Source organism: Ambystoma mexicanum, chromosome 11 (genome assembly GCF_040938575.1).
Source record: "Ambystoma mexicanum isolate Mex_15411 chromosome 11, UKY_AmexF1_1, whole genome shotgun sequence".
In the NCBI taxonomy this organism is placed as follows: Eukaryota; Metazoa; Chordata; class Amphibia; order Caudata; family Ambystomatidae; genus Ambystoma; species Ambystoma mexicanum.
Window position 1 is genome coordinate 181890437 of NC_090934.1, and position 72089 is coordinate 181962525.

Here is a 72089-nt window from a genome sequence, read left to right on the forward strand (position 1 = left end):
GGAGGATGCCGTCAGAGGGCGAGGGTGTGAATAGGGGGCCAGTTGTCTCCAGGGTTGTGGACGGCAAAGGGGCGGAAACCCCTTTTTGCTTTGGCGGTAACTCAGGCGATTGAGCAGAACCTAAACTAATCTCCTTCCCGGTTCCCTAGCATGGCCAGGGGGCACACAGTATAAAGAGGAAGGGCACCCCCCATGGTCGTCAGCTTGGGCTGGTGGAAAAAGAAAAGCATAACGGCACTCGCTGCAGGCCATCAGCGGTGGCTGCCAATGTGTTTCACCTAGGCCGAGAGGCTCTGGGAGGTTGGGGAGTGTTGGCCTAATTATGCTGCAAAGGAATGGATATGTAAAAGAAGCTGACTGGAAATAAATTAAGGAACAGAGAAAGGTAAAAGGTGGAGTGCAAAGGAATGGTTAACAAAAAGGTGCTACCGATCGTATGGGATTGTAATAATATATTGACAATGTTATTGTTTGGTTAGCAGTGTCAGTGCGAAATGTGTGATAATAAAACTGCGGCCTTGTTATGCCACAAATGTGAAAAATTTGTCTGGCCTCAGTTATCTAGACATGGCAGTGTAAGGAAGGGATGGTATCAATAGTAAGACAGACATAAGTGACCACAGTTCAAGGGTGTTTATTGAGCTTCAAAAAGGGTTTGAAAAATGCCTATCTAATACTAAATCTACAGATGGGAGCAAGCTACAACCATCAAATAATAATAACGCAGTCCAAGTGGTGTCTTGCCAAAATAAAAAGGGCCTATTGCAAATCCTTACCTCAAAATACAAATAGGGTGGGAAACAATGTTATGTAAAAGAAAGAAGTGTTCAAAGAATTATATGTTAGGATATTCAGGCTGTTGACCTCCTTTCCCCACATTTTTAGCATGGGATAAGGCAGCACACTCGAGCTTGGCACAGTCTCTGGCTTCTTCAGCACGAGGGTGCAGTTCAAATATTAGCATCAGGCAGGGGTGTTGCTAGGTCTGGAAAAGATCTGAGGCTGTGCTAATGTCGGGACTGTTGGGACTCGGGGCTAGCTAGCCTTTTGGTTGTAGCTCCTGAGATTCTATCCGGGGCTACAACCAAAAGACCAGGGGCTATAGCCTCCTTAGCCCCCCCTAGCAACGCCTCTGGCATCAGGGCCTTCTGTGCCCAAGTCTCTTTGCCTTACAAAGTCTCTTCTCTCAGAGGGCCTGATGCAACAAACAAATAATACGTTCCTTTCCTCTTAGGATTTCACACATACTCAATGTCATGTGGCCTACCCCCGGGCATCAGGACCAAGGTACTCAGCTCCGGGAGCAGGCATCCAGACATTTGTTTAAACCTCAGCAGAACCCCCGGCTAGGGGCTGTCTGGGTTCAGTCCTTAGGCGCCAGGCTCATCATAGAAATCAGTCCTGGCGCTATAGGCGCCAGGCTCATAGACTTTACTTACCTGATGCAGACCATGCTGCAAAAGAGTCCAAGCCTACATGAGGCCTGGATGGGACTATTTTGTTACAGGGACTATTTTTTACTCGAGCGTGGCTCTAAGGAACTTCTTACCTGGAACTACCTTACCTGGAACTACTTTGGAGGCTATTTAAACCACACTCGAACAGCAGCACATGCTTCGTGTTATTCTGCATCCAGTAGCGTGACGCTCACCGTGCCTGCAGCCAGCATCCAGTCTTCTGCCACGCCCGCGTGCCTGCAGCCAGCATCCAGTGTTCTGCCACGCCCGCCTCAAATCCAGAGGTCCTAGAATAAAGAAGAAGAAAAGGTCAAGGTTAGAAAACAAACTTATTTCAAATTCCTTACCTAATACCGGAACCATTTCATCTCCGGACCTGGAAAGTACATCAGTCCTGCACGCGTCGCTTCGCCAGCACGGCGCCATACTCACCAGTTCTCACAGCATCTTTCGATCCGGCACTGTCTCCATCATTTCTTCGCCGTAATCCGGCACCTAGAGGACACAATTAAAAACAAGGTGAGCCAAGGGAATCAACAAATACAACCTCTTACCATCATAAACTTACCTGATTTACCACCGGCTGTATTATTCCATAACTCTCCACATTCTCATATGCCGCATCTGTAAAGAGGGAGAAAAACAACACGTTAACGCATGCAATAGTTACCGGACATCGTTGCGTAACACAGACTCTTACCTGAACGCCAGCAGCAGCTACAAGACCTTCTTCTCACGAACTCAGTTGCAACTTAAGGAAGGAAGGGGACAAGAGTGAACATCGGGCACATTGAACTCTTTGAACTTGATACTTACCAATCCCGCCAGGGACTTCAGAGTCAATACTTACCGGAACTCTCCCAACGCCTTCAAACCAGTGAAGTAACTTGTATCTACGCGCCCCTGCAAGACACGCAGGATGGAGAGCTCATCTTTTACGAACATAAGGTGAGGTTACTAAGGGGATATCGGAGGTGATTAGTGGGGGAGAGCGAGAACAGTTGGGTGGCCATCACTAAAACCCACAGGTGGTTAATCCCTGTCTCCACTTGCAGGAAAATACTTCTTCGGGTCCAGCAGACAAGACTAGGCGGGCCAGTCCAGACAGTCATCTCTGCACTACGCATCACGTTGAAGGAGACCGCAGCTGTCCGGGTCCGATCGACACCCCTGTAGGGTCCAGGTGAGCATAACACTCAATTTCTCAGGTGATCCACTAGTCACCTCGGATACCCCTCACCCAGGCTCAGAACCCTTTTAACACAATGTCCAATCAGTCTCCCTCTGGCAGGCTATGTTCCATTTTAATTCACTTTAACACAAACTTGCTTTAATTGAAAGCTTTCAATTGATCTCCCTCGTTCGGGCTCGGAACAACTTTATCTACTTCATCATCAACTCTCTTTACTTTATCAGTCTCCTTCGTTTGGGCTGGGACCAACTTTATCTACTTCATCATCAACCTTCTTTACTGTATCAACATCGAAGACTTTCGATTGTGCACAGGATTTTGCTTGACCCGCTGCAGGGCCACTTCGATTCACAATCCTTTGCCACTCTTTCGCTTTTGCCACCTCTCAGTTGGATACCTTACAGAGACGTTTGAATGAGCATGCACGCTGTGCCGGACCACTCTGTCAAAGGTATCGTATCTTGGTTTCAAAGTTCAATCACTTATCTGTTGTCCAATTTTACTTGCGTTGGTTATCACATGCGTTTCACACACTGTTCGCTTCATCGTTCTCCATACAATGTTGCTGGTTGCAACCTTGGCTTCAACAGAGACCGGTCTGGTATCGGCCTACCAACTCACCGGCTGTGTTGATTTTACTGGCGTTGCTTTGCTGTAGGAGCCAAGGACAGTACCACATTAGCCAGAGATTCTCTGCGCCTCGATTATCGACGCGGGAGAGCTCAGGGTACCTACAACACATAATGCAGGATTCTTTAGCCTGGTTTCCTGGTCTTACGCTTTTTATTCTTGAGGTTTCGTAAAAAAGTAATGGCTCCCCATCGAAAAGGCCGAAGGCACTTCCCTCCTTGCGATCACCCTCTGTTTTGCCGTCTTTCATCTTGTGTTAAACTGCCATCTTGGAACTGCTGCTTCCTCATGTGCTTTGCCTCACTCAGAGTGTGCTCTCGTGATCCGCCTTTTATCTATGTGGGGAAGTCTAATGGAAGTCAGGTGTGTGTGATGGTCAGTCATTGCCTGACCCTGCCTGACCATTGTATTGGGACATGTCAGGTATACGACTTGGGTGTCAGTCTGTTTTCTCTCACCGTGCGCTGTCCGTGAGAAAGTGCTCCTGTCGGGAAAGGGGTGACGCGGGTTGAGCTTCTAGGTATCCTACCTGGTAGGAGGGGGAGAAGGTGTTACAAGGAAGAGGATACCACGTCTCACACTCCGGTGTCCCACTTCCACTCCCGAGGACCCCTCATCCAAGTGATCCTCCTGCACTGGTCCACCCCCAGCAACTGGATCCAAAAGCGATGGCCGTGTGCTGGCCACCTGGATGACAGATCCCCGGAGACTGGCGGGTGAGACACCTTCAGGTTTTTCACAGAGGAGAAAGCGGCTGAGGAAAGGGTGAATAAGCAACAAGAAACAGTTTTCTCCATGAAATCTCACCAGCTAGTTCTGATACCCCCAGGCATCTTGCCTGAAGCCGTGAATGTTAAAGTATACCTGATGTGGTGCTTATAGAATCGGTGAACGTCAAAAGTAGCTCTGATGCAGCGATTATTGGGCATAAAGGAGTAGAGGGCGGTTGGGACAGAGAGGAGGGGTAAATAAAAAAGTAATACCCATAAGTCTGGACTTTATACAAAAGTCCATCATAATCCTGCCGCCTGTGACGTCCCCGTAGTGGGCAGCGCATGCGCGAGCCTCGTTCCCCGCCGCGCATGCGCAGGGGAATAAACGGCGCCCGTGCGGCAGTTCCCGCCGGGACGCGGACCAGGCAACAACACGTCCTGCGTCGTCCTTGCATGTGTGTCAGGTGTGCGTGTTTGCATGCACGAGTGAGTGCGGGTCCCTCACCCGACCCTCCGGGGTGAGGATACAACAACTGGCGATGAGGAGGAGCGCCACGATTACGCTCGCCCCGACATACAACGAACGTCGGATCAGCGGTGCTGCGTATCGTGGCATGACACGGACTCGGCACGAACGCCACGATTAAGCAACAGTAGCGGCCTGCACAGGTGCTCGTGCGCTGTTGCGCTTCTGCCACGCGGCAATTTTTGGAACCCTGGTCGTTCCCACCCACCTGGGGAGGACCCTCTACTTTGACACAGAAAGGAGTGGCCAAGACACGGCGTTGGGGCCCCAAATATCAGGTTTGCGGCCTCTGTGACACCTAGAGGTGCCTGTGCGACCTGCAACAATGGCAGACAGCGATGGGGAAGCGGAGATGGCACGTGGCACAACGGGGCCACAACAAGGGTCTCTGTTTCCGATGCAGGAGTTTGACGTGTCGGGACCCCCATCCAAACTGGGGCCAAGATGGTTGCTCTGGATTAAAAGACTTGAAATGTACTTTGCAGCGACCGGCATCACCGATGATGCCGCGAAAAGGGCAACTTTGCTGTATTCGGCAGGGCTGGACGTCATTCGCATTTTTGAGGCATGCAATCTGCAGGTAGTCACATATGCTACGGTCAAGACGGCTTTGGAAAACCACTTCATACCTCAGTCGAATATGGACTATGAGAGATTCCTGTTCTGTGGGGAGAAGCAAAAAGATGAATTACCTCTTGATCAGTTTTGTGCCAGGTTGAGAATGATGGCCACAGCATGCCGCTGGGACAATGATGAGTCTATGATACGGAACCAGGTAATACAGGGCTGTAGCTCGAGTAAGCTAAGGAGACAAGTATTGCGAGAACCGGGATGGACGCTGGCACAAAGACTGGACAGTGGCAGGACGTTTGAACTGGCGGAGTCGAGAGGCGCAAAGATGGATGCAGCCAGGCGCCCATTTATGGCGGACGAGGCGTATGCCATTAGCAGACGTGGGGACACAAAAGAAAAGTGGGGCCAGAACAGGCTAGAAACTCGCAATCCTCCAGGGTCGGAGTCCATATGTCAATACTGCGGCTATGACCTGCCACATTCGGAGGAATGCCCGGGTAAATCAAGATCGTGTGGCCGGTGCGATAAACCAGGGCACTATGCCCGTATGGGCCGTGCCCCAGCCCCCGTATCTGTACAGAGCGGCCCAGCAAGAAGTTGCGGCAGCAGATCTAGAAGACTACGAAGCATTGCCGCTCTCGAACAGGAAATACAAAGGCTGCAGCTAGCTGAGGAAGAGGAGGAGGAAGATGAAGAAGTGTTCTTCATATCTAACTTAGCGTCAAGAACCAGGAAGAAGAGGCAACCCAAATGCATGGTGGACATACAAGGGGTGCCGACACAGGTTTTAATTGACACTGGAGCCTCTGTATGTGTATTGGCCGAAGAACAATACCAAAAACTTCCGGGACCTCCCGCGCTAGACAGCTCTGCGGCGAAAATATTCACGTTTGGAGGCGACACCCCAATACCCATCAAGGGTGTGTTCGTCATGCCGGTCACCAAGGGTGACAAAGCAATCAAAGCACGTTTTTTTGTCACGGACGTGAGTCTTCATTCATTACTCAGCTGCGCAGCATCTGAGGCTCTTGGATTGGTGCATTTCGCACTGGAAGTGCATCAAATAGACGTGGAGTGCCTGCTGGACAAATATGCTGGCATTTTCGAAGGAGTAGGGAAACTGAAGGCGCCCCCGATAAGGCTGCACATCGACGACACCATCAGACCGACCGCTCTGAAACACAGATGAATTCCGTTCCATCTCAGGGAAAAAGTAGAAGAAGAGCTGTGGTCGCTTGTTAATATGTATATCATTGAGAGGGTGGAAGGGCCCACACCCTGGGTTTCACCGATAGTAGTCGCCCCCAAACCTAAGCAGCCGGGAGCAGTGAGGATCTGCATAGACATGCGCCTCCCCAATGCGGCGATTAAGAGGGAGAGACATATAACACCAACCCTCGACGACATTGTAGGTGAGCTTCAAGGGGCACGTGTGTTCTCCAAGCTGGACCTACGAGCGGGATACCACCAACTGGAGCTCCACCCTGACTCAAGATTCATTACAACTTTCACAACACACGAGGGCCTGTACCAATTCAAACGTTTGAGTTTCGGGATATCATCTGCGGCTGAAGTGTTCCAAAACACAATTAGAGGAGCATTGGCGGGGCTGACAGGTGTCCTAAACATGAGTGATGACATTTTGGTATTTGCAAACTCAGAAGCAGAGCACCTAAAACGTCTAGAAAGTACTCTGAAGAGATTGAAAGACCTGGGACTCACGTTACACCGCCAAAAGTGCAAGTTCTTCAAGGACCGGATTGGGTTTTTCGGCTTCATCTTCCAGGCCGCAGGAATATCGCCAGATCCGGAAAAAGTCAGAGACATTCAGGAAGCAGCGGCACCACAGTCCCCTACGGAAGTGAGGAGCTTCTTAGGGATGGTGACGTACTGTGGGCGTTTTATAAAAGGACTGGCGTCGATGGCGGAACCTCTCAGGGCACTAACAAAAAATGAGGTAGTGTGGAAATGGGAATCACGAGAACAAGAAGCATTCCAGGCCCTAAAGAACGCCTTGTCGGATGGTGACACCATGGCATATTTTATCCCAGCAGTGGAGTCAGAGGTAGTGGTGGATGCGAGCCCAGTTGGTGTCGGGGCAGTGCTGTTACAACCCGATGAGCATGGAGATATGAGACCGATTGCCTACGCAAGCAAAGCACTATCCAGCACAGAGATGAGATATTCCCAGATAGAAAGGGAAGCCTTGGACATCCTATGGGGATTTTCGCCTATACATATTGGGCAAACCTGTAGTGGTGGTCACCGACCACAAGCCGCTGCTGCCAATATTCGCGGTTGCATCATCAAAACCCCACCCCGCATTGAGAGATGGATGCTGGCCTTAATGGAGTACGGGGTGAAGCTGGTATGCCGACCCGGGACCAATAATCCCGCGGACTATTTGTCAAGGCATCCCAACAAAGCAAGTGCAGAAGGAGACGGCAGTGAAATGGAATGCAACGGTCTACTCTGCCAGACAGTGGAAGGTGCGCTCCCCAAGGCACAGTCGAGACTGGCGATCGCCACGGAGTCATGCAAAGATGAGGTCTTCGACATCATCAAGGCTGCGGTGAGAAGTGGAGATTGGAGGGAAGTCCTGCGCAATAATTCGCGACGCCAGGAGGAGGCCCAGAAAGATCTACAGGCACTCTGGAGGGTGAGAGATGAGTTATCGATCTCCGATGATGGGCTGTTACTCAGGGGCCAACAGATCGTCATCCCGCAAGAGCTCAGGCTGAGGATACTGGAGCTGGCGCACATTGGTCACCAGGGGGTCGTGAAGACAAAGGCGAGGTTGAGGCCAAAAGTATGGTTTCCAGGCCTGGAAGAAAGGGTGGAGCGCTTTGTAAAGAGATGTCTGGTTGGCCAAGCTGCCACGCCAGGGGACAAAGCACCACCAATCAGCTCGATGGAGCGCAGCACAAAGCTGTGGAGTACGGTACACATGGACTTTGGCGCGACGGGGCGGGGAATGTATTTTCTGGTGGCAGTGGATCAATGGTCGAGGTTCCCGGAAGTGGAGGTGGTCGAGTCGACGGCTACCGAGTACACCACGGCGGCGTTGGACAGAATGTTCGCAACGCATGGGTTTCCCGACATCGTGTGCTCAGACAACCGACCACCTTTTACCGGTCGCCAATTTGCCCAGTATCTGAGTGAGAGGGGGATTAGACATCGGAGAGTGTCCCCGCTATGACCGCGGGCAAATGGTGAGGCCGAAAGAATGATGCGTACGCTCAATAAGGTGATGCAAATCTCAGCCAGCAAGGGAGAACCCCTCAAAAAGAGAATTGTGGAGTTCCTTCGAGTGTACCGCACAACCCCTCACGAGTCCACCGGGGTTGCCCAAGCCGAGGCACTCTTCGGGCACTGCCCGAGAGGGATGATACCGGAAGTGGATAACCGAAGACCCGGAGTTATAGACAACGAGAAAGTACGAGAGGAACGGGTGGAATGCAACGAAAAGGAGAGCGAACGGAGAAAGGTTTGCAAGAAAAGGAGGTACAAGTCGGAGACTCCGTGCTCGTCACGAATCGGCACCTGGAAGAGAAACTGTCCTTGCCATTTGAACCACACCCCTGGAAGGTGACCCATGTGAAAGGCACTATGGTGACTGCAGCCAGTGAACGCGGCACCGTCACCCGCAATCGATCGTTCTTCAAGAAAGTGGACGTCGTGCCTGAAGCTCGGACCTCAGGGGAGTCCTCAATGCGGGCATCAACCCCAGAGATCCAGGAGAGCGAGCCGTCGAGAGATCCGGACCCTACCTGTGGCGCTGACTGTCTCGTGCCCACGGTTGTGCCAAGATATCCAGTTCGAGGGGGAAGGAGGCTTCCTGCTCATTTCAAAGACTATGTTATGGACTCGGGTGATTGACCGAGGTAATCCCGAAGCCTACACTTGGTGTGCAACTTTTGTATTACTGTTACGTTTGATCACGTGAGTACAATTTGTTCGTACTACACTGCTGTTTGTTGTTACAAAAAAAAGAAGGGATGTGACGTCCCCGTAGTGGGCAGCGCATGCACGAGCCTCGTTCCCGGCCGCGCATGCGCAGAGGAATAAACGGCGCCCGTGCGGCAGTTCCCGCCGGGACACGGACCAGGCAACAACGCGTCCCGCGTCATCCTTGCATGTGTGTCAGGTGTGCGTGTTTGCATGCACGAGTGAGTGCGGGTCCCTCACCCGACCCTCGGGGGTGAGGATACAACACCGCCCACAAATGACAGTCATTAAATTAAAATTAACGGGGCTCCAGCAGTAAGGGAGCCTATGAAAACCTCAGGAGATGACTCAGTGGAAGAGGTCCTAAGCATGTTTCGCAGATTTAGATGCAGTTGCCCCTAGGAAGTTCTTACTGGGTACGACAAAGGGAGGGAAGCAAAAAGAAAATCTAAACACCCTATTCAAAAGCATGTAAATAAACAAGTGACTCAGAAATGTATAGCCTCCCTTTGTTCACAGTGAGCAATAAAAGCATTCTTAGCGGTTAACAAGGCCCAATTACAAACTCCATCAAGCAGTATTTTAGCTTTTCTGAATAAGAACTCTACACAAGCTACTATTATTCAGAAGGCTGAAGAGTTGTCTGTTGTTGAGTTAAAGGGCAGTACATTGAGCACTGGAGTTCAAGGCGATACATTGAAGGGCCTAAACTTTGTTGTGCAGCCAGGCTCTTAATGCAAGGATGCCACAGGGTTCTGGGGGAGTAGCTAAGTCTCATACCTTGCAATTTACGAACAACCAGGAACATTGTCAGCCTCCAAACACTCATGTTGTCATCGTGTAAAGTGTGATCCCTGAAACCAATAAGGTTGTCTTAAATCGGAAAGTACTGATTCTTTGTCCCTCCTGTCCTTTAACATTCGGGGCAACGGACACTTGTTAAATAACTTTCATTTGTCAGTAATATTAAGGAACACTGCATTGGTATACTGCAGGAGACTTGGTTATGTGCAATTACTCCCTTTGATGGTTACTCAGTTTTCTTTCAGGCTGCTTTGCAGGGTCAAAATGGGCACACCTACGTAGGGCTACTCACCTTGATCCGTTCTTGCCCTGACATTACTGTGGTTAATAACTTTGAGGTTGCATTCTGTTGTATGGCTACCCATATAGTAGTTGTGTCTAGGACGACTCTTAATATTCTTATCCTCAACATATACTGGCACCAGGGTATGTGCCCGCTGGGTGAGCTGCTAACTTGCATTATAGCATTTGTAACAGGCTGGAATTACTTGGTACCCAGGGTTACACATACTCCTGGCAGGGGATCTTAATTCAGAGGGCATTAAGGGAACGACTATGGAGCCTGAAAGAAAGGTTAGTTCAAACTATCACCAAAAGTTGAAACATTGTAAATCTGGGACATGGGTCTTACGAGTATGGACCTGAGGGTATTGAAAGGAGCAGTGTTGGGTGATGCTTCCCCTAACTCTACCTGGACACACAGGGTGAATTCATCTACGCTAGACTACATCTACCTAGGTTTGGGCCTATTCTAGAACTGTACTTGCTTAGACATTCTTCAATCCTCCCTAAGTGATCATCATATCTTACCCGCCCACTTTAATTTAATGTTGGGCGGTGGGGGGGGGGGGGGGGGGGAATGCATACAATCATACACGTGCCGAATTAGCCCTCAATAAACAGGGAAATCGCTTAGCTTGGACATCAACCTTGGCATCACGCGTTACTGTAACAATGTTTGACCGTCTGCTGCGCACAACCAATTTCCACCAAGGCGATGTATTGGGTGTAGACAGACAATTTTGATTGTTTTGTCGGAGGAGTAGTAGACAAAAGTGCTAAGGGACTTGGCCAGAATTTTTCATCTATGGGAAAACATCATGCCTACGACAAGGAATTGGTGTTACGAAGACGGGAATTGAGACGTCTGACTAGACGTATTAAAAACAACCTGTCATTGTCATATATAGAAAAACAGCTGTTGGTGCGACAGGCCAGTTCTTGGCATGAGAACTGGATACATGCTTCACAAGCCGGTAGATATCACTGTGATGTAGAGGCTATGACCACTCTAACGAGTAAGAACTCAAAGGCTTTTTTGGCTCTTATTGACAACATAGATCTGCCCAATGGGGCAAGATTAGTTAATGCGCGTCCAGAGAGGACTGGATTAGACATTTTGAAAGTTTGCATGCACTTCCAGTCTCCTCCAAGGCAGAGGAACAAATTGTCTTTAACCCAAGAGTAGGATGGTTGGACATAGATGTAAGCCCGGAGACAATTGAGAGTATTATCAAGCGAATTAGTAAATAAGGGGCCCCGGGCCAAAATCAGTTGTCAAACGATCTATTCAAGTCTGCTCCAAATAAGTGGTCAGTGGTACTATCCACCCTGTTTAAGGATATCATCAGATCTGGCCTGTTTCCACTATCATGGGCCCTAGCTAACATCATACCTATTTTAAAAGAAGGATGTTAGATCTGCACAGTGTATTTATAGACCCATATCAATCATGGACGCCGACTCAAAAGTATTTGCAAGTATAATATTGGAACATCTAGAGTCTTGGGCGTCCAGAGTGAGCCTTATTCCCAATTGGCAAACAGGCTTCAGAATAAACATGGACACGACATTAAACGGGATGTTACTTAAATGCATTCAACATCTTGCATGGGCAAAGAGTGGGAACCCTGTTTATCTAGCATCCATGGATTTACCGGCAGCTTTTGATGCCGTGGATCACCAATTGCATTGCTTTGGCCCAAGCTGCAACGTTGGGGGATGCCAGGGGACCTCTTGTGACTCATTATGGGACTGCATGAAAATTCCATTGTTCGTGTTTGTCCGAACCAGCAAGGTCTATTGTCTCGAGAGATATTCACAGATAGAGGTGTGAGGCAGGTGTGCGTACTTGCCCCTTGCCTCTATAATCTATATATGGCAGACATAGGAGCCTACTTTAGTCCGAAGGCATTTGTGACCCCTAAAATACAGCACCTGCGCCCTATGTGGCTGGCATATGCCGACGATTATCTAATATTTGACAACATGCCCGCTGGGTTGCAACATCTATTAGATTGATTTGCTGGTTTTGTTAAGGACCATTCCTGAGTATTAATGTGACTAAGACAAAGGTCATGGTACTTACTCATTTGAGGAAGAAGGTACAATTTAAGTGGTTCACAGAAGTGAAGAGCGTGGACAGGAATGCATCTTCTCTATATCTTGGCTCCCTGATAACATCGCTTAACAGTAGGTGTAACACTCGTATTTGGCTGTGGGAGAAGGCTACTAAACTGGTGAGACAACTACGTAGAGTTGACTCGCATTATGGAAAATTCTCCTTATTACCAGAAATTTGTTACTATGAGTCGAAGATAGTACCCACGTTTCTGTATTGAATTGAAGTATACGATTTATCACTACTCAGGGGACAAGTCCTAAAAATAAAAGTGGGGGACTCATCAACAAATGAATGAGATGTGACGCCGCCAGAAATGATCAAATCAAGGTGAAATATGCTTATTCATTAAATTGGCTTTGCAATCATAACCACCCACATCGCACAGGACGAATGGCATTTGGCTTTCATAAAATCAACACTCACACAAAACCAAGAGGATATTTTCTTCTAATAGTGTTTTTGAAAACGTTAAATGTGTGCAAGTTTTAAACTCCAATGACCAATACAAATGTTTTCCCTGGGACTTGCAGTACCGAAATGGGACATTTCACCTTTAGTTGTTTGGTATTCTTCATCCGGTTCCATAGTGCAGAGATGAAGAATCCCGACGATGTGGTTTGATCTCTGAGGTCAGCTTTAATTCATAAATTCAAAGAGGACATTCAATGTTTCTCATTTTTGCTGGGGGGGACTGAGTCCACCCTCTGAATAAAGTGGGGGGACTTCGTCCCCCCGCTTGTACCCTCGACTTGAGCCCTGTCATTGCTGGAATACCTGTCGGTCTTGGAGGCCATGATATGGAGAGGAGTCCTTTGTTTTCCAAATTCTATTCCTCGCTCGGCCTTACTCTATGAACTTGGCCGAGCTTCGTTAAAAGCCTGAGCACATTGGCGCTATCTGACTTTTTAATAGGTACATGTTGGTTGCCTCTGAACACTCTCTTTATCATGATCTTAAGTTGGTTGCAGAGACATGGTGCTGTCAAGTTATTGTTGACCTTAAGGCGCTTGTGGGAGACCTTATGGAAAAGATTGACTCGGTGTGGGGGAGCTAATTGAAAACCCCTGTAGGGTTAAGAGAATATTGTATGATTTTGATTGGGTGACGACAGTAAAGGAGGTTCACCAATCTTCATCCCTTTTACATCGGAGGGAGGATCATAAGAAACGAGCAACTGTGGCACCCCATCTTTTGATATATGCAGGCAAGGTCTCATGTACATTATGTATGAGATTTCGTTTGAACTTAATCCATACTAAGGCTGTACTGTTTAGATACGGTCTTGTTCAGGAAGACTCAATTGTATGCAGATTCTGTAAGGAAGGCATACAGAAGGAAACATTGAAATATTTGTATATGCACTCTAAGTGCATGTACCTATTGAGAGATAAGGCTCTTGGAAAGGTTTTAAAGAATGTGAACAACTTCGGTACAGACACCGTATGGAACCATTATCTGTCTGGCACAACCACTACAGTGGTAAACTCTGTGGTTGCCTTTCTTAGAGCACTGAACTTGGAGTCCTGAATTTTTGTGAAATCTTTATTTATTGTTTTAGTTTGCTACTGGATGGGTTGTTACGTATGTTTGAATAATTTTTTTGAATTTTAAAGGTTGAATTTCTTTTAACAAATAAAACATTAAAAGAAATAAAAATGTTTCATGCAGACGCACCACTTCTAAGTGCTGTAAAAATCAGTAGTATTATTATTACTCACTCAAAGTATTCAATTTATTAACCGCCGAAGTGTGAAGGACCTAATCAGCCCAACCGGGATTTCAAATCTGTATCAAAAGGCATTGTCCCATTTCCGAAAGCAGTATGTTGCACATGAGCTATCCATTAGTGTGCAACCATTTGCTCGATGCTAGCATTGTATGCCTAGGTACTCACATCATCAGAAAGCTATCACTGTCATATGCCCAGGTATTCATGATAATTTGTAGATACTGGCAGCCTGTACTCAGATATCATCACCATATGCCAGGTTTTGGCATAGTAGCTTCAAGGCAATGTTTGGTGCCAACATGTAACCTAACCTTACTTAATATACCAGGGAACTGCCCCCTTTTTGCCGGCCACCAAACACTTTGCCCCTCTTACATTCTTCCCTTCGAGCGAATAGGCAGTGTGTTCACGAGCTGAGGAGATCTAATGGCTCATGCTACACTTTCAGTTGAGAGCAAAGTTGTTGAAAAATAGATTATGCAAACATCTAGGATAGGGCCTTTCATTTAGGCAATAATGAACATAAACATGGGATAATGAAAATGTATTCCTGCTTCCCATCCATATCTGATCACTCAATTAATTCCACCACTGTATTATTTCCACCCTCTGAACTTTCCTCACCACTTGCTTCACTCATTAATAAAAGGAAATGTAAACCTTCTGTCGTTCCCTCCTACCTGTCTGACCAACAGTCGTCACTCTCCTTCTTCACACCCAATGCCTCTTCCACCAACATTGCCTTCTCCAGCTTTTAATCCCTACTATATGACTAATTCTCCTCTCACTTCCCACTGCTTACTTTCATCCCTAAGTCTCAGAATCTTCAGCCATGGGTCACCACATTCATATACTCTCTCCGCACAGATATGCATTGGCAACTGCACAAACGGAGGTGTACCCGCTCACATCACGATCTGCACTCTACCTCTCTGCCCTGAACTCTCTCAAGTCCACTCTTGATAGAGCAAAAAAGGAATTCTACCAGACCCACATTGACTCTCACTCCAACCACCCTTGCCGGCAACAGGGCACCCTAAACTCACTCCTCACTCCTCCTAAGTCAATGACTATCAACTCTACTCTCACAGCTAATGACCTGGCTGAATACTTTGCTGCATAAATGTCCAAATCTAGAGACTCTCCCCTGACTTTCCTCACAGTCCCTCCTATATTTTACACTCTGCCTACTCTTCCATCATCCTCTGCCTCCATCTCCCACTTTAGTCTCACTAATACCGATGTGGTGCTATCTGTACTAATGAAGGCTAACCCATCTTGTGCCCAATCAAACACTCTTGCTCTTCAGCTAGTGAAGGCTATTGCCCCTTAAGTGGCCTCTCACCTAGCTGAACTCTTCAACCTGCCCTTCTACTCCACTTGCTTTGCCTCTGTTTTCAAAACAGCCACTCCTTAAAAAGCAAGAGGTTGACTAGTACCCATCGGCTAACTTTCACCCTGTGTCTTTACTTCCACGCTTCTCTAAAGTGCTTGAAAGGGTTGTGTTCAACCGTCATACCAATTTTATAGACATCCACAAGCTTCGAGACACCCTACATGCAGGTTTCCGCTACTTTCACTCCACAGCAACGGCTCTCATGAATGTGTCCAACTTCATTGCCTCTGCTAAGCACCCCATAGTATCCGCTATCCTAATTCTCCTTGACCTGTCTGCTGCATTTGACACTGCCGATCACTCTGATCTCCTTAATACTCCCTTTCTTCTTCGGATTCAGATCAAGACCTTGCTTGCATTTATTTCTACCTTGCACCTCACATATTCTCTGTCTCCTGTCTCCTGAACTTGCCCCTCTATCTGTTGGTGCTCCATAGGGCTCTTTCTTGGGTCTGCTCCTCTTTACACTCTATACCCCTGCTCTTGTGGAACCAATCTCCTCCTTTGGGTTCTCATAACAGCTCATCCCATGTATTCTTCTCTTTTTCTGAGCTCTCCTCTGATCTCTCCATCATAATTTCTAACGGTCTCTCTGCCATCAAATGTTGGATGGCTTCTCACTCTCTGATATTAAACTCTACTAAAACAGAGGTGTTCTTCTTCCCTGCCAAAAGCTCTCTCTCTCATGGCTTCTTCTGCCTACCCAGTTCCCACCTGACACTCTCCCATACACTTCTTCTGCTAGAAGCCTTTGTGTTGTCTGTGACCCTTCTCACACCTTCCTACTTGCATCTCCAGAACTGGAACAACAGCTCGCCTTAACCTCCTAAATATCAGAAAAATCAGGCACCTCCTTCCTTTCAACACCGCCAATCATCTCTTAACCACTCTGGTCTTCTCTAAACTGGACTATTGTGCCAGCATCCTCTTTGGTCTACCCAACTATACTTTCTATCCTCTCGACAAGATCATTAACTTCACTATCAGGACTCTCTTGAACTCCCTCATTTCACACCTACTTCCTCGTACCGTCACCAGGATGGATGGCTGATGATGCAAATCAGGGCCAGATTTAAATGTCTTCTCCTGCCTCACACATCTATCCAAGTTAAGGCACCACTGTATCTGTCCTCCTCTATCCAACTCTACAAGCACCCTCATAATCTCTACTCTGCCTACTCAACTACACTTGTGGCTCCTCGCCCTCCCTGTGCTTCCTCTTGCTTCTGCTCCTTCTCTCTTCTTGCTCCACTTCCATGGAATTCTCTTCCCCTGGACATCCGAGAAATAGTCTGCACAGATTTGTTCAAAACCAAACTAAAAGCCTACCTCCTCGCCTCTGAGTTACCCTCTTAACCTACCTCTCATCTGCCTACTGGCTAACATTTTTCCCTCGCCTCTAACCTGCTTCTGTCTCTTGCTCACTCTTCCTCCATTCTAGCACTTCACCCATCATGGTCACATCCTGAGCACAGCTGACCGTACCGCCTACTTGCACTTAAAAATGTCCAATGTTCCTTGTCCTAAATCTATGTATGTCTACTTATGTATTGTCCGCGGTGACTGTTCCATTTACTCCCCTCCACAATCTTGCCAGAATGTCCCTCAAACTTACCCATTTTAAGAAGCTCACTGCTTCCTGTCAAATCCAATTTCATTTCTATTGTATGCTCTTTTGTGATCAACAGAGCATTGTTCCTCCTGTATATAAATGAAATAAATATTGGTAACAATGCCTATGCTGTTGTCCACTAATCAATATTCTTAGCCTTTATGGATCTTACTATGGTTTTCGATCGTGATTGTAGAAGTTTGTGATGGGACAAGCTCCTGCGATGGGGTTGTCCCTCAACCCTGTTTAACATTTTGAGATACCTATATACCAACACAAAAATACAAATCAGATTGGATGCCGAGGGACAAATGTTGACTGAGACATCTAGAGAGCTACAACAGGGCTGCATCTTCGCTCCAAACCTACTTAATATTTTCATTTCTGATATTGTTGACACTCTTAAATATACCAAGCCATTCCCTCCATGTTTAGGCACTTTACCGATCTCTTGGTTAGCCAATGCCGACGACCTGGTATTTATTTATGGATTATACTGCAATAGGTCTCCAATGCCATTTGAATGCTTTTGAACTTTACATAAATATAATGATTTAGAAATCAACCTGTTTAAATCTAAGATTATGTTCTTGTCTCCATTTTAAAAAGAGGCAGCTTCGTATGGGGACTTAATCAGACAAATCTAGAAGTGGTTGATCAGCTAACATATTTAGGTTTCCCAATTTATGGGAGATTGTCAAAAAAGAAATTATATCAAAAGGTTCAAGCTACGTCGGTAGCTCTTGTGACCTAGGCAAAAGTATTTGCAAATATACCCGATTTTCAATGTTGCCTCTTATACGATTTTATAAAGCAAAGGCTGTTCCATCGTTGATATATGGAGCCGAGATCCTTGGCTCAAAAAATAATAGTATTTTGGCTAAGGCAGAAGAAATATTCTGGAGATATGTCTTAAACTTACCTAAGAATGTTCCAGCAACAGGACATTCGTCATGAGTGTGGTTTATTATCTCTTGAGGAAATTGTTAAGTGGAAACCGTTATCCTTCAAAAAGTACCCCGAAGTACTCATTATTTTCCAACATTGCCCAGAAATTTGTATTTGTATTTATTTTTATTTGTATTGCGTGCCTGGTCCACAGGCATCTGGGCACATTTCTTAGGGAAGGGTTGCAAAGGAGGTACATAGAATGGCAAAGAGTTTACACTAGTGTAAATAAGAAAACATTACAAGCCACCCTCTTTTAAGCAGGAATACATTTTGCAGGGATAAATTAAAGCTACTTAATTGTATGGAGGATAACTTAAAGTATCAACCTATGGACGTGAAAAAGACGCTGCAGCAACTGGATTGGTCCTTAACGAAAGAGACTATTATGAAGTATAAACTTTTTAAATACGTGTCTTGTTCTGAAAAACGATTAAACACCTTATCAAAATACCTTGTAAAATGTCCCAGGTCTACATGGCAACACTCGATTTTAAGGTTTTCAAATGTCGGTTGACCACTTTTCCCACTCATGAAATATTAGTGGCTAGCCAGCAAATTGTGAGAGCGGCTCGGGTGTGTAGAATTTGTAGGGATAAAACAAAAGTTGAAATGCTGGAACACCTTATTGTTGAATTTTCACATCTACAATTGGTAAGAATTCAACACTTTTCTCGTTTTGCACATGATGTACATATTTTTTAAAACATCAATTTTGGGGTAGGATCTTGGAAGGCAATCAAATTGCATACATTTTTGCTATTCTTAGGTTTATTATTAACTATTGTTTGCTAATTCTTATTAACCATGTATTTATCATTATTGTATGATGAAATGTTGGATATATTCTTTTTATAAGATTATGTATTTGGAATTGGAATTTTGTGTTGTATGAACGATTTGTTTTCAAGCCATATCACAGTAAATACATTGTATTCATCTGTACTGCATTATTATCACCCAGACAGAACACAAGCTTTGTTAAGCACCCATTGTATTGATCTTTACTGCAGTGTTCTCACCCCAGCTAGAGCACAAACTTTGTCAAGTACCCATTGTACTAATCTGTACTGCATTCTTGTCACCATAGGTACAACACAAGCATGGTCAAGTACACACTGTACTGATCAGTTCTGCATTATTGTCAAACCAGATAGAGTGACACTGTTTGGAAGAGGGATTTTAGATCTGACAAACAAGGTTTCCATGGCATTATTTGTAAACACGGTCAGACAGGAGAACAGGAGGTGGGTCCAAAGACCAATCATGCCAATGTGTTTACAGTCAACCAGGAGATGGCTCCAAAGGCACTTTGTGCCAGTCTCCTTGGCTTTGTTTGCATACATGGTCAGAGGGGAGATGGGTGCAAGAGACATGGTATTTGCCCCCAGACCCATTGCACTAATCAACACTGCATTGCTTGCATAAATTATCAGACTGGTGATCTGCCCAACGACCCATTATGCCCATCTGTAGTGCATTACCTATATACATGGTGAGCCAGGGGATCAGTCCAAAGACCTTTTCTGCCCATTTATGGGGCATTGTTTACATACAGGGTGAGGTTGAAAATCTGCCCCAATACCAATCATGCCCCCCTACATGGAAGTGTTGATAGGCTGAAATATGCCCCCAATATCCATAGTGCCCATATATGGGGCATTGTTTGTATACAGTGACAATCCCAAAGACCCCTTGTACCGAACTGTAGGACACCACTTGCATACAGTGCCCGCCTATGGCTGATCTTACTCATGCTTACAAAGCGCACTTACATCAAAGGTAGCATGGTTCTAAAGGTCAGACAGGACAAGGCAGAAGAAACTAAGAATCAAAACTGTAACAAAAGCTAAAGCAAAAATGTTTTTAGGGCACATCTAAACTCGAAATGATTAACTGTAGATCTTAACAAACAGGGCATAGAGTTCCTTAATTTTGCAGCTGCAATAGAAAAAGCTCGGTCACCTGTTCTCATTAGTTTAAAATGTGGAACCAGAACTAAACATTTTTCCTTGGAGCGGAGGCACCGGTTAGGAACATAATGTGAACATTTTGCCCATTTTGCCCAAACTCTGCACTTTGCCCATTAAAATCTCGATGAACAATGCAAAGTGATTTGAAGGCCACCCATTTCTCAATGAGGAGCCAATGAAGTGTATGGAAAACTGGAAAGATATGTGGCACAAAAGGGATGCCAGTAGCAACCCTGGCTGACAGATTTTGAAGGAGATGTAAGTGATGTAACACTTGTGTACGAGCGCAATACAAATAAAATATCAATATCAATATCAATAAATATTTAGGCAGAGCAAGATATAATGAATTGCAATAATCAGTTCTCCTCAGTAGCAGTGCTGCCACCACCGGAGCATTCAAAGCTTCAGGAAGGAATGGCAGAATTTTCCTCCGAATTTTAAGATGAAAATATCTGGACTGGCAGACAGCACTAATTTCAGTTTCCATTGTAAGGGAGGAAGCGATCTTAACCCCAAGATCCCTAACCACACGAACAGGAAGGGGATCAAGTGAAGAGGGCCACAAAGCAGGTGACCAAAGAGAGATAGCAAAGGAAGACCCAACCACCAGGATTTCCGTCTTGTCTCCGTTCATCTTCAGTCAATTCTCACCCATCCAACGCCCAATGGCCTCCAGGCAGCCCCTAAACTGAGATGAAAAACTAGGATCCGTCAGATTAATCTGAACAATAATCTAGGTATCATCAGCATAGGAGTAGCAGCGAAAGCCGTGGGATCGGATGAGACTGACAAGTGGCCGAATATAGATATCAAACAGGATCGGGGACAAGGCTGACCCCTGCAGAACCTCACAAGTGAGAGCTTCAGAACCAGAACATAAAGGGACAAGAGAGAGAGTTTGGGATCTAGCAGTCATAAAGAATGAGAACCAAGCAAGAACAGGGCCCGATAGACCTGCCACGGACAAGCGGTCCAGTAAGGTGGAGTGATTGACAGTTTCGAAGGCGGCTGAGAGACCACTCCACCTTGGTCCGCCATCCGTGCCAAGACGCCCACAGCTGACACCAGGACACTGGGGCATCGTTTGCATACATGGTGCAGACTTCTCAACCCTTTTAGTCCCCTGAGCCAGGAACGTCATTTAGACGTCGCTAGGGGGTCGCAACTGCGACCCCTGAGGTCACCCTTGCTACCCCTAAAAAAATATTTAAAAATGTAAAGTTCTTTTTTTCTATTTTTTAAGGCAAGGTCCTGGGCTGTGGGCAGCACCATGTGTCTTTTTGCTTCCGGAGTGGCTGGCTTTCTTATTCAGGCCTCTTAAAAAAATAAAAAACATGAAAAAAGATCAGGGATCCACAAGTCTAACACTTTCAGCAGTGAACCTAAATAAGAAAGAATAGGAATACCAAATAATGTGTCTTTCTGGAATTCTATACAATAATTGCTAGACTCATTAAAGGTTTATTTCAGGCACACTTCAGGGGGTGAGTCACTGATTTAGGGCCTCATTACACCGTAGGCGGAGGACCAAGGTGCTATTAGCACCTTGGTCCATGCCGGTAAAATAGCGGCACCGCCTTGGAGGAAAGGGGAATTACCGCCCTATTCCAAGGTTGGCAGGGCGGTAATTCCCCCTTGCCCCATTGCCCTTCCCCATTCCCATTTTTGCCCCATAGGGCTCTATGGGAATGGGGAAGGCGCTAATTACGGTGCCGCAAATTGCGGTACCGTATTTAGCACCCTGGTCCCTTTGCGGGTTGGTTTTTAACGCCTGCTAAATAGCAGGAGTTAAAGTACCAACCCGCAAAGGGACCTCGTAGTAAGGCGGTAAGGGTTTACCGGTACCGGTGCCCTTACCGGTACCGGTAAACCCTTACCGCCGTCCGTGTAATGAGGCCCTTAGTCTCTTCTTAAACACCTTAACTAAGCCTTTCATCCTTCTGAGGTCGATAAATGAGTACCAACACAGGTTGGGTTATATTGTAGGTATATTTGTTCTATATAAAGTGCTTAAGCGTAAGTGCTATCTAATAACACATCATTATCATTTGGCCATGGACGTCTGGTTGCATTCAAAGTAATTTGCTAATATGGGCCTATAAAAAATGATCCTAACGATACATATGGCGATCCATTCTTGTATGAAACGTATATCACATTATAGTGATGTCATAACCATATTTTTCGTAGTGAACTTAGGGACAATTCTATGTGATGCCACTTCCTGTTTTGTCAAGGGGTGAAAGGTGGTGTTCCGTCGTTTCCGTGATATCACTTCAGGGTGGGGTCAAATGACATCACTTACTATGATGTTATCACAGGTCAGGGGTCGTGTGATGTCACTTCCGCTACCCATGGCATTTTGGTGAAATGACGTCCCTGCCCTGAGCAGGTACAAACAGCAGATTTCATTTTGAGCAGGTGAGAAGAAAGCAGTGTTAGGAGCTTGGCAGGTGAAAGAACTGAGTCCAAGTTGCCAGCTATGTATAGTGAGGCTTAAAATCTGCCATCAATGCACATCGACTGGCAATTCTTGGTAGGCTGGAATCTTCCCAATGCCCACCTATGGGGCATTGTTGGTAGGATATTTGCCCCCAATGCACAGTCCCCATAACAGTGTTGGCAAGGCTGAAACGCTGCCCCTGATACCCATCGTGTCCATCTTTAAGACACGGATCCGTCTCTGCTCAGCAGCCTTTGTGAGTAACCCCTCCCAATTAAAGCTGTGCTTCTGTGTGTGCCCGGGAGGCCTCGTGAAGGCAGGTGCCAGCTGCTGCCTGTGGCACAAAGGCTGGCGAGTGTCAGCTGCCACCACAGACGCCCTAATGACAACGCTGCCATCTCCGGGCACAATGAGGGAGGCGCGGGGAGATTATATGTTGACAAAACCTGACAGACAAATGCCCTTTGTTGTTTAGTATTGAACAGGGTAAGGAGAATCCGGACAGATAATGGAGCCGCGCCTTGGAAGGGCCAGTGAACCGAGGATGGGGCGCGGCCCTCATTATTCCCCAGATTCTAATTAGTTCTGTGAAAAGGAAGCGGGCTGGGCATGCACCCTCCTAAAAGGAGTGGGGCAGGAGACACCTCAGAGCCGAGCGTGAGCTCAGCCGCAAAGGACCCGCCGCGAGGCCCGCGGGAGCGCACGAGAGGCATCAATAATGCCACGTCACTCCAGGAGGACAGTAAATAGCGACGCACCGACCCGCCGAGGACCTGCGTGCCAGCCAATCAGAAGAAAGCCATTCCAAAGCAATGGCTCACCTTTTATTTCCTTCATTTATTTTTATCTGGTTGTTCAAATACTGAAACATGTTAATTCAATATAAACAAACGGCAGGGACAGCAAAAGCAGAAGTGCAAGCTTTCCTCAGCCACGAGACCACCAGGAGCAATGCACACCTGCACTGCGGTTACTGTTGGGGGCTGCCTCCGGTCTCCGGGGCAGCCCTCTGATGCCGTTGGGATCACCCGAGGGGAGTGTACACATCGGCGGACAGCCGGCGTGTCTTGGGCAGGGAAGCACCCTGCGGCGACTGGTGTCACCGGGCGCAGGATCCAACGTGCGGGGGGTCACCCCCTGATTCCAGCAGTCGCGGCTCCGAGGGCACTCGGGCCGCGCCGCACACACAAGGCCACGACCACGTGGCAGGCCCACTCTGCACAATAAACGCAGACACGAGTTGCCACTTCCTGGGGCTCTGCTGCTCTGCCCTCGCAGCGCCAGCAGAGCCCCTTTTATTAACTGGGCACGTGAGCGTCATGACACAGTCACGGCGCTCACGTTGCCCACAACAACTAGACCCCCACACAACATCCCTCCTTTATTATAAACAAACAAAATCAAGTAACACCCCACCGCAAACATTTGGTGCATTCCAGTCCGCGCACCAGCTAACAGCTACTAAACTCAAACATCTTTAACACTGCACGACAAAACAGGTGTGTTCCAGTCCTCACACCACGGGCCCCTATTACATGGTCCTCCACCTCAGAAAATCCCGGGATCAAACTGGCCCCCAGCGCCGCTGCAGGACAGGAAGAACACGTTCTCTTCGTACTCCTCCTCCGCCATGTCATACAGTCCTTCACGGGGACTCTCCGCCACCCGGACCGCCGCCACCTTGGGGGTCTTTCTCCCCTTCACCTCATTCCCCCCTGTTGCCCCCACCACGCTGGCTGGAGCTGGAGCGAGACACACTCGTGCGAAGTGATCTCCTTTCCCGCACCTTCCACAAATTTGTCCTATCGCGGGGCAGTCCTGCGGGTGTGGAACATCCCACCCACACTGATGACATATTGCGGCATTGGGGTCTCTCTTCAGCCTGTCTCCCCTCCTCATCACTCTTCCTCCTGGCCACCTGCCAACAGCCGCGACCTCCTCAACCTTCACCCGCTGCATGGGGACCTCCATCTTTAGCTGGTGTCTGGAGGAGTCCATGATCGAGGCCCGCACCTCCGCCAGTTCCTGGGCCCGGCCAAGCTCCAGTATTCGATCAAGGGTCAGCGCTGGGTCCCTCGAAACCTGCTTGCGCAGTTTGGTGGAGCTGCAGCCATAGATGATTTGCGCCCGAATCTCGTCCTCCTCGAAGGTCCCCAGGTCACAGGCCAATGCAATACCGTGCAGCTTCCCATGGAATGCATCGAGACTTTCCGCTTCCTCCTGCTTCCTCCTGCTTCGCACACCTCATCCTGAACCTCTCATAGTCCCTGTTGACCATGGGTCTGAAGTATTCGTTCAGGGCTGTGACGGCTGCGCCGTACGATTGCTCTCGGGGCTTTAATGTCTGCCGGCCAATCCGGCAGAGTACAGGAGTGTCGGGCGTTTGGCTGCGTCTTTGATCTCCATTGCCTCGAAATACAACTCCAGGTTCTCCACCCAGGCCACCCACCGGGCCCCCAGGCTCGCCGGCGAACCCAGGATATCAAAATGGGGTATTGGTGCCAGCTGACCCCTACATACCCCTTCGTCGTCCGACATGCTGCTGGCAGGTGAGGACGTCATCTGCCAATCACCAGTGTTGGTGTGCGCTTGCCGTTGCCGGGCTCAGGTAGCTGTCGATGGGTGCCTGGCGTTCTTCCTTGCCAGGGGCGCACAAGCACTCCAGGTGGAGCCGCAACCCCAGGGCTTGACACTGGTTTGGCCTGTGGAGGGGCACTGCCCGTTTCCCGGTGACCACACCCTTGTTTAATGGCCTTCCTCTTCTGGAACCCTAGAGGGTGCACAAGCACTCCGGGTGGAGCCGCTACCCTCGGGCTTGGCACAAATGCGGCCTGTGGAGGGGTTATTGTCCCCTTTCTTGGACACTTCCCCCCCTCTTCCCACAGAGAGTTTTCTCCCACTCTGGGCCACCCAGCCAGCCCCGAGATCCACATCTGAGAGATGCTTGTGATTGGCTGTCCTTTGAGTAGGCCGTTCACCGCTGCGGCCCGGGCATGGGGAGCCCTCCTACAGACTCCGCACACGAGACAGGGACCGGGCCCCGCCCCCTTTCCGATCGCGGGGCTTGCAATTGGGCCACGCCTCCTTCCGCTCCTCCCCGTCGGTGCTTGGGGAAACACAGGCCGTTGATGAGGCCCTGCACACGATCCATGGGTGGGCACTCCAGGCCACACCCCCTTTTCCGCCCTGCAAGGAAACGAAACCTCACTTCTTTTTTTTGTTTTTTTTTGAAGACCAAAATTTTCACCCGTGGCAGCCCGGGTGCTCAGCGGGTGTTCTCCCCCCTCCGTGCCGCGTCGCCGCGGGTCGGAGCTCCAGGCCCCGCCTCCTTCCTAATGGAGGGCCGCTCCGTGCGTCCTTACACGGCCGCCGACTGCGGCCGCGTGCGCGGGTCCACGAATTCGCCCGCCGCAAGCACCAGCTGGCGGGCGCGACTTCCTCGTCGCCAGTGTTGGGGGCTGCCTCCGGTCTCCGGGGCAGCCCTCTGATGCCGTCGGGATCACCCGAGGGCAGTGTACACATCGGCGGACATCCGGCGTGTCGTGGGCAGGGAAGCACCCTGCGGCGCCCGGTTTCACCGGGCGCAGGATCCAACGTGCGGGGGGTCACCCCCTGATTCCAGCGGTCGCGGCTCCGAGGGCATTCGGGCCGCGCCGCACACACAAGGCCACGACCACGTGGCAGGCCCACTCCGCACAATAAACGCAGACACGAGTTGCCACTTCCTGGGGCTCTGCTGCTCTGCCCTCGCAGCACCAGCAGAGCCCCTTTTATTAACTGGGCACGTGAGCGTCATGACACAGTCACGGCGCTCACGTTGCCCACAACAACTAGACCCCCACACAACAGTTACTGCACACGCATACACGCCCCCCCGGCAGTTTCTAGATGATATTGTGCCCAAGGCGTAGCACCAGAATTCACCAGGCCCCACCCAAGGGTTGCTCCCATACTGCTGCTGCCCTCTCCAACACATTAAATCATTGCACCCCACGTGACTCCCATACTGCTACTCTACACTGCACTCCCTCTCCAACATCATCAAATCCATGCAATTTAAATGAGATTTTATTGACTTTTACTTTAAAGTAATTGTTTGTTTTTAATGGTTCTCTTTTGCAATAGAGTTTATATAAAACCATTTAGTGATGTACCAAATCTTTTCCTGAATCCTGACTGATGACAATCAATCCTTTCCCTTTCTGACATCTAGTTTTCCAATTGGCTTAGGGGGAACACTGTTTTTTGTTGTTGCTGGAAACATCTATACATATTCATTTTATAAAAATTCCATTGCCTCTATGAGGATTTCTGCACATTTTGGAACCACCCATAACTTTGCCCCCCCTAGACGAAACCGCACCAAGCTTTGCAAAATCATTCCGAAGGGGCCATATCAGTGGCAGATTTAAGGCAAAGGGTCCCGTGTGCAGCACCTGACACAGGGCCCTAGGAGGGCCAGTCATGGAGGTGGGGCTTTGGGGGGGGGGCAGAGTTAACTGTGGTCACAGTGCACAATGGCTAACTTTAGGGACAAAAGCAATTTTTTATTAAGTTGTCTTCATTACAGTTTAGGACGAAATTACCGAAAATAAATGGTCGCATTGACCACAAGTTCTAAAAATGCTACCACCAAAGGTTTGAACACCAAAAGTTCGAACCTTTGGTGGTAGCATTCAGGGACGTCATTTCATCAAAATGCCAGGGGTAGCGGAAGTGACATCACATGACCCTTGACCCCCCTGATGACATCACAGGAAGTGATGTCATTTGACCCCTCCCCAAAGTGATATTGTGGGAAGCGATGGAACACAACCTTTCACCCGTTGACAAACCAGGAAGTGGCATCGCATAGCATTGTACACTAGGAAAAATATGGTTACAATATCACTATATCACTGTGATGTACATTTCATTCCTGAATGGATCGCCATATGTATCGTTAAGATCAGTGTGTATAGGCCCATATTACCAAATTACTGTGATTGCAAGCAGACGTCCATGACCAAATGATAATGATGTGTTATTATATAGCACTTACGCTTAAGCGCTTTACATAGAAGACATATAAACCCACTATCACCCAACCTGTGTTGGTACCCATTTATCGACCAAAGAAGGATGAAAGGCTGAGTTGAGGCGTTTGAGAACAGACTAAATCAGTGACTGAAGTGTGCCTGAAATAAACCTTTAATGAGGCTAGCAATTATTGTATAGAATTCCAGAAAGACACATTTTTTGCCATTCCTATTCTTTCTTATTTAGGTTCAGTGCTGAAAGTGTTAGACTTGTGGCCTCATTTTCTTATTTTTCTTCTTTTTTAAGGGGCCTGAACAAGAAAGCTAGCCACTCCAGAATTAAAGAGAGACATGGTGCTGGCCACAGCACAGGAACTTGCATTGCAAAAAAAAAAAGAAGAAAAAAAAAATCTTTTTTTTTTTTATGGGGTTACATGGAAAACCACAGAGGTCGCAAGGGAGACCTCAGAGGTCGCAAGGGAGACCTCAGGGGTCGCAAGGGAGACCTCTGGCGACCCCCAAATGACGTCCCTGGTAGCATTGGAAAAAAAAACAGGGGCTGCGGGGGTTTCCCTGTATACCACATACTTCATGGTATAGTGAGCGGCGGTTGCGGGGGACACCCCCCCCGCAGTTTTCCGTTTAATAAAAATAAAGAAAACAGCTGGACCTCCTCAGCAGGCTTTGCTATGAATGCTAGATATTGTAAACCTTGAGAACATACGTGTCCTTGTAGAGAAAATTGATGTCATTCTGTTTGTGCGGGCGTTGCTGAAGCCACGCATTGCAAAACGGCAGAATTGCATAGTGTTAAGCTTTTGCTGCACGGGTTGGAGGGTGAAAACGTCGGATCTGTATAAGGGTGTACTAGTATGGAATTACAGAGCCCTTTACAACATTTTGTATCTGCGTGTACTTTAGATGCAAAACAGATCAAGGTGGACGGTGTTAAAAAACAAACAAGAAGATCATTGATGTTTGTGACAATAGTGTGATGAGCTGCTTGTGATCGCCGCAGGACCAGATGCTGTATCTATTAGTTTATTAATTTGATTTTTTTCCCAAAAGATGATAGAATGCTGTGACACTCCCCAACCATACCACACCCCTATGTGTCTGATTTACAAAACGTTTCCAATGGGATTTTTCCATTGAAAAGTGCTTTTGTAAATCAGGCATATGGCACCTTCTAGGGTAGGGCTGTACTCCCCTAAATAAAGGAAAAGTAAAAAAAAACAACAAAAAAAACAGAACAACATGCTGATGTGGATTGTCGTAATATTTAAAAACCTTCACATTGCAGCATGTATTTTGAAGGAGATACTGACATTTGTATATAACAAAGCCCTAACCCTGTGACAACTAACATGCAAAACACACCACAAGAACAACATTGTTTTTTTTTTTCATCAGTGACCAAACCCCTCTTCATTTCGTACCAACCTTGTTTGGCTTTGTTTATGGTGTGAACGCTGTCTGATAAAAGCCTGCCATGTTCCCTCAGGGCTGACAAACAGTGTTAAGATGTTATGTTATGTTATGTTATTTTGCATTTATATAGCGCCTTATATACCATTGGTATGGTCTGAAGGCGCTGGTAGGTTGAACGCCCTTGGGAACTGAAGTTCGGGTCAGTAGAGAGAGTAGAGAGAGTCCAAAAAGTGCGTGTGCGCACCAGGTATGTGTGCAGCTGGTGCGGAATTCAAGTGGTAGCTGCTTCTTAGCGGTAGGTGTGGTGGTTGAGAGGTCAGGAGTATGTGTACGCTCTGGCCGGCTTTATCCAGATCGAGTATGGCTGCGTTAGGCCTGAGGAGAACGCATGGCTGGGGGTGCGAAACCAGCAATGATTACTTAGAGTGATGGGAGTGAGCGGGAGATGTTGATATGAGAACAGTTATACCGAATGGTGTCATAGTATCTCTGTGTTCTATTTGAGTGGTGGTGTAAGGGAGAGAGTAAGCGTGGGGTGTGGTATGGTGTATTCCATGCATTCCATAGGATAATTACGTACGTCATGCAATTCCATGCGGATAGGCCCGTTCAATGCCTTTTTGTCCATTCCACACACTTAACCACTCTACAGACTCACCATTTCCGCACAATCATCCACTCTGTCGATTCATCCGCACCAGACATTCGTCCGCTCCACATAATCATCCGCACCAGACATTCGTCCGCTCCGCACAATCATCCGATCCGTCAACTCATCTGCTCCACACATACGGCCGCTCCGCGCACTCATCCGCTCTCCACACCCATCCGGTCTCCCCACTCGACCGCTCTCTGCTCTCCCCACTCGTCCGCTCTCCCCTCTCCCCACTCGTCCGCTCTCCGCTCTCCCCTCTGTCCAGTCATCCGCTCTCCCCTCTCCACACTCATCCGCTCTCCCCTCTCCACACTCATCCGCTCTCCCCTCCCATCCGCTCTCCCCTCCCATCTGCTCTCTCCTCCCATCCGCTCTCCCCTCCCATCCGCTCTCCACTACTGTCCCGTCTCCCCTCCAGTCCGCTCTCCACTCCCGTCCGCTCCCCACTCCTGTCCGCCCTCCACACTCGTCCACTCTCCACTCCTGTCCGCCCTCCACACTCGTCCGCTCTCCACTCCCATCCGCTCTCCACTCCCATCCGCTCTCCACACCCGTCCGCTCTCCACACTCGTCCGCTCTCCACACTCGTCTGCTCTCCACTCCCATCCGCTCTTCACTCCCATCCGCTCTCCACTCCCATCTGCTCTCCACTCCCATCTGCTCTCCACTCCCATCCGCTCTCGCCTCCAATCCGCTCTCCACTCCCATCCGCTCTCCACTCACCCGCTCTCCACACTCATCCGCTCCCCAAACTCATCCGCTCTCCACACCCATCCGCTCTCCTCTCCTCTCCGCTCTCCACTCCCCTCCGCTCTCCACTCCCGTACGCTCTCCACTCCCGTACACTCTCCACTCCCGCCCGCTCTCCACTCCCATCCGCTCTCCACACTGGTCCGCTCTCCACACTCGTCCGCTCTCTACACTCGTCCGCTCTCTACACTCGTCCGCTCTCCACACTCGTCCGCTCTCGACACTCAGTTGCTCCTGACACTCATTTGCTCCCGACACTCAGTCGTTCCCACACGCCTCTGCTCTCCATGCTCCTTCGCTCTCCACGCTCCACACGCTCCTCCGCTCTGTACGCTCTTCCGCTTTTTACGTTCCTCCGCTCTTCACGTTCCTCCGCTCTCTACACACAATCGGCCGCTCTTTACATTCAACCGCTCTCTACACTCAAATGCTCTCCACACTCATCCTTCCATACTCAACTGTCCTCTACACTCATCCGACAATAGAAATTCCTCCTCCACACTCATCTATACTCATCCACACTCATCGATACTCATTTGCTCTCCCCACTCATCCGCTCACGCCCTCCACACTCATCTGCTCTCCACGCTCATCCGCTTTCCACGCTCTCTACATTCCCAGTGATTTATTCCTATTATCCACTTCATTGTTTAGATCTATATTACTCGTTTAGTTCTGTTTGTCTTTGTAGGATACAAACTGGTTGGTTTAGCTGTGAACTTTTTTGCTTCAAGTGGTTTGCTGGGTCGGTGTTATTGTGATGATGTTGATTTGGAACCGGTTGGTTTTAGGGAAAGAGCCAGGGTTTCAGTAGTTTGCGGAAGGCCGTTAAGTCCTCATTTAGGCGGATGTGGGGTGGGAGCGAGTTCCACAGGGTTGGGGCCAGTGCTGAGAATGATGCTCCGCCTAACCTGACTGAGTTTGTTTTAGGAATTACTAGGAGGCCGGCTGAGCTTGATCTAAGGGTGCGAGAGGGGTGATATGGTATTAGCTTATCTTGAAGATATTGCGGTCCAGTTTTATGTAGTGCTTGATGGGTGAGGCATAAGGTTTTGAAAGCCACCCTACGGGCTACTGGAAGCCAGTGCAGTGTCTTGATGGCTGGGGATACGTGGTCTCTTGGACCGAGCGCAAGTAGCATTTTGGCCGCCACGTTTTGTGCTCTTTGGAGTTTATTCAGTTGGGAGGCATTAATTTCGAGGTATAGGGGGTTTCCGTAGTCTAGTCTTGATAAGACGATTGATTGGACCGCGGAGACTCTGTTGGGAAATGAGAGGTATGGAAAGATGCGCCTAAGGTTTTTGAGGTGGTAGTGGCAGGATTTTGAGACATTGTTGACTTGGCGCGAGAGTGTTAGGTCCGAGTCTAGAGTGCATCCGAGATTTTTCACTGTGTTGGAGGGGGTTGGTGAGATGCCCATGGCGGGTGGCCAGGGTAATGGGTGCGGAAGGAGATCGGAGTTGCCGCAGACCATGATTTCAGTTTTGGAGGGGTTTAATAGGAGGTGGCTTTGAGTCATCCAGCGTTCTATGTTAAGGAGGCAGGATGCCAGGTCAGGACGGGAGTTGGGTTTCGAGTTCAGGAATTTTAGAATTAGTTGGGTGTCGTCGGCGTAGTTGTAACACAGGATGTTGTGTGAGCGAATTATTGGTGGGAGGGTGATCAGGTAGAGATTGAACAGGAGGGCGGATAGACATGCTCCTTGAGGGACTCCCGTGTCGACTGGTTGGGCTTGTGAGGTAAAGCTTGAGAGTGTCGTTATTTGGTGCCTGTCTTTGAGGAATGAAGCTATCCATGTAAGGGCGGTCCCACGAATTCCAAGGGCGTGGAGGCGGTCTAGGAGGATTGAGTGATTGATCGTGTCAAAAGCGGCCGATAGGTCAAGAAGGATGAGTGCAGCGCATCCCGTCGAGTCCGCTGTCATTTTAAGGTCATCCCAGATCGAGGTGATGGTGGTTTCAGTTCCGTGACGTGATCTGAAACCTGATTGGGCGGGGTCAAGGAGGTTGTTGGCTTCGACAAAGGCATTTAGTTGAGAGTAGGCGGTTCGGTCAATGAGTTTGGCGAGGAACCTGGTGTTTGAGATTGGGCGGTAGTTTTTGGGCTCGAGAGGGTCGAGCGAAGGTTTTTTAATTAGAGGTTTGACGTGTACCATTTTGAATGCGTCGGGAAAGATACCGGAGAAGAGGGAAGCATTTATGATAGATCTTGCGTGTTCTCCTGCGCAGGTGGTAGCAAAAATGTCTTTAAGGGTTGTGGCTGGGCAAGGGTCGAGTGGTGATCCGGATGGTTTGCGGGCAGATAGAAGTTTGAGGAATTGTTCTGGTGATATTGGACTAAAGGATTCGAACGTTGGTTGGGTAGAGGTCGCATCTGATGGGCTGGCCGGTACGGGCAGAGGATTGCCCGGTGGCTGTAATAGAGCCAGTTTGGTGTTTAGAGTTTTTGTCCTTCCGATAGCCGTGTTGTAAAAGTGGAGGGAGAGTGAGTCGCACAGTGATTGTGAGGGGGTCGGGATGGTTGTAATACAGGCTGGGGTGGTGAATTCTTAGATGATTTTGTGGAGTTCTTTGCTTGGGTTTTTGCAGTTTAGGATTCGGGTGTTGTAGTGGGCTTTTTTTGCTTTCCGTATTTCGGCCTTGTACTGATATAGGTGTCGGGTCAAGGTGGTCCTGCACTCGTGGGTTTTCTCTTTCTGCCATTTGCGTTCTAGGTGTTTGTAAAGTCGTTTAGTGGTCTTCAACTCAGGAGTGAACCATCTGGGGAAAGGTCCACACGTGTGCTCTCTGGCAGCAGTCAGGGGGAAAGCGAGCAGAGAACTCGCTGCTGCGAAGCAGGCCCACCACAGCAGAAAGGGCCCTGTGCTGTGTGGAAGGGGTGGGCCCTAGCACAGGGGCCCGCTCGCCATTTGTCTGGCTGACGACCATTAGATCCGCCTCTGGGCCATATACTTTTTTGCAAAGTTTGGTGAGGATTCGTCCGGGGGGTGGGGAGGGTGAAGTTATAACGCCCAAAAAGTGCTCTTTCTTTGAGTTGAGCAAATTAACCATAGCTACAGGGCCGCTACCTGTAATTTAGAGAGAGGGAGAGAGAGGATGTGTTTGTATGTGAGTGCAACTGTGTAGATCGTTACTGCACAGGAAAGTGGGTCTTGTAGAAGTGCTACATACAGGTGGGCTTTGTATTTTGTTTATTGAATACTTATAAGGCACACTATATAGCAAAAAGTGTTTCCAGGTGCCACAAGGCAAAATAAAGAGGAAGTGAACAGGGGATAAACAACAATAACGGTCCTACTAGGGCTTGTGACATTTGGATTGTGCAAGTGCAGAGTCAAGAAGTGCAGGAGGACTGGGAGGGGGGAATAATGGAGGGTCAGAAGATGCAGGGGGGTGGGGAGGAGGAAGGGGCTAGGCAAGTGCTCGGGGGAGTCCTGGGTGGCAGAAGTGCCACAAGTTTGCCGGGGATGGAGCACCATCTAAGTGCAAGGGAGGGGGTGGGCCAGACTCAGGAGGGGTGCCCAACCCACCAGGCTAGTCAGGGAAAGGGGCCCACGAGCAGTAATCGAAATGAGCGGGGAGTGGTCGGGAGCGGTGTTCCACTACTTTTATTTTTTTCTGTTTACCTTTTCTCTACTTTTTACGACCATATTCACCATTCTTTACAGAGGATGTGTCCATTCCTGTCCCTGTGCAAGAGTAAAGTTGTATTAGGAGCCTTAATTACTAGTCACTTATACTATTGGAATGTCACTGCCACAAAACTTGTCACATGTTGCTCTTGATTCCACCAACCCTCTCCTCTGCCGAGACCACAGTTCCACTACTTTTTCCAGTACACTTCTTCCACTGCCCACGGGCAGTGCTTGTTGGGGCGGCTGCTGGTAAACACTGGTCAGGAAGGGCCTGGTGCTCAGTGTGACTCATAGGCGCCAGGGCCACTATTCATAGTGGCAAAAGGCGTAATTAGCAAGGGAGGGGGAGCTGGAAGGAGTTAGAGACGAGCATGGTCTTGGGAAGCTTCTGAAATTTAAGGTGGTCCGGATCAAGCCTGAGAGGGGCAGGGGGGCCATTCCAGAGGGAGGAACCTGTTGAAGCGAGAGATCTGCCACCCACTCTCTGCTTGGAAAAACATCTGATCTGCAGAGAGTTGGAGCTAGAAGACTGAAGGGCTCTAGCAGGGAGGTATTTAGGGAGAGCGAGTTGGATGTCTCAGGCCCCACACGTCCATCTGGATGATGCAGAGGGACTTGAATTTGATCCTTGCAGCCACCGAGAGCCAGCGGAGAGATTTGAGAGCTGGAGAGATGCAGTCCCTGGGCTTGAGGCCTAGGATAAGTCTTGCAGCCCCGTTCTGGATTAGTTGAAGGTGGCAAAGAGTGGAAAGAGGCAGACTGAGGAAGAGGCTACTGCAGTAGTCCAGCCTGCAGAGGACCAGAGCTCTGGAGACATTGAGTTTCTGGGAGATGGTAAGGAAGGGGAGCATGCCTCTGAGGAGGTGGAGCTGAAAGTGGCCCTTCTAGGCAAGGTCTGTGATGTAAGAGGAGAAGGAGAGAGAGGAGGCAAAGATGAAACCAAGGGTTTTTGTCACACAAGATGGTGTGGGGAGGGGAACTAAGGATGGCAGACAGAGGGAGGCGGGAAGTAGTGAGCAGGGGTCCCACTGAGAAGGATCTTGGTCTTGCTGGCATTTAGACAGAGATCATTAGCCGTGACCCGTGCCTGACTAGCAGTCAGGAATAAGAGTGGAGGTATAGGAGGGAAGCTTGAAGGAGAGCTAAGTGTCATCCGCATAACATTGGAAATGAGGAGAGCAGGAGGAGATCAGGTGGGCCAGAGGGGCAAGGTAGATGTTGAGGAGCCATGGCGATAGGATAGAGCCCTGAGGGACGATGCAGGTAGAGTGAGATGGAGGAGAGAAAAGGGCACAGTTGCATCTGGGAAGGTCGATTAGAAAGAAAGGAGGTCAACCAATCCAGTGCCAGATCTGTGATACCAAGGGTGTCTGTCATGGAGCCGCTTTATGCGGGTGGCATGATCGACCGTGTCAAAGGCAGAGGCCAAATCCTGGAGGACGAGAACAGGTGAAGAGTTGGAATCAAGGTTTGAGAGCAGGTCTTCATGTTGTTAAGGAGAGCAGTTTCCGTGCCTCTAGAAGCTCTGAAGCCAGACTGGTGTGTGTATGTTTATTGTAGGAGTCAAACTACATAGTTGCTGAATGTGTGGCGTGGGTGTAACTGCACGGCTGTGCCTGTAATATCGGATGTCACTACTGCACAGCTGTGCCGTTATGGAAATGTTACTGCCCGGGTAAGCCTAATGAACACAGCCTCGTGTTTGTTTTCAACCATGACATGCGCAGTAGAGCGTGATTGTTCATTAATTTATAATTAAGATATTTTTTTGTACAGATGTTAGTCTTTGCGTTTGATTGCATCTGAAGTTTGCAAAGAGAGGTGCCAGCGGATTGGGCTATATATACACACCGGCTCGAAGGCTTCTTCGTCTGATCTCAGCCTGTTTGCTAGCAACAGTGCCAGGCAAGTTGGCACACACGGGATTTGGGCAGATGGCGCGTTCCGTTGGGTGCTCAAGCGATACTGCACAGATCAGCGCACCATCGTTTGGGTGGATGCCTAGTCTTTCAGGGTGCACCCATACGACCTTACAGATCTCCACGGGGGCATCCGGCCATCTCTCCCACACTGCCCTGGGCGCGTCATGCCCACTTGAGCACAGGCACACCACCTGTGCATGCTGCTCGCGGTTGGTATGCGCCCTCTGCACACGTGTGCCCTCCGCCTCATTGCTGGGGAGGAGCGCTGGAAGCTGGCAGCAGGCTGGCGACCAGCCACCGGCAGTGGCAAGGGGCTGGAAATATTCCCCAAACGGCCACAGTGCATCATTTTTCTCCTTCAAAAACAAAACACAAACAGCCTTAGTCACGAGGCTGGCAACAGAAGCAGCCTTCAGAAGCTTGGATCTGAGAGCCAGGCCCTCTCCCGCACCCCCACCGGCAAGCTCTTTCTCTGCCCATGCCGATCTTTTAGGATGGGCAGGTGTGAGCAGAGTGGGCGCTGCCACCTGCAGGGAAGGTGCCCAAGTGCGTGCGAAGCTCCGTGTCAGCCTGTGGGACTGGTACGGTTGGAAGAGATGACATGATTGACTGTCACCAGGCCAGTGATGTCAGTACATGGGACTGTCACCCAGTGTCTTAAGTGGCGCTACAAAACGAGCCGGGTTTATCAAGGGGGCGTGGCCTAACGACAGGGGTCCTGCGGGTCAGTTAGGCCACGCCCCCTGACGAGCCCCAGCTCAATGGGCTACTAGCACCCCTGCCAGTGCCAGACAGGGGGTAGCGCCTCGCCTGTTCAGCCTTAAAGGAGGCGCTGGCCCTCACCAGCAGCCGGGGAGGGCGGGGGGGGCGCAGCGTCACCATTAAGGCTGAAAGGGTGAGGCCACTGGAAGTGAGGCCATTTTCCTAAATACTGAAACACCCCGAATTGAGCTTCAGTATTTAGAAAGCAAGGCCTCTGCTTCCAGGACCTCACCCTTTCAGCCTTGATTAGCAGCTCCTGCAGGGCCCCGCATCAAAACGAGATTTCGGAGCATGCTGGGGCCCAGCTCCGGCAGGTCCTGGCCCACTTAAAGCCCTGCTGTCACCGCTCATCAGGACAGATCGGAGACTGGTCAAGCGCCTTTCCAGATGTTGAACTGTCTCCGGAATTAAGAAATGCCAGTCTTGTGGTAAAACATGGCGCCGTTATTGGAGCGGAGGAACTGCAGACTGGAGTGGGGGGGGGGGGGAACTGGTACCAGTGGAAGGATACCAGCAACCCCTGTCAATGAGTGGCACTCGTATGGAATCGAAGGATTCCAGGCCTGCATTGTCCGTACGGTGGAGACATGCCAGGCCTGCACCTGGATGTGCAACGGTACTACAATGGGAAATGCGTGGCACTGAGGAACGCCGGGCCTGGGTCAAGGTGTGACATTGGTACTACGGTGGATAGATGCTAAGCCTGTGCCGGCGTGTGGCACTGCTACACGAGTGGGGAGGTGTGTCAGGTTGTGGCTCTGGTAACAGTGCAGAGGGAGGCCCGTGCCAGCAGGACGTGACATGTTTACCGAAATGGAGGGATGGCAGGCTTAGTGGAGTGGGGGTAAGCCAGACCTGGAGGAAGGGCAGGCCTGCGTCAGGGCGTGACGCTAGACTCAATGGGAGGCACGTCAAGCGGGCATGTTGGTGTGGCCCTCGTACCAGTGTGGGGGGAATGCCAGGCCTGTGCCAGGGTATTGCACGGGCACAGGTGTGGTAGAATTCCATTCCAAACCTGTGTCAAGGTTTGGTCCCGGTACCAGGCCTCTATCGGGTATGGGGCAGTAATCAAGTCAGAGTAGAGGGATGCCAGGGTGTGACACTGCTAACGGAGCAAAGCAATGCCAGCCCTGCCACTACCAGCAGAGGATATGAGTAGCAGGCCTTTGCCTGTAGGTCACTGCCCTCGATGACTGTCAGACGCCTGCCAAGGCATGAAGCGGTCATCAACTCAATTTGGATGGATATCCGACCCATGTACGGATGTTTACTTTAGTTTTAAATGTATTTATATAGCGCTGCTTACACTTGGAGTGGGCCTTGGCGCTAGGCACAGGAATTAAGGATTCTTTCGTAGGCTTCTTTGAGAAAAATACAATTTTTCGGTTGTTATGTAAATGTGCAATGTTCACCTTCTTTTCTGAGTGAGTTTGGCAGCGAATTCCACAGCGTGACTGCCTGGGCACAAAGAGATCTGCCCCTCTCCATTGAACCAGGCACGTTTTGGGGAGGAGTAGCAAGTTTGCATTCATGACACGAAGGGAGCGATGAGGGACATATTTTTTTTATTTTTATCACGATATCCGGGGCTTTTAGTGGCACAGGGCATGTTTCACAATTCAGAGTTGCATTCTTTCGTTTAAGGGAGGCAATTGTTTTTAGTGCGTCTGAAGTATGGGCGTTCCTGGGGTGTTCCAGTGCATCCTTATTCAGGTAGTCTGAAATCTTTTGAAGTTTTAAGAGTCGTACATACGTAAGGAGTCCCAGGAAGATCGAATTGAAACGTCGAGATGAGAGACCACAATCGCCTTTATTAGCTGAACTTAGTAGATAAAGAGAAAAGTTGCAAACGTTTCTTAAATTGGCGAATTTGACTAAAACGAGGGCCCATCAGGTGTCAACTCCTAAAAAAAGTGGGGGGGGGGCTCATTAACATCCCAATTGAATGTGTCTACAGAAATTAGCATATCAGGGTGCCCTCTGAAAAAAGTGAGGGGACTCTGTCCACCTGCGTGTACTCGCTACATGAGCCCTGGGGCCTACTAGCTTGTTGACCTGAGGGTCAAGGGAGAATTGGCTGTCATTGGTGACACTCAAATTGCAAACCTTATTCATCGTCTGCAGTGATGTGCTTAAAACCCCGCACCAGGCCAAAATGTGGGGTCCTAGGTGGGAAGATGGGAGCCCCAGCCGTACTCTCACATAAGCAATTCGCTTTTGCTCATGTTAAAATGTAAACGATCAAGATGTTTCCCGGGGTGTCTCCCTTTTGTCCCAGGGGTTGTGGTCATAGAGGTACTTGGTACCATTTGTGGTGGGAATGTCCGCATGGGCACATTTTTTGGGCGGAATTGTTGAGTTGGATTAAGGACATCCGTGGATGTTGTTCTCGACTAGCGCACCCTTGAAATTCTCTTTGGTATCCTGTCCCCGGATACGGGGGCTCTCCCGAAGATGACCCAAAGCATGTTGCGAGCTGGTAGATTGGCATTAGCTCGGTATTAGAGTGGTGCAGTGCCCTCAAAATCCGAATGGCTGGCCAATCTGTGGGCTATATTTACCTATGAGAAGTTGTCAGCACTTACCCATGATACAATGGAATCCTTTTTGTTGGACTGGACCTTGGTGCTCCTTCATGATGACTGTGCTGCTTTTCGTCTCTGATCTTTCCTCCAGTGGATGGGTCCTTCCCCCTGGCTCTAGTGAAACTATGTGCTTCTGCGTCCGGCTTGTCGACTTTTTCAGAACCCACGGTGTCAGTCGATAACGTTCTCTTGATTCCTATGTTTTGGTCCCTCTGGCGTCATTCCCTTATGTGAACCCGGTGGTCCTCAAGTGGGAGTGGTGCCTGGGGGTGTGGGATGGGGGGATCTTTTTTCTGTTTTTCTGTTCTTGTTGTTTTTTGGTGCTGTTGTTGTTTTGCTTAAAATGTTTAATAAATTTTAAATGGAAAAAAATGTTAACGATTGCGGTCCATCCAAGTACTATCCGCTGACAGGCCCATGGAACAGGGTGGATTGGAGGAGGATGATACCCCATCTAGATGCAGCAGGATTTGGGTGTCATCCACCTATGATTAAGTGTGCATGTTGAAGAAGTTTTGTGAAGGGCTAGAGATAACCAGAGAAGGGAACAAGAGTGGAGAGATGGCAGCTTGTGGGTACCGCCTCAGAGAACCTTTGAGGATGAGCCTTCAACGAATCAACAGCCACTGATTGAGCTACACCACGCCTAAAGTTTGGAATTTAAAAAATCATTGGGCCTCAGATGTCGAAACGTTGCCTGTCCTCAGAGATTGGCATGGTGGACGGCGTCGAAAGCAGCAGAAAGATCTAACAGCTCCACTATGCCAACACCACCACCATCCCCCCATCCGCTTGATGTCCAGATGTGGCACTCATACTAGAGTGCAAGGGTGCCAGGCCTGCGTCAGGGCGTGACACAAGTTTCTTTGTGGAACAATTGCAGGCCAATGTCACGACGTAGCACTAGTGCCAGTGTGCAGAGATCACAGGCCTGTGGGATTAGTATCATTGTTCATGGAGGCCTGATCTGTGTCAGGATGTGACTCTGGTACCAGTACTCAGGAATGCCAGGCCTGTGTCAGGGTGTGCCTTTAGTACCAGAGAGCATGGATGACAGGACTGTATCAGGGCAAAGTGCTAGGACCAGACCGGATGCAGGCCAGGACTGAGTCAGGGTGTGGCACTGGTACAAGAGAGCATGGATGCCAGGACTGTATCAGGGCAAAGTGCTAGGACTAGACCGGATGCAGGCCAGGACTGAGTCAGGGTGTGCCACTGGTACCAGAGAGCATGGATGCCAGGTCTGTATCAGGGCAAAGTGCTAGCACTAGACTGGATGCAAGCCAGGACTGAGTCAGGGTGCGGCACTGGGACTAGTGCTCAGGGATGCCAAGCCTTTGTCTGGGTGTGCCACTGATACCAGAGCGCATGGATGCCAGGTCTGTATCAGGGAAAAGTGCTGGCACCAGACTGGATGCAGGCCAGGGCTGAGTCAGGATGTGCCACTGGCACCAGAGAGCATGGATGCCAGGCCTGTGTCAGGGCAAAGCTCTAGACTGGATGGAGGCCAGGACTGAGTCAGGGCGGGTGTGACTCTGGTACCAGTACTCAGGGATGCCAAGCCTGTGTCTGGGTGTACCTTTAGTACCAGAGAGCATGGATGCCAGGCCTGTGTCAGGGCATAGCGCTAGCACCAGACCGGATGCAGGCCAGAACTGAGTCAGGGTGTGGCACTGGTGCCAGAGAGCTTGGATGCCAGGCCTGCGTCAGGGCATAGCGCTAGCACCAGACTGGATGCAGGCCAGGAGTGAGTCATGTTGTGGCACTGGTACTAGTGCTCAGGGATGCCAGGCCTGTGTCAGGGTGTGCCTTTAGTACCAGAGAGCATGGATGCCAGGCCTGTGTCAGGGCATAGCAGTAGAATCAGACTGGATGCAGGCCAGGCCTGAGTCAGGGTGTGCCACTGGTACCAGAGAGCATGGATGCCAGGCCTGTATCAGGGCAAAGTGCTAGCACCAGACTGGATGCAGGCCAGGACTGAGTCAGGGTGTGCCACTGGTACCAGAGAGCATGGATGCCAGGTCTGTATCAGGGCATAGTGCTAGCACCAGACTGGATGGAGGCTAGGCCTGAGTCAGGGCGGGTGTGGCACTGGTACTAGTGCTCAGGGATGCCAGGCCTGTGTCAGGGTGTGCCACTGGTGCCAGAGAGAACGGATGCCAGGACTGTATCAGGCAAAACTAGCACCAGACCGGATGCAGGCCAGGACTGAGTCAGGGTGTGCCACTGGTACCAGAGAGCATGGATGCCAGGTCTGTATCAGGGCAAAATGCTAACACTAGACTGGATGCAGGCCAGGACTGAGTCAGGGTGTGGCACTGGGACTAGTGCTCAGGGATGCCAAGCCTTTGTCTGGGTGTGCCACTGATACCAGAGCGCATGGATGCCAGGTCTGTATCAGGGCAAAGTGCTAGCACCAGACTGGATGCAGGCCAGGGCTGAGTCAGTATGTGCCACTGGCACCAGAGAGCATGGATGCCAGGCCTGTGTCAGGGCAAATCACTAGACTGGATGGAGGCCAGGACTGAGTCAGGGCGGGTGTGACTCTGGTACCAGTACTCAGGGATGCCTAGCCTGTGTCTGGGTGTACCTTTAGTACCAGAGAGCATGGATGCCAGGCCTGTGTCAGGGCATAGCGCTAGCACCAGACCGGATGCAGGCCAGGACTGAGTCAGGGTGTGGCACTGGTACCAGAGAGCTTGGATGCCAGGCCTGTGTCAGGGCATAGCGCTAGCACCAGACTGGATGCAGGGCAGGAGTGAGTCATGCTGTGGCACTGGTACTAGTACTCAGGGATGCCAGGCCTGTGTCAGGGTGTGCCTTTAGTACCAGAGAGCATGGATGCCAGGCCTGTGTCAGGGCATAGCACTAGAATCAGACTGGATGCAGGCCAGGCCTGAGTCAGGGTGTGCCACTGGTACCAGAGAGCATGGATGCCAGGCCTGTATCAGGGCAATGTGCTAGCACCAGACTGGATGCAGGCCAGGACTGAGTCAGGGTGTGCCACTGGTACCAGAGAGCATGGATGCCAGGTCTGTATCAGGGCATAGCGCTAGCACCAGACTGGATGGAGGCTAGGCCTGAGTCAGGGCGGGTGTGGCACTGGTACTAGTGCCCAGGGATGCCAGGCCTGTGTCAGGGTGTGCCACTGGTGCCAGAGAGAACGGATGCCAGGATTGTATCAGGCAAAACTTGCACCAGACCGGATGCAGGCCAGGACTGAGTCAGGGTGGGCCACTGGTGGCAGAGAGCTTGGATGCCAGGACTGTATCAGGGAAAGTGCTAGCACCAGACCGGGTGGAGGCCAGGACTGAGTCGGGGCGGGTGTGGCACTGGTATTAGTGCTCAGGGATGTCAGGCCTGTGTCAGGGTGTGCCACTGGTGCCAGAGAGAACGGATGCCAGGACTGTATCAGGCAAAACTAGCACCAGACTGGATGCAGGCCAGGACTGAGTCAGGGTGTGCCACTGGTACCAGAGAGCTTGGATGCCAGGTCTGTATCAGGGCAAAGTGCTAGCACCAGCCTGGATGGAGGGCAGGACTGAGTCATGCTGTGGCACTGGTACTGGTGCTCAGGGATATCAGGTCTGTGTCAGGGTGTGCCACTGGTGCCAGAGAGCATGGCCTGTATCCGGCCAAAGCACTAGACTGTATGGAGGCCAGGACTGAGTCAGGGCGGGTGTGGCACTGGTACTAGTGCTCAGGGATGCCAGGCCTGTGTCAGGGTGTGCCACTGGTGGCAGAGAGCCTGGCCTGTATCAGGGCAAAGCACTAGACTGTATGGAGGCCAGGACTGAGTCAGGGTGTGCCACTGGTACCAGAGAGCATGGATGCCAGGTCTGTATCAGAGCAAAGTGCTAGCACCAGACTGGATGAAGGCTAGGACTGAGTCAGGGCGGGTGTGGCACTGGTACTGGTGCTCAGGGATGCCAGGTCTGGGTCAGGGTGGGCCACTGGTGCCAAAGAGCATGGATGCTAGGTCTGTGTCAGGGCAAAGTGCTAGGACCAGACTGGATGCAGGCCAGGACTGAGTCAGGGTGTGCCACTGGTACCAGAGAGCATGGATGCCAGGTCTGTATCAAGGCAAAGTGCTAGCACCAGACTGGATGGAGGCCAGGACTGAGTCAGGGCGGGTGTGGCACTGGTACTAGTGCCCAGGGATGCCAGGCCTGAGTCAGGGTGTGCCTTTAGTACCAGAGAGCTTGGATGCCAGGTCTATATCAGGGCAAAGTGCTAGCATCAGACTGGATGGAGGCCAGGACTGAGTCAGGGCGGGCGTGGCACTGGTACTAGTGCCCAGGGATGCCAGGTCTGTGTCAGAGTGTGCCTACTGGTGGCAGAGAGCATGGATGCCAGGCCTTTATCAGGGCATAGCACTAGACTGGTTGGAGGCCAGGAATGAGTCAGGGTGTGCCACTGGTACCAGAGGGCTTGGTTGCCAGGTCTGAATCAGGGCAAAGTGCTAGCATCAGACTGGATGGAGGCCAGGACTGAGTCAGGGCGGGTGTGGCACTGGTACTAGTGCTCAGGGATGCCAGGCCTGTGTCAGGGTGTGCCACTGGTGGCAGAGAGCATGGCCTGTATCAGGGCAAAGCACTAGACTGGATGCAGGCCAGGACTGAGTCAGGGTGTGCCACTGGTACCAGAGAGCATGGATGCCAGGCCTGTATCAGGGCAAAGGGCTAGCACCACACTGTATGGAGGCCAGGACTGAGTCAGGGTGTGCCACTGATACCAGAGAGCGTGGATGCCAGGTCTGTATCAGGGCAAAGGGCTAGCACCACACTGTATGGAGGCCAGGACTGAGTCAGGGTGTGCCACTGGTACCAGAGAGCTTGGATGCCAGGTCTGTATCAGGGCAAAGTGCTAGCACCAGCCTGGATGGAGGGCAGGACTGAGTCATGCTGTGGCACTGGTACTGGTGCTCAGGGATATCAGGTCTGTGTCAGGGTGTGCCACTGGTGCCAGAGAGCATGGCCTGTATCCGGCCAAAGCACTAGACTGTATGGAGGCCAGGACTGAGTCAGGGCGGGTGTGGCACTGGTACTAGTGCTCAGGGATGCCAGGCCTGTGTCAGGGTGTGCCACTGGTGGCAGAGAGCCTGGCCTGTATCAGGGCAAAGCACTAGACTGTATGGAGGCCAGGACTGAGTCAGGGTGTGCCACTGGTACCAGAGAGCATGGATGCCAGGTCTGTATCAGAGCAAAGTGCTAGCACCAGACTGGATGAAGGCTAGGACTGAGTCAGGGCGGGTGTGGCACTGGTACTGGTGCTCAGGGATGCCAGGTCTGGGTCAGGGTGGGCCACTGGTGCCAAAGAGCATGGATGCTAGGTCTGTGTCAGGGCAAAGTGCTAGGACCAGACTGGATGCAGGCCAGGACTGAGTCAGGGTGTGCCACTGGTACCAGAGAGCATGGATGCCAGGTCTGTATCAAGGCAAAGTGCTAGCACCAGACTGGATGGAGGCCAGGACTGAGTCAGGGCGGGTGTGGCACTGGTACTAGTGCCCAGGGATGCCAGGCCTGAGTCAGGGTGTGCCTTTAGTACCAGAGAGCTTGGATGCCAGGTCTATATCAGGGCAAAGTGCTAGCATCAGACTGGATGGAGGCCAGGACTGAGTCAGGGCGGGCGTGGCACTGGTACTAGTGCCCAGGGATGCCAGGTCTGTGTCAGAGTGTGCCTACTGGTGGCAGAGAGCATGGATGCCAGGCCTTTATCAGGGCATAGCACTAGACTGGTTGGAGGCCAGGAATGAGTCAGGGTGTGCCACTGGTACCAGAGGGCTTGGTTGCCAGGTCTGAATCAGGGCAAAGTGCTAGCATCAGACTGGATGGAGGCCAGGACTGAGTCAGGGCGGGTGTGGCACTGGTACTAGTGCTCAGGGATGCCAGGCCTGTGTCAGGGTGTGCCACTGGTGGCAGAGAGCATGGCCTGTATCAGGGCAAAGCACTAGACTGGATGCAGGCCAGGACTGAGTCAGGGTGTGCCACTGGTACCAGAGAGCATGGATGCCAGGCCTGTATCAGGGCAAAGGGCTAGCACCACACTGTATGGAGGCCAGGACTGAGTCAGGGTGTGCCACTGATACCAGAGAGCGTGGATGCCAGGTCTGTATCAGGGCAAAGGGCTAGCACCACACTGTATGGAGGCCAGGACTGAGTCAGGGTGTGCCACTGGTACCAGAGAGCGTGGATGCCAGGTCTGTATCAAGGCAGAGCAGTAGCACCAGACTGGATGGAGGCCAGGACCGAGTCAGGGCGCGGCACTGGCCCCAGAGTGCAAGGATGCCAGGCCTGTGTCAGGGTGTGCCACTGGTGGCAGAGAGCATGGATGACAGGCCTGTATCAAGGCAGAGGAGTAGCACCAGACTGGATGGAGGCCAGGACCGAGTCAGGGCGCGGCACTGTCCCCAGAGTGCCAGGATGCCAGGCCTGTGTCAGGGTGTGCCACTGGTGGCAGAGTGCAAGGATGCCAGGCCTGTGTTGGGGCGTGACACGAGTTGCCGTGTGCATGCCACTGTCAAATCGTGCCACTAGTACCAGTGTTCCGGGATCAGAGGCCTGTGAAATAGTGTGGCATTAGTATCAGAGTTCACGGAGGCTCACTTGTGTCAGGGTGAGGCACTGGTATAAGAGAGCAGGGATGCCAGCATGTGTCAGGGCATAGTGCTAGCACCAGATTGGATGAGGACCAGGACTATGTCAGTAGGCGTGGCATTGGCACCAGAGAAGATGGAGGGTAGGACTGTGTCAGGATGTGGCATTGGCACCAGAGAAGATGGAGGGTAGGACTGTGTCAGGATGTGGCACTGGCACCAGAGTGGATGGAGAGTATGACTCTGTCAGGCGCATGGCACTGCCACCATACTGGATGAAGACTAGAACTGTGTCAGGAGGCGTGGCACTGGTATTAGAGTAGATGGAGGGTAGGACTATGTCAGGGTGTGGCACTGGCACCAGAGTGGATGAGGACTAGGACTATGTCAGTAGGCGTGGCACTGGCACCAGAGTAGATGGTGTGTAGGACTGTGTCAGGGTGTGACACTGGCACCAGAGTGGACGGAAGGTAGGACTGTGTCAGGGCATGACACTGGCACAGTGTAGGGAGGGTAGGACTCTGTCAGGGGCGTGGCACTCGCACCTGATTGCATGGAAGGTAGGTATGTCTCAGGGTATGCCACTGGCATCAGACCGGATAAAGGCAAAGACTGTGTCAGGGGGCATGGCATTAGCAACAGAGTAGATGGAGGGTGGGACTGAGTCAGGTCATGGCACCGGCTCCGTGTATGGAGGGTAGGACTCAGTCAGGGGCGTGGCAGTGGCACCAGATTGCATGAAAGGTAGGAATGTGTCAGGGCATGTGCCAGCTGTAGAATGGATACTATTGAAGGAGGACATTTTTCCCACAAACAAACAATTTGTAATTGAATTGATACATGCCATTCTTTTCCATAACTCCTTTCCTTATGAGGGAACATACTATTTACAAGTAGCCGGGACCGCGATGGGACCACTGCGGACCTCTGTCTATGCAAACATCTTCATGCACTTTTTCGAGATGACACATGTACTGAATAACACCTTATGGGCCAATAAAGTTGATATTTGGAAGCGCTACACAGATGGTAGTTTTCGCATAAGGTATGGATCTAATTTGAAATTGGAATCTTTTTTTACATTTTCTGAACACCATTCACTCCATAATCAAATTTACCTTAGAGTTTGGTACCCCTAAATGACATTTTCTGGACGTCAAAGTGAATTTCTCATAAGGCAGATTTAATACTACAATTTTTCATAAAGACAATGTTGTAAATAATACATCACATGGTGTAAATAATACATCACACTTCAATAGCTTCCATCCAAAACCGAGGCTGACGAATTGACCATTTAGGCAGTTCCTGAGATTGAGAAATATCATTAATGATCCTGCAATATTTGAAAAAGAATGTGATATTCTGACAGATCTCTACATAGTTAGAGGTTTCCAACCAACATTTTAAATGAAGCTCGAAGTAAAGAACTTGCCAAAGGTAAAATAAACCTTTTGAACACAGTACATAAAACCACAACTACATGCATCATTGGTACATGTTGTGACCTACTCTAACCAGAGCTAGCAGATTTCAAGAATCATTAAGTAAAATTGGAAAATGTTACAATTTGATCCTCAACTACATCGCTTATTCCCTAAACCACAAATGATGGCCTTCAAAAGAGGGCATAACTTACATGATATTCTAGTTAAAGCTAGCTGAGAAACATTAAAGCCTTCACAGAGACTCATTATTAAATCAAAGCCAGGAACTTTCCTGTGTTAGAACTGCAGCAATTGCAACAATGTTTTACGGGTAACCCAATAAAACATACCTATTTGTATTGCTTTATTTAACATTAGGACATGACACATGAAGTCCCCTGTAGCTCATCACTTTGTTGAAAAGGGGCATATTTCACAGATGAGGTTTATTATCTTAGAAGTAGCCCATAATTTGCAGAGAGGAATAGGTCTAATTAAAAAAGTCCCAACAAGAGTTATTCAGGATGAACCGTTTAGATACTCTTTTGCCAAAAGGGATGAATAAAGAATCTAATCTAATCTGCTATATATTAAACCACTTCTGTGTTTTATGGAAGCCCATCATTATTCTTTCTAAGTGAGGTGTAGTTTTGCAACCTGTTTCTTATTTCACTGTAATGCCACATTGATCTGATTGTAAATTTGTTGACTAACATTGTGTTCTCCTGGTGAAATAAAATCCTCATATTGTGAGTGATTATGATGGAAGTTATTTATCTACAACCATTTTTCTGTAATTACACCAACCAGTGGTTGCATATATACATTAAAAAGATTGGGGACAAAGAGACCTGCAGTACACCACAGGACAAAGAAACGGGGGCCGAATGTAAAGGAAAAAGAGATAGTGTTTGTGCCCTTTCTGACAAGAATGAAGAAAAACATGTCAGTACCCGGCCGAAGATACCAGCTAGGGCGAGGCGATCCAGCATGACAGAGTGGACAGCTGTATCAAAAGCAGCTGAAAGATCTAATAAAATCAGCACACCTACTCCTCCATGCCGGACAAATTAATGTACCAGAGAATAAGAATGAATGTAGTATGGGAGAGTATAAATCTCTGAGGGACAAATCCGGAGCTATGGATAAAAGGCATATAAGGAGTTTTTGAGAACAAATCTACTATCTACAAGTAACGTAGGTCAACGTAAGGAGAAAAAAGGGGACGGTATCTTCAATGTTTGAAGAGATATTAAGAGGGATATTGAAATCAGTACAGTAAAGCCTCCACACTATAACTAAAGAAAGGAAAAAGTGAGTGAAATCCCTGTGAAAAAGAGGGTAATGCACTCAACTACTAATAAATAAATGGGTAACTTAAGCAAGTAGATACTTTAAACTGGTCCAATTAGTTCCCAAGTAGAGTAAACAGGCAAAGAGGTCACTGCATATGAGGTAGCCTTAAACAGCCAAGATGTCCGAAACTGCATCAAAAGCGTAGTTGCGTAATAAGCGTAATGACTTCATCCCGTTGATGCTGTCATGGTGCACCGTGACACCCGGAAATTATGCCCAGGAAATATTCAGAGGGTGCAACCAATATTAAAAGATAGTTCCAAAACAACTGATCTTTGAATCACCCCCTGGTGATACATGTAAAGCAACATTTCCACCCTATCTCTCGTCTTTCTTTCCCTATAAAACATCTTGAGTCTCTTATCTCTCCTCTTCTTAGCCAGTTCCTGGAGGACTCTGTTTTATTTAGTTCCTTTCAGCTTAGCTTCCGTCCGGGCTGTTCTTGTCTCATCTATGGATGATCTCCATCCCCTTTCGACATACCTTTGCATTAGTCATATTTACAGCACAACCCTTTTGTGGCCTTTCCATAGTTGGGTGTGACATCATCATATGGTTACATATTCACGTACAACAATCCTAATTTATTACAAGTTCCATCTGGTTGGGGATCTTTAACTCTGGGTGTGATGGACATGACTTTTTACAAGGACACTTCAACAATATGAGAAGGGAGAGAAAGAAGCAAGTTCCCTTTGAACCAGCGATAAGCATCCTATCCACCCAGACCTGCTGGCGTCCTTGGTATTTCTCATTTCACACTAATCTATGACGACTGCCATTTCTGCACCCATGGCCACTGGCCACATCCAGGTACGTGATCAAAACCCATAAATCATTTGCCAACTCTGCCCTTTAGCACCCCTTACACCGGGTTTATTACCTGGCCCCAAGTCGACCCTATCAGGTGCCCGGATTTCCCTTGTCACTGAATAACAAACTCCCATGTTCTGAGGAAGATTGCATCTCCTATTACAATAGCACTAAGTCATAAACCCCTGTCTGGCGACAACTGAAAGTCGGATATTATCGCAGCTGCCCAAATGCAGTTAGCTGCTGTGTGGGGTCAGAAATGAGAGGTGGACTCAAAATGGTAGCGTTTTCAACATCAGACATCTTTATTAAAATATAAGGTTTGGATAGGTTTGTGTCCTAAACATTAATCTGACCCTCACACTAAAAATGAACAATTAAGAGTGTAAGGAAATTGTCTCTTATTCAGTCTTGACAAAAAGTGTTTGAGAGCAAGTAAATAAATCCAACAAAATAATCTTTGGATCCAGAGGCTGGTTCCCTTCCCCCGATGTCTCAGGTAGGATGGCAAAAGTGTCTCTTTCAAATAATGGCTCCTTGAAGATGGTAAAAGTGTCTTTTTCAGACAACCACTTTTCAAGGTGGGCAAAAGTGTTTCTTTCAAGCAACACTTCCTAAGGATAGTGACATTGTATCTTTCAATCAACCATTTCCTACGGATGGTAAGAAATGCCTTTTCCAAACAATAGTTTGTTAAGGATGATAAAAGTGTCTCTTTTAAAACAATAACTTCTTACGGAGAACCACCAGGTATACTGCCCTGCCAGGAAGACTTTAGTAAGTCCAACAGATCCCCTGATATTCTCTCCTGCCAGCTGTCTGGCCACAATGTCTATATCTGAAAAAGGTTACCCTTGGGGTATATTCATGCGCCCAATTATTTGATTCCTATTGACAGAGATGCTTCACACAGTATTGGTTCATAAAGAAATTTAATGACCTTTGGTGATTTGGTGATGACACGTGTTTCGACGTATAAAACGTCTTTCTTAAATTAGGGCTTCAAAATCAAAAATGTAATGAACATTCACAATTGTAGTTGACAAAAAAGATATAAATAACGCATGGTAAATTGCAATTATTACGACCATTGCCACATTATTTTGTGAATAATACATCAAATGAGCATTTTTTTGTAAAACATAAAGGTATTGGCAATTGTTTGTTCATACATGAAATAAAAGGAAAAAACATGCCCATGTTTAGGGAGGGGGAAAGGGGTAGGAGGTTTGTGGGAAGTCAAAGAGTAGAGAAAAAGAAAAAAAGGGGATATAATATCATTGGTAAAAATATCCACATTGTCATCCTCATGATAAGTAACACTTGCATTAAAATCTAGTCCTTACCCGGTAGTTATTGTTGCATAAAATATCCTCACAGTCTCTTCATCCAGTAATGGGATAATCCCTGTCCTATGGAAAAATGTGCCCACATGCTCTCAGTCATTTTATCCATATTATAACAGTACAGTCAACATTATTTTAGTGTTTTTCTATGTGTACGTTCACTATTGCTAGGGTAATTTCAATTCATGTCCGAGCAAACTTCCCTGACATTATCAGGTATGTTTGTGTAAACATTATTCTGTGACCAGCTAAGGCATGACAAACCCGTAGGGCTTATCCGCGTTGTACGCTTAATATTCAAAAATGAAATTGGGGGACTTCTTTTCCTCTTGTTTCTATGACTTTGCACGGGCAGGATGTGTGCTTAAAATTCAAAAGTGACATTATTTTTTTTTCTCTGTTTTGTAAGTTCGCACAGGCAGAGGTATATGTCTGCACGGAACCTTGCTGCAACATAATGCTCACCGTAGGGCTAAGCCGTGTTGCGCATGTTTACATTATGGAAATGAGATCGACGATTGTTATCTCTTACTTTAAAGGGGCAGAAACCCTGAGGGTCCGCGTGCCGCTAGTCCCTATTCAATTACTAAGTGGTCTATTCATGCTGTGGAACTCACCTCCGTTTTACTCGCATAATGCCTTCCTGTCCTCGTGCAAGTGTATCCACCCGAATCCAGTATGTTATGTGCTTACGTTGCTAGGTGACCGTAGTCCTTCTACTGTTTCCCATATGACCGCCATGTTATGGGCTAATCTACTCCTATTGCAATGTGTAGTGCGTGTTACTTGTCCCATTATGCTCTGTTGGGTGTTTGGATGAATTGATAACTGTGACCTATGATTAATTATGGCTAAATTCGAATATCTAATATGCTACTAGCTAATTCTTTGTGACTGATTTCCTATGTTGAACTCAAAAATGTTTTTTGGAAAAAATCTAATTTCTACGACACGTGTTTCAAATTGTAACTGAAAAAAGTTTAAAAGTGCTTATTCAAATTGTTGTGTAGCTCGCTCCCACTACATGAGATTTACTTGATTTTTTGGAAAAATGTAGTTATATTTCTCTGGTGGATATTTAATGGTCCCCCATGGATTTTAGGGGCAAGTTCCCTTGTGGATGTCTGCTGACCCTGTTGCATCTGTTGGCCGGAAGCCCTTGGTCAATGCTCCGTGTCGGTGCTGGAAGCATCACTTGTAGTACTATGTTCAAATCTGAATTGACCTGATTGGTGAATAGATGTTGGATAGAGTGAAGTCAGATTATTAGACATTCACTTGTATGAAGTCATTAAAGGATGTTGTGCCATGCCCTAAAAAGAAACACAGTTGATAATAGAGTGAAGTCGGATTATTAGATATTCACTTGTATGAAGTCATTAAAGGACGATGTGCCATGCCCTAAAGAGAAACACACTTGATAATAAAAAATGGGGGTGGGGGGTGTTCTAAGCCAATGGTTTGGTTGTACTGCCTGGATTCTTATTCGTGTGAATCTGATGAGAGGTAATTTGCTTGTTCTGTCCTTTAATTCAATTATTTTTTCCCCTTGTCCTCAAATCCCAGATGAACATATTAAAACATTAAAGACATTTTACAGGAAGGAGTACATCTCGTTGTCCGAGTTTAAAACCTCTTTCCACTGTACGGAATTTACAAATCATTTTTGCTTCTTCCTGTCGCAGTTTGAGCTCATGATTTCCTCCTCTCGGTCCTAGGGTTACTTGCTTCAAACCTACAAATTTTAAAGATCTTTTGTCATTGCATTGGTGTTCCTTTTGCCAATGCCGGCTAATGGTGAGGTTGTGTTTTGATTTCCTATGGATGAGAAATGCTCTCTTATCTGGGTCCTTAATTCTCTTATGGTGCTCCCTATGTAAATCATGTGGTATTTACAAATAATAACGTGTATGACATATTTGGTTCTGTAGTTCATATGTTCATAAATGTTATGCTTTGTGCCATATTTGTCTTCAAAGCTTGATGTGCTATCTATCCATTGTGCACGTCCCACATTTCATAAAGCCCCTTGTTTGTCTAGGTAACCAGGTGGTTGCATTCACTGTCTTTAAGTCTGGAAGTAAAGATGGGCTTAGTATATTTTTGATGGTCCTTGCTCTTTTGAATATGATCATTGGGCTGTCTTTAATGTAATTTCTGATGTCTGGATCCAATTGTAGAAGATGCCAATTTCTTTTGAGGATGTTCCTCAAGATTCTATTATTTTTGCAGTATGTTGTGATGAAGCTGACTTCTTCCATTTAGTTGTTGGTTTTGGTTTTTGAAGTTAAAGTCTCTGTTCTGTTCAGATTCCTGGCTTTCTTTTGAGCCTTGGTAATGGTTTGAGTGCCATATCCTCTAGCTTTAAACCTTCTCGAAAGCAGGTGACATTCTTCCTCAAAAGTCTCTTGTTCTGAGCAGTTTCGGCGGGCTCTGACGTACTCTTCACTTGGAATGTTCCTAATGACCGAGTTGTGGTGACAGCTGGTTGTGTATAAGGTTGAGTTTGCCTCTGTTGTCTTTCTGAAGGTTCTGATCATCAATTCATGTTCTTTCACATAAAAGTTAAGATCCCAGAAATCTATTTCTACTTTACTACAGTTTCCAATAAATTCTATCCCCATGGAGTTGATGTTTGCTCTGGTCCTGAATTGTTCCAACCCGTCCTCTTCTCCTTTCCATATTAAAAGAACGTTGTCTATATATCGAGTCCAAAGGATCACGTGTTGTTGAAATGCTTCGTCTTTATACACATGTTGCTCCTCATACATCGCCATCATCAAATTGGCAAGTGCGGGGGAAAATGTAACCCCATTGCCACTCCTCTGGTTTGTCGGTAAAAATCTCCATTGAACATAAACGCATTGTTTTGCAGAGTTAGGAGTACCATTTCCTTTAGCATACTGACCGATTGAAATTTAGATGCAGATTTTTTGGAGAAAGTGTAATCTATTGTTTCAATTGCTATGTCGTGTCTGATAGATGTGTATAGTGACTTAACATCCCAAGTGGCTAATATATAGTCAGATTCCCATTTAATTGAAGCCAGTTTGTTGATTGCAGAGGTGGTGTCCTTAAGATATGCCTTAGTTTTGCTTACCAGAGGGCTGAGTATGATGTCAATAAACTCTGCCATATTCATTGTTGCCCAGTTAATCCCACTTAGAATAGGTCACCCTTCTGGTATTTTGTGAAATGCCTTGTGAAACTTCGGTAGAAAATATATTGTAGGTAAAGTCGGTTGTTGCATGTCCAGGAATGATTTTTCCTCATCTGTGATTAATCCTTTTCTATGCCAGTTTGTTATGTCATCTCTTAGTTCAATTGCCAATACTTTTTTGTTTTACAAAAAATGCTCATTTGACGTTTTCATTTTATTATTCACAAAATAATGTGGTAACCTTTTTCAGAATTGCCCTTTCCTAATGGAGTAGAGGAATCAAGGACTCCATTGTTACCCGGGTCAATGCGACCTTTAAATACAAGTGTTTGAACTAATACAGAGGGCACAGAGTTCTACTCCACAAGTACCTCAAATAGATTCCTCACTTTTTCATAGACAATGTCTATATCCTCTGTGTATTACATATAGATTGCTGTCATGATTCCTGCCCCTCATGTCCCCAGCCCTCTAAGATGTCAGGCTGGAGCCAGGCCACGATCACCTACATGGCCCTCAGGGGCCTCTCCATCCCTCCAAAGACCCACTTGGAGTCAGACTTGGCGCTTGTGGCACCAGACTCACTCACTCCCATAGGATAACATTGGGGATTGGACTTGTAGTGCATTGATGGGGACAAGATGGATGCCCCCACATATATCGGTTCCCAGAACTTCATGTGCAGTCTAGTCTTTTGGGTGTGGTTCAGCCCAGAGACACCTAGGATACCCAGAGACTATTTAAGCCACGCCCAGGCTGAGAAACATGCTTTGTGTTTTCTGCACCTGCAGCGTGACACTCACTGTGTTCGGATCGGTCTCCAGTAGGCCTGCATCTTTCTTCTGCGCTCAGCTCCTGCAAGAACAAGAACACTGTTAGGAACATCCTTACCTTGCAGCACTTCTGCCCATCATTCATCGCTTCTTCTGTTCTGCGGCCATCTTCGGCGGTGTCATTCCCATCCCGGCACGCCTCTTCCTAAGGAAAAGGGAAAAGAACAGAAAAAAGGCATTAGTAAGCATTCAGCAAATCTTCGCTTATTTTTAAAGACTGTACGAGCTTCAAACGCTTACCTGAATCCCAGCCGCTCTGGGGGAACTCTGTCTCCGGAACTTCTCGTCCATCTGCAATAGGGAAAAGACATTCCAGGTTAGCGTGGAAACATCTAGCGGCGCCGCATACCACGCTTACTCACCGCATTTCTTCTTCATAACCGGCATCCACGCTGAAAACGTTGCGGCACCTAAAAGACACAGAAAAAGAACTCAGTTCAATACAAATACGAAAGGGTCGCATCGCGCATCGCGCTCTCACTCACCTTCAGCGCTACTCATCTCAGCAGCACGTCGCCATCCCCGGACGCCGGCCATCATCTAAGGAAGGAAAGGAACAAAGTTAGAGAACTGTTCAAAAGACTCATTATACTTACCTGTCGGACTCTTGCCAGTGAAGTAAGTAGGCAGCAACGAGCCTGCATCAATCAACGCGCCCCTGCGCTGAAAGCAAGACGGAGAGCACACTTTCCAAGAAAACAAGGTGAGCTGTGGATCAAAGAGAAGGGTTGGACCCCGGGGAAGAAGCGGTTCAAGCACGCAGAGACAATAGGGAGTTAAACTCTACCAATCCTGTGTTTCAGGCCCAGTCTCCAGTCGTGTAGACTCCAGGGAAAGGTTTGAGGTCGTAAGAGGTTAGAACAGGCTGAATGACGTCCCCGTGGATACTAGGTGAGCGTTACAATTACCTTGTGTACTCCCCTGCCAGGAATCCCTTTCTGGGGTTTGCAGATCCCCTGATACACTTTCCTGCCAGGTATCTTCTCCCCAAATGCTTACTGCCTGATGTGCTCACTGTCTTGTCTTTCAGTATAGGACTTGTTGTATTCCTTCAATATATATAGTTTCTTCCCTTAAGGTACTACGTGTCCCAACTTTCCCTATAGTGATATCTCATATATGCAGATTTTTTCAAGTTTGACGTTTTAACTTCTTCAGTAGTATTCATCTGCTTTTGATAACATTTGTTCCAACTTTCCCCACATTAATGTGGAGATTTGTCCAAGTTTTGTCTTTTACCTCTTTCATTAGCTTTCATTGGGGTTCATTCCGAGTTTGGAGGCATCCATGGTGCTACTAGCACCATGGATGCCTCCAAACCCGGGTCCGGGTTCTCTGAATGGGGACTTACCGGGTCATTCCAACCTTGGAGGACCCGGTAAATCCCCATTCAGAACACCATTCCCCATTCCCATTCGAGCCCCCATAGGGCTCAATGGGAATGGGGAAGGAGCAAATAATAGGCCCACTAATAGCAGGCCCGTTATTTTCTCCCTGGTCCTTTAATGGGTCCCGCTAAGAACGGCTGGGTAGACCAGCCGTTCCTGGTGGGACCAGCTAAGGGACCTGGGAATGTGGCGGTAGGGGGTTAACAGCACCGGCATCCTTACCAGTGCCGTTAACCCCCTACCGCCATACTCGGAATGAGGCCCATTGGCTATTGACATATCATACATGAGGAATTGGGGTAATTTGTCTTTGTTCTCTATTTGGATGATATGTCTATATATCGAGTCCAAAGGATCACGTGTTGTTGAAATGCTTCGTCTTTATACACATGTTGCTCCTCATACATCGCCATCATCAAATTGGCAAGTGCGGGGGAAAATGTAACCCCATTGCCACTCCTCTGGTTTGTCGGTAAAAATCTCCATTGAACATAAACGCATTGTTTTGCAGAGTTACGGGCTCACATGCCTGTCAGTATGCCCCGGGACCCCAAACATCTCTGGACAGACTCACCAGTATCTGGAAATGCCTCCAACCTGTAGCACATTGCTGCTGTGAAGCTTTAACTCAGTATGGCGATCTCTGCTCTGTAGACCTTCAATCAGCTCTTCCGCTGGCTGCGCATTTGTTTGCCAGTAAGCCTGCTGCTTCTAGGCTCGACCGCGCTGTCGGTAGCTGGATTGTTGCTGCTGGTTCCCCAGCACACCTCTGATGGTACCGGCAATGTCTTTTGTGGCCCGCGCCACTCCGGTAAGCACTGCCTACAAGTTGCAGCCTGAGAACACCTGCTCTCACCAGCATGGTCCGTTCCCATACTTCTGTCTTCTCCCGTAGTTGTGCTTCCCTCTCCTTCCATTCAGCCTCTCTCTTCCGCACAGTTGACTCTCATTATAACAACTAGCCTGCATATTCAGTTTAGCGTTTCTTCTGATCCATATCAACTCTTTCTTCCTCCTCTTCGTCTCAGTACTTGAGGCTTTATGGGAGTCCATAGGATTTTTGGTTAGCACAAAAATATCAGAAACAGGAGATGTGTGTAGTTTATGTATATATGAGGTGTGAATGGTATTCTGCTCAGGATGATAGCATGACATCAGGATCCTAAGTGTCATAGGTTTTTCTTCATGGGGGGGGGACTACTGCGTCCCTCCTAAGGGAGTCATCACCTTCTCCCAATAGTTGTCCCCTCCCACATGATCCACCCTCATAATACCACCCGCAGGGTCAGGATCATGTAGTGGCTGCTGTCCCCTTGCCATGCAAGAGGAGATCATCACTCTGGAATCTGTGATGACTTCACAGGATTTATCACACTGCCTTCCCCCGTTCTTCAACCTCGATCAACCAGCTTCACAGGTCATACAGAGTTTATCACGCCAGCCCACCTTTCTATGACCTACACAAACCCCAACTATGAGGCACCTGGGGTATACAGCCTTCCCATGTATTAATGTAGTTGCCATGTACCCCTTGTTCCCCAAATGTCCTAAACACATTTCCTGAAAACCCTGCATATATATGTCTGCCTGTATGTTCAAGACTATCGTATCCCCTCACAGTGACTTCCCCATCCATGATCTCCTTTGTCGTGTGTGCATATGAAGCTCCTCGTTTCCCATCTTTAGGCACTGTATCATACGCCACACAACTACATTGTGTTCAGATTGTATCGGCAGACTTGTCATTATCTTGCTACGTGTGTGCAAATCTAAAATATATCACTTATATACAAAATAACACTAATAGTAAAACCTATTCCATTCTCATTAACTACACTGGAAACACACTAAATCGCAACATCGTGCTGACATCACATCTACCCCTGTCACCGATAGGGCGCATGCAACGCAAACCGTTCTTTGCCATTGAAACCATTATCGAACACCCCAACATTCTCCCCTTAGTTAATTTATTAACCTATTCCTTGTTCTTTTAAACCATTGACTTGGGGAAACAAGACCCTAGAAACATCTCTTATGTTAGTCCCATTATGAGTATACTCCTCCGCTGAACAAAGCCAACTTGTCCCCCCACCATTTCTACAATCTACCCACTGTTCCACACAATCATCCCAATTTGGTGGAGGACATAAGACAACATCTGGAATCCCAAGCAACCCAGGATCTATGTCTAAAGCAGTTTGAGTACCCATGTGATATGAAATAGTAGTGGTCCTAGCCTTGGACAGTTTCACAGTCATCATTGCAGCTGCTTTTGGTATCTTAGCAGAACAGCATCGTAAGAACATCTAACAGGTACAAAAGATAATAAGCAAAAAGATAAGAATTGGCATGAGAATCATCACAGCTATGCTCATCCAAGAAGGTACCCAAGAGAAAAGAGAGTCCAACCAAGCGTAATTCGTGATTCTTGCTTCTTTCTCTATGACCACCCTAAGCTTATGCAATGCAGCGATTGTCTATGTCTAAGTCCCATTTTCCAAATCATAAGGAGGTGCAGCAGGTGCTCCCTATTATTTGGCAAACACCCCCCAACCATGGCTGCCAGGAGGTCAAGGGTGTACCTGTTTTGCAGAGCCATAACCCACAAGGCACGCAGTTCTTTCTTTATGGCACTAAAAGCTGCTTCAGAAGAGTTTTATAAACAGTAAGAGCTCATAGTGAGTGACCGGAAACCATTTCACATTCGCAATAGCTTGAACACCAGGGGCCAAAAGAGAAGAAAAGAACATCTAATTTCTGCTGAAAAATCTGTATTCCTTAGGAATGTTCATCAGAACTTTTGTGGATGCTAAAGATATATAGTTCAACCTCTCTGACTTAACGATTACACTTCCTCACATTCTGGCAAACTCAATAAATTGACTATATTGGATGACACAAGGGAAGCAAGAGGCAAAGGGGACAAAAGGGGCACAGACATGGTTTTAGGCATCTGGTGGGCAAGTATCAAATGTTTTTAGGGAACAACGAGAGCAGGCATGTGCAGATTAATGGGACTACACACACCTCGCCAGCCTGGAAGTAATTGTCGGTAAGAATATTGTCTGCAAGACCAAAGCACATTGAGGAGTGCTGATGTACTTCCAGCCAAATCAGCAATGCCAAGTGTACGGCTGCAGTTCCCATTTGTGTCCAAAGGCACTGTGCCATCGCCCTTAAAACATAGAGAAAAATGTGTAAGTAACTGGATCTTAACATGTTTCTCTGGTTCCTTGAGCCATGTCAGACATTTCTGACCCTCCACAAGTCTAGGTGCACCAGGCTCAGTGCTTCTATTACCTATCTCATCAGGAATAAACGGTCTAGGGACACCAGAAGCATGGGGGATAATGATATGATATGATATTTTATTCATATCACACTCAAACACAAGCGTTTCAGAGCGTAACCAAGAAAAGGGAAGGGAACAAGGGTGAGTAAAAACAAACGATCTTCCTAGGCCCAGTGACATTAAGAACGTGCAAGTGCATGGAAAAGGAAAAAGAAGAGAAAAGTGCGACGAAGGGGGAGAAGTGGAGAGTGCTGCAAAAGGAGATAGCAGAATAAATAGTAAGTGCAATAAATAAATAAATGCAATAAATAAATTACTATCGGCAGAGGCAAGTGCGTGGTTTGTCAGATACGGTATATCTGATAAGTGAAGAAGAAAAATGGGGGACTGTATTGGTACAGATCCCAGTGCAAGGGGTAGCTCAGAGGCAGTGCAGGAGGGTAAGCAGGTACCTGGGTTCGAAGGAAAGAGGGTGGCGAGGAGCATGGTGCATAGGGAGAAACGCAGATCAGCAGGGGAGAAGAGGGGCAAAGGCAGAAGCGAAGAGGAAGGTCTTAAGGTGCATCCGGAACCAGAGATGGTTCTCCTCAAGTTTCAAGGTTGCTGGGAGGCTGTTCCAGTGGTAGGCCCCCGCGAAGACAGAGATCTACCGCCAGCTCATTTCCTAGAAATACAACTGACCCTGAGGGAGTTAGAAGTAGAGAAGCAAATGGCTCAAGAGGGGAGTTATTTACAGAGGGAAAGCCCGGTGGATAATTCAGAGGGTTTTAAATGTAATCCTTGCGTCCACTGGGAGCCAATGAAGGGAATTCAAAGCTGGAGAGATACGATCCCAGGGCTTGAGGTCAAGGACAAGTCTTGCAGTCCTGTTCTGGATAAGAGAGCAAATGTAGCAGGACCCCAGATATCTCTTTCTCCCCACCCTCTTCATATGCCTGTACCAAACATGATCAGTTGCAAAGCCATGTGCATCCACTTTTTGGTCTATATTTACATTGTCATAATCATTCATGAGGTCAGAATCAATACTCCTTTGTGAGCTCAATAACACTTTGTCAAATCCTACATCACTAGTAAAGTCGAAAATATTCATATTTACGCTATTTTTCATGCCTAAACAGAATAGCAAGGAAAGCGAGAGAAATACATAATCAAACATCCTAACATTCATCTTAAATCCAAATTTCTTCTTCTTTGTATCTGCAATAACTATCCCTGGATTTTATTCATCCTCCCTTCTCTACTGGTATGAACTGCGAATCCTTAGGGCATACTTAACTTTGAACCTGCTCTTACTCCTGTGTCGGTGGAGTAGCACTGGTATCTTCCCGCACTTCACCAATATTAATCCAGCTCTTGTTGCCCACCACCTTCACAGCAGTTGGTGTCCCGAAAACCACTCGGAACGGCCCACGGAAACGCCTTTTGTTCAAGCATCGTACAATGATATGATAGGTTATTTATAACGTGCTTAATACCCAGAGGTTTCTAAGCGCGGACCTGGGGATCGAACATGTGTTCCTCTGTGTCGTCTTGCTTCCAAGGCGAGCATGTTGCCGCTGAGCTATCTTTCCGAGACAAGCAAGGAGCGGATGAAAACCAGATCCCTGTAGAGCAACTGTGACTGATGTGGATATTTGGGTTCTTGGACGTTTCCTCCTGTTGTCTGCCGGTGAGAAAACACAACCTGTAAAGATATAAGTCTGATAATTCCTAAAGTCTCCCTAAACTCCTCACCAATAATCTCTGCTGATTTTTGGGCATCTGATACTTTGCGTACAGGTGAAAGTGGTTTTCATGACCACTGTGAGGGGACACAAGCTGTGCCACAAGCAAGCTCCTACCAGAACCCTGAGGGCCTTAAAACCACTGCAAAAGGGCTTCTGGAGCCAGTCCTGGCGCCTTTGGCACTAGGCTCATATGTAGGAAGGAAGGGCTGTTCAAACTAGGTCCCATTTATGTACATGTGCCTTTAAATCCAACATGGAAGCACCCACCCAGTCTGGTTCTAAGAACCAAGCCATGCGGTCTAGTGTTTTGGGTGTGGCAGGCCTGGAACTACTTTCCCTTGTACTACTTTACCTGGGCTATATAAACCACGCCCTGACTGCAGAACACGCTTCGTGTTATTCTGCAACCAGCAGCGTGACACTCACCGTGTCCAGCTCCTGGTCTTCAGCATCTTCCTGTAATCCTGCAAGAGCAAGAACAAGATTATTCTGTTTTACCTGAGAAAACACCATCCAGCGCTCAGAATCTTAACGGGGCTGCAATCTGTGGAAACCGAGAGAAGAAGAAACATCACTCACCTGTGAGTACTACCTTAACGAGTTCCGGCGAACCGCTAACACAGCTGCTGTTCGAACATTGCGAGCTGCAATAATGAGAAAGGGAAAAACAATATTAAAACGCGCGCTTCCAAAACATCCAATTCCATTAGTCTTACCTGAATTCCATCGCGCTACGCCATACTTCCATCCGGAGCACCACAGCAACATCTTCAAAGGAAAAGAGACATATTCAGGTTCGCTTTCAATATTAAACAACCACACAGCGCTGTACTTACCTTATTCAGGTTCGCTTTCAATATTAAACAACCGCACAGCGCTGTACTTACCTTACCGGATTCCAGGGGCCTGTTTTTCATCGCGCTCTCATCCACTCGCAGCACCACAGCGGCCTGTGAGAAGAAGAAGAAAACACAGGTTAGCTTTAAAAGACAATAAAGGCGCTGTGCTTCGCACTTTCTCTTACCTAGAAAACGTGCCTCTCCATCCGGCACGCCAGCATCAAGACCTTCGCAACTGAAAAGAAGGAGTTAAGGACATTAACAAATTCCCACCATAAACAGAACAAAGACTTACAATTAACAAACCTACCTGCCTACCAGCAGATTCGGGGTCACAACAGGCCTGGGCCCAAGGAAGGCATACTGCACCAGTGAAGCAACTCGGGCAGGTTGCCAACAAACGTCAAGCACCCCTGCACAAGAAACGCAGGACGGATAGCTCACCCTACAAATAACTAAGATTCATTATTCAGCACTGGGCAACTACGCATCCACGGTTGCAGATCTCAGAGTCTTCCAGATGCCCCCGGGGATATCAGGTGAGCGTAACAGTGGTGTGTGTAATCCGCGCCCTGTCACTATCTCATGAGGACTCAGATGATGATCCTTCCCTGGCTGATTTTCTTAAATAAAACAAGGCCAGTGGTAAACAGTACAACCAATACTTACTTATATCATTGCACATCTTTGACATTCGAAATATAAGAATTCTATTTAAATGCTCCATGATCCCGCTGGCCTCAGGGTGGCACACTGAACACAACCCTTGCTTGATTCCCAAGAGCCAAGTGATTTCTGAAAATAAGGCATTAAGGAAGTGGGACCCATTATCAGACTTCAGGACCTCACAAATTCCCCCTGTGGAAATACCTCCCTCACCAAAAGTTTTGCTACCGACTTAGCATCATGGTGTACACAGGGACCAGCCTCAAGCCATTGGGAAAATGGGCAGCCAACTAACATGAGATATCAAACATTATTACTATTTTTTTATCAGATCCACAAAATCAATGTGAATTTCCCAAAAAGGCACAAAAGGTCGAGGCAAAATTCCTCTTATCATTTTCATTGTATTTCCAGGATAGAATTCCCTACATACTGTACAGTTCCCTACAAAAGTACTCACCTGTTTGTGCATGTTTGGTACAAAGCATTCCCCCTGGAGCTCTGCTGCGATTTGTCACTGAAAAGTCTGCGATGGGTAATGTAGTTGCTCTAGAGGCACAAGAAGCAGCTCTACAGACATCACTATCTTTCCCGTGAGCTCCTGTCTCCACAGCAAATCTGTGGGCAAGTGGGCACATCCTGTCTTTGCCAGAGCCCCTTCCCATCTTTAAGTGCTCTTTCCTGCATTTCTACAATTTGAAGCAAAGTAACCACAGGCCTGGCAATTGTACCTGCTGGGACATGATTTCCATTGTCTGGGGATCTGTAAATGGGCTCTGTTTGCAGCATCATTTCCATGTGCTATTGGGTCAGTATGGTTAGTATGCACAGCACATTTAACTAATCCTACCTCTGTTGACAGTATTAACATTTCGATTAGTCTGGATAACAGCGCAGCATGCTGGACAGGGGTCCCATCAGATCTCCTAAACCCTCTTCTATGCCATCTTGACACGCCTGAATGTACAGTGGAGGTTACATAGGCAGAATCAGAATAAATAGTGACTGCCTTCCCCTGACTAATTTCCAGGGCCTCTATGAGTGGCACTAATTCAACTGCTTGCGCAGAGTAATGTGAAGGCAACCGTTTCTTCATTCTAACCTGGTATTCCCCATCCACAATGTCTACAATGGACACACCCGTACGCCTCCCACCAGTGTCCTGATTAATTGTCGAAGAACGGTCAACAAAGAGTACCTCACCTCTCTCCAAGGTATCCTCCTTAACATTTGTCCTCTCCTCCTCTTCTCCTTCATGTGGCACACAGTCATGGACTATGTAATCAGGTTTCACTGGTTCAGCTACAAATTTTGCGGGATTGACTTGGTGACACCTTACTGGATGTTTGGAAGCATTTGATAGGATGACTTCATACCTGGAGACTCTCTGTGTTGTCAGAGACCATTTGGAATTTTCCAAAATCTCAAAAGCTGCATGCTCCACATACAATGTCTCCGGGCACCCCATATTAATGGTCCATTGCAAAAGCCGCTGTTGCTAGAGCACGTTCATGCGGAAACTGGCCTTGCATAACTGGGTCTAGGAGTCCGCTTTAATAAGCCACAAGTTTATGGTCTAGTGATTTTTCTGGGCCAGGACCGCTGTCATCACCTGCCCATCCAAATATGAGAGTAAATGTAATGGCTTTTGGTAATCCGTGGTCACCAAGACTGGAGCATAGCTAATCACAGCCTTGAGCTCCAGAAAACAAGTCACCATCTCTTCTGACCATTCAATTAGACTTTTCACCTTCTGTTCTTCTGTCCTTTCAGTAAGGGCCTTGTGTCACTAGAGTAGTCGAAGGTCCATGATCTACAGGAGTTACAGAGTCCTTAAAACTGCTGCATCTGTTTCACTGTAAATGGTTGGGATATATTCTAAACTGCGGTGGCTCTCCCAGGCAGTACCTTTCTTCCTGCAGGCGTTATCACCTGCCCCAAATATACTACCTCTGTCTGGCAGTATTGCAATTTTTATTTTTTATTTTGTTTAATTGTGATACTACTTGCTCTTACTCAACGTTACACGAGTTAACAGAAGGAACAACACTGTTATATGAATAATATTATACATACATATCCAATGCAAACAAAGATGAAAAAGAACATGAAATACATACAATTATAAAAGAACACGAAAACCCCATTCACTGGAGCTCCTTACACAGAATGATAAGACTCTCATACATTGTGGCATTACCCACTAAACAAAATCACAAGCCATGGATCGGGTCATTTACCACCTAATGCAACATCCTCTTTCTAAATCTTCCTGCGTCTACTCTTCGACCTTTACAACTTGTGCAGAACTTGTCCTTTATCACGCTCACCTTAGCTCTGCGGGAGTATCTGGAACCTCAAGGCGGAACTCTTCTCCTGCTGGTCTGCTCTTGGGTGACTGCACCTGTAGTGGATCGACAGTACAAGGTAACCGTGAAAACTTGGCTTTAATGTGTGTGCAAGTGTGTGTGTGCTCACCTTGTGTAAGTAAAAGGTACGCTCTCCGTCCTGCTTCTATCTTCAGCAGGGGTGCATTTGGTCCTGTATCATCAGTTACTTCACTGATGCTTCTTCCAGCCCAGTCCTGCTGTGGCTTAGATATTATGGGTATGCTGAGGTGCTCTTGGAGTCTTGCCTTTACTGGAATGTCTGTTGGCTGTGTCTTTCCTTCTCTACTTGTGTTCCTTTCACTTGCAGGCCTTTATCCTTATGCTTGCCTTTCCTTATTTACTTGTGTGTCTTTTCTCTTGCAGGATTTTGCTCTTCTGCTTTGCCATTCCGCGTTTACTTCCAGTGTGTCTTTTCTGGTCTGGTGCCTTCTTTTCTGCACTACTGTATCCTTTTCCTTCTTAAAGGATTGTCTTGCTTTGCAGCCTTTGATTGTGCCCCTGACGTGTGTTCTTTTTTCCCTTTCAGGGCGGAGCGGAACTCGGAGTGGCCCAGGCGCTGAGGAGTGAAGGGCCGCAGACGCCAGAGACTGAGACTGAGCCGAAGCAGGTGGAAAGAGGAAGGAGCGGAGCTGACGCAGAGCTGAAGACAGGTTAGTACAGCTGCCGGAGGGGCTTCGTTGGTGTCCTCGGAATGCGTTAACCACGGGAGTCGGATTTCTGTAGCAGAGCGGAGTAGATGCTGCCTAGGAACAACAGTGAGTGTCTTTCTGCCTTGAGCAGTACAACGCGAAGCGTGGGGGCATGCCTGGGTGTGGCTTAAATAGACAGCCACACCCAGAGCCTTGGTGACAACTAGTCTGCTACTCCTGATGTCTTACTGAACTGCTTTTCTCTCCATGTTGGGTGATAGCCAGTGCTGGTTAATGCAGTTGGTTCCAGGAGCGCCATGCCCTGGTCCAACTGGGTTCTTTTCCATGAAGATGTTGTGAAGCCCAATGAGGCAATGAGGCACGTGTGAGTGGATTGGTTACTGGTTTGTCGGGGGCAGGGGCAATCATGATTGAGGTTGTGACAGTACACCCCCCCCAAGCACCCCCTTAGGATGGAACCCTTGGGCCCTGGTTTGGTTGGATGTGTCTTATGGAACTTGTTTGCCAGCCTAGGAGCGTGGACATGTTCACTGGGTTACCAGGGTGTGTTTTGTGGGCCATATCCTTTCCATTCGACCAAATAATACTGTTTGGATCTGACAATTTTGGAGTCTAATATACTTCTGACCTCATATTCCAGCTCCCCGTCCATGATTGTAGGTGTAGGGGGTGCTTGTAACCGAGTGCTAGGTTGGACAGGTTTCAGGAGCGAGACATGAAACACCGGATGGATCTGCATGCTTGCTGGCAGGGTTAACTTCACTGCTACCGGGTTGATGAGTGATTCGATAATGTATGGGCCTAAGTACCGGGGACAAAATGTTCTAGGTCCCTTCATTTCAAGGTGTTTCGAGGCTAACCACACAGCGTCCCCTACATGATATGTCGTTGCTGCCTTTCGGTGTTGATCTGCACATTTTTTCTGTCTCTTTTTGGCCTTAATCATTTGCTCTGTAGATTCCTTAAATCCTTGTTTTATGGTTGTATGCAGAGTTCTTACTGCTGGCATTTCTAGTTCTTCTGGTGGGTCATAGGTGGAAGTCCGTTGTTGTTGTCCGTACAGAATGTAGAATGGGCTTTGCCCGGTAGTGGGGTGTTGCGAATTATTGTAGGCATATTCTGCGATCCAGTCGACATCTTTCCAGGTCTTTTCTGATTGATGAAGTAAGCACCTGAGGTATTGCTCGAGTGTCTGGTTGATGCGTTCCGTTTGGCCGTCGGTTTGTGGATGGTGACTAGTGGACAAGCACACATCTACCTGGGCCAATTCGCAACATTTTCACCAGAATTTGGAAATTAATTGACTACCTCGGTCTGATACTAAGATAGATGGGAAGCCGTGTAATCAGACTATCTTCTCCAAGAAAGATTTTGCCAGAGTGAGCGCGCTAGATAATCCTTTCAGTGGAATGAAGTGAGCCATCTTCGAGAATAAGTCCACAATTACCAGTATTGTATTGTAGCCGTCACAGGGGGGTAAGTCGGTAATAAAATAGGTATGCCATGCCGTCGGCAGAACAGCTAACGGATGCAAAAGTCCTGCCGGTTTTTGTTTCTGAGTTTTGTTCTGTGCACAGACGCCACATGTAAGCACGAATCGAACAACGTCTTTTCACCAAGTAGGCCACCAATAAGTTCTTCTGATCTTGGCCAAGGTCTTGGTTATTCCGGGGTGCCCTTCAAGTAAAGTGTCATGATAGGCAATGATGATCTTTTCTCGTTGCACCTCAGTAGGGAGGTATATTCATTCCCGAAAACATGGCAAGCCATTGCATACTGTGTGCTGATTGCTCTTGGTAAACCATGCTTGAAGCTCTTCCGTACTCATGTGGTGCAGTATGTCGGCTTTTAGATCATCCAGTGAGGCGGTAGTTGTAGCTCCCAGAAGTTTTTCTTCGGGTATTATGGTTATTGGTTCAACTTTCTCGTAAGTCTTGTCTTCCGAACCCAACCGTGACAGTGCGTCGGCTTTGCCGTTGCGCACTTCTGAACGATACGTAATGCTGTAATCGTACTATGCAAAAAACAACGCCCATCGGAGTTGGCGTTATGACTGTGCTTTTGCTGTCCTAAGTTATTGCAGGTTGCGATGGTCCGTGATGACAGTGACCGTGTGGCAGCCTCACAAAAGGTAATGCCTCCATTCTTTGAAAGCATCTTTGATTGCTAGGAGCTCCTTATCGGTAATGGCATAGTTCATTTCGGCTGGGGTGAATTTTTTAGACCAGAACGCAACCGGGTGTAGTTTGCTGGTGTGCAGGTCTCTTTGTGAGAGGACTGCGCCCAAGGCGGTGCTAGAGGCATCAGTTTCAACGATGTAGGGGAGGTCAGGTTTCGGATGATGTAATATCGGAGCTGAGGTAAAATTCAATTTCAGGGCTTGAAAGGCGGTTTCTGCCTCCACGGGCCAATGAAAAAGTTTGTTCTTTCGTAGCATGGAGATGATTGGGTGGACAGGTCGGGGAAAGTCTGGTATGAAGCGGCGGTAGAAGTTCGCAAAACCAAGAAAGCTCTGGATTCCCTTGAAGGATGTGGCGGAGGGCCAATTTCGTGATTGCATCCACCTTCCGGTTATCCATTCTGATTTCCTGAGGGATAAGGATGAACCCTAAAAACTCAACTTCTGCAACATGAAAGGAAAATTTTTCCATTTTGGCGTAGAGTCAGTGGTGTCTAAGTCTGTCAAGGACGGCCCGCACATGAGAGACGTGCTCCTGTTAGGTGTTGGAGTATACCAAGATATCGTCGATGTACACCATGGCACAGACGTCTAACAAGTCTCTTAGCACGTCGTTCATAAAGTTCTGAAAGGCAGCCGGGGCATTGCAAAGTCCGAAGGGCATCACTTCTATGCGTAAAGCCCATATTTCGTCCCGAATGCTGTCTTCCACTCGTCCCCACTTTTGACTCGTACCAGGTGGTACGCCCCACGTAGGTCCAACTTCGTATAGATCCGAGCGTCCTTCACCTGGTCCAACAGCTTTGGAATGAGCGGCAACGGGTAACGGTTCTTTACTGTTATTTGATTCAGCAACCGGTAATCGATGCAGGCCCTAAGATCCCCCTCCTTCTACGGGATGAAGAATAAAGGCGAGGCTGCCGGGGACTTGGAAGGTCGGATAAAACCATTTGCCAGATTTGCTCCAAGTACACCTTCAGATGGGTGTTCTCTTGTTCAATCAGCGCGTAAATACGTCTACAGGGGAACCTGCGCACCAGGGAGGACATCTATCTGGCAGTCATATGCCTGATGCGACGGCAATGTATTGGTCTGTTCCTTCTGGAAAACGTCTTGATAATCAGCATATACTGAAGGCAGAACACCCAATAACCCAAGCACGTCTTTACTTTTTGCCATGCCCTGAATCGGTACCTCCTGAGTAACTGTGCTCTTGTAACAGGAACAAATGCACTCCTCAGAGAAGGTTAGCCTCCTTGCTCGCCAGTCAATTTGCGGGTTATGGGCCTCTAACCATGCAATCCCCAGGATTAACCGAAACTGAGGAGCACTCATCAGGTCAAAGGCGTTGTCCATCCTGGCAAAGGAGTGTTACAACTTCTGTGCGGTGGGTAACCGGTCCAGAGGATAATTGGGTACCGTCTACCGCCGTAACGTGTTCCGACGTTGCCTTTGGATGTGTGAGGAGACCGATTTGGCCCGCCAGGCCCTGGTCCATATAATTACCTGCTGCCCCGCTATCTATGTATGCCTCAAGGGCATGGAGCCGAGAGGGCTGCCATCGGCTGATCAGGATCACTGGGACGACGAGGTGAGAGGTCTGCGAATCCTTCTCCTTGCTCGACAAACGGACCTCTACATTTGGCGGGTGCTGAAGTTTTCTGAATTGAGTCTAGGTTCTTCCTGTTCCAGTGCTCCTACGGTCTTTCTGGCTGGTTTCACTGGACAATCCTGCAAGAAGTGCCCTGCCTTGCCACAATACAGACACAGCTGTTGTTGTCATCTTCTTTCCCGCTCAGCCTTAGTTAGGGTGCCCCGTACCCCACCGATTTGCATATAGGTTCTAGTTGGTTCTCTGGCTGGCGGGACTGTGGTTCCTTGGGCCGTACAAACATTGCTCTCCCTTCAGATCGTGCTCGGTCAGCCTTGCGGTCCTGAAGTCTATGGTCTAGCTGTACCACGAGATTGATAAATTCTGCACAGTCATCGGGGGAGTTCACGACCTGGGCAAGAACATCCTTTAACTCCCCCCATAAACCCCTATGAAAAAGAGTGGTTCTTTTTTCCTCAGGCCAGTTGGTCTCTGCCACCAATCTGTTAAACGTGGCTTTGTAAGTTAACAGTCTTGATTTCCTTGGCGTAATGACAGGAGTTTGTTGTCTAAGGTTTGACCCCTGGTGGGTCGGGCAAATAACTTTTCCAATTCCCGTTGGAAACCTGTGAAGTTACGTAATAGTGGGTCGTCCCGATTCACCAGAGGGATGGACCAGTCTGCTGTGCGTCCCCCCAAATAGGACAAAACAAATACAACCCGTGACTGTTCATTGGGAAAAGCCCCAGCTCTGCACAAAAAATGTAGATGGCACTGGTTCATAAAAACAACAAATTGGTTAGGGTCCCCGGTGAATCATTCGGGTGGGGCTAATGGTACAGCCCCTGGGAGAACTACCTGTAGCGGGGCTGATGAAGGTGTGACTGAGGGCTGACTACTCAGTAGGGGGGCCTGTCCAGCTTGATGCTGTAATACTTCTTGCGCTAATTCCTCGGTGCGGTCTCTGTTAACAACAAGTTCCCTCCGCAAGGCATTTGTTTCCTGTCGAGCGGCGTGAACCTCAGCCCACAATTCCCCCAACAATAACGCTAACTGGTCGGTATCGGAGGTCTCCATGATACTCAGTCAGAGGTTTCAAAGTTGGCTTTGCGTTCTATCACACTCACCTTAGCTCTGCGGGAGTATCTGGAACCTCAAGGCGGAATTCTTCTCCTGCTGGTCTGCTCTTGGGTGACTGCACCTGTAGTGGATCGACAGTACAAGGTAACCGTGAATTCTGGGGTCTAATAAGGTGCTACTCCCCGCCTCTATCCTTCCCCTCTTACCCCCACCCTGTGTGTGCACGTGTGTGTGTGCTCACCTTATGTAAGTAAAAGATAGGCTCTCCGTCCTGCTTCTATCTTCAGCAGGGGCGCATTTGGTCCTGTATCTGTAACGCTCACCTGATTCCCGTAGAGGCGCCGGTCTTGACTGGGCGTATACCGTATCTTCAAAGGTGATGTGTAACACACGGCTGGCTCTTTGGGCTGGACCTCTGTGCACTGTATGTTTGACTCGAAGGGTAAGATGTCTGCAGATAGAAAATATGGGATTAATGAACTGGGTTATTGAATGTCTCTCTCTTCTTCCCTTTCTCTTCTCCGGTAGAACCGCGAAGGTTAACGCTCTCACCTTAGGTAAGTGAACGCCGTGCTCTCCATCTGCCTCGGGGCAGGGTGCTGTAACCAGTTTCTTCACTGGATAAGGGGAGCAGGCCTCTTGACTTCAGAGGACTGCTGTCCGTCGTTTACTGCACGAACGGTAAGTTTCGAGTAATTCTAATGTCTTTAAAGTAATGATGTCTCTTGTTTTGCAGGGTTCCAGCGATGGTGGATGACGGGCTGAAGTGAGTTGAAGATGGAGCCCGTGTGATGAATAGAAGCGCCTGGAAGCACGTAAGTAAGCGCTTGTTGCCTGCTTCACGATGCGCTCTAACTGTCTTTTTATTTTGCAGGTACAAGTTCGGAGCAGCTGCAGGGTGCCGGAATACCCACTGGGTTAGATGTGGAAAGGAGTATTGGCACGTGAGTATTAAAGTTCCCCAATGTCTTTAAACGCACCTTGTTTTGTCTTTCCGATGCGGGATTCAGCGCCAAAGGCCTCCGGAGCGTGCGAAGAGTTGGTAAGCTTTTGTCTTTCAGATGCCGGAATGCAGTGTGAAGACCTCCGGAGCGCACGAAGAGTAGGTAAGCCTTTGTCTTTCAGAATGCAGCGCGAGGCGTTGGTGACAGCCGATGACCCAGGTAAGTGAAGAGCTGTCACTGAAGACCGTAATGCTGACCTGTTCTTTCTTGTCTTTATAGATGGTGCTGAAGACTGGATTCAGGATGGTAAGCCTTTTTCCTTAGGCCCCGGATCAGATGCAGAAGACACGATGAGCGTTCTGCTGCAGAGGATGCAGAATAACGCAAAGCAAGATTCATCCATCGGGTGTGGTTTAAATAGCCTCCTGTAGTGCTTAGGTGTCTCCTTCCACAGCCACGCCTAGGTAAGAAAAGAGTTCCTGCTTTCCAGAAGAGTTCCAGTGTTCTGAACCTAGGGAGTGGCTCCTGCCCCACCCAACAGGAAAAGTAGTTCCAAACAGAAGAGGATCAGAGGCTCAACTGGCAGGCAAGTAAGCAGCATGGTCTGCTGCAGGTAAGTCCACCCAAGCATTATGAGCCCGGCGCTTCCAGCGCTGGGAATGGGCATATTTATGAGCCTGGTGCCACTGGCGCCAGGAC